General features: G+C 41.4%; 2 protein-coding genes across 7 annotated transcripts in view; one reads left to right on the plus strand and one right to left on the minus strand.

Annotated features, from left to right (window-relative positions):
- The first annotated feature begins 20,265 nt into the window (after positions 1-20,265).
- Positions 20,266-59,701, plus strand: Rcbtb1 (RCC1 and BTB domain containing protein 1). Of its 5 annotated transcripts, none has more exons than XM_027390432.2 (13): positions 20,266-20,335; positions 33,879-33,949; positions 34,072-34,241; positions 34,593-34,743; positions 39,095-39,261; positions 42,673-42,831; positions 45,507-45,614; positions 45,981-46,123; positions 47,610-47,800; positions 49,771-49,897; positions 51,446-51,597; positions 52,057-52,187; positions 57,442-59,701. In XM_027390432.2, the coding sequence occupies exons 3-13, from the start codon at positions 34,116-34,118 to the stop codon at positions 57,580-57,582; spliced, it is 1,596 nt and encodes a 531-aa protein (XP_027246233.1). In that variant the 5' UTR covers positions 20,266-20,335; positions 33,879-33,949; positions 34,072-34,115; the 3' UTR covers positions 57,583-59,701. The 5 variants fall into 5 exon arrangements, with proteins under 5 accessions (XP_027246233.1, XP_027246235.1, XP_027246232.1 ...); XM_027390434.2 differs by having other exon boundaries at positions 20,291-20,335; positions 34,075-34,241; XM_027390431.2 differs by lacking the exon at positions 20,266-20,335 and adding an exon at positions 20,357-20,580.
- Positions 59,702-62,925: 3,224 nt separating this feature from the next.
- Positions 62,926-69,617, minus strand: part of Setdb2 (SET domain bifurcated histone lysine methyltransferase 2) — a 66,451-nt gene continuing 59,759 nt past the window's right edge. The window contains exons 6-10 of one of the 2 annotated variants that reach the window (XM_035452222.1): positions 69,337-69,404; positions 68,017-68,077; positions 67,176-67,307; positions 65,335-65,406; positions 62,926-63,601 (exon numbers count right to left, since the gene is read on the minus strand). In XM_035452222.1, coding sequence (XP_035308113.1) covers positions 63,381-63,601; positions 65,335-65,406; positions 67,176-67,307; positions 68,017-68,077; positions 69,337-69,404 — 554 coding nt within the window. In that variant the 3' untranslated portion in view covers positions 62,926-63,380. The remainder of the gene's footprint in view (positions 63,602-65,334; positions 65,407-67,175; positions 67,308-68,016; positions 68,078-69,336; positions 69,405-69,617) is intronic. The other variant, XM_035452223.1, reaches the window with a different exon arrangement.

The raw sequence follows: 69,617 nt of genomic DNA on the forward strand, positions 1-69,617 counted from the left end.
AGAAAGTGCTTAAAATCATTGGCCATCAGAGAAATGCAACTCAAAACAACTCTGAGATACCACCTCACGCATGTCAGAATAGCTAAAATAAAAAATACCAATGACAATCTATGCTGGAGAGGATGTGGAGAAAAAGGAACACTCCTCCATTGCTGATGGGAGTGCGAACTTGTAAGACCACTCTGGAAATCAGTATGGCAGTTGCTCAGAAAAATGAGAATCAGTCTACCTCAAGATCCAGCTATTCCTCTCTTGGGTATATACCCAAATAGGGCATGTACATACAACAAGGACATATGTTCAACCATGTTCATAGCAGCATTGTTTGTAATAGCCAGAACCTGGAAACAACCTAGATGCCCCTCAACTGAAGAATGGATTGAGAAAATGTGGTACATCTATACAATGGAGTACTACTCAGCAGAAAAAAGCAATGGAATCTTGAAATTCGCAGGCAAATGGATGGAACTAGAGGAAACCATCCTGAGTGAGGTAACCCAGTCACAAAAAGACAAACATGGTATGTACTCACTGATATATGAATTTTAGACATAGAGCAAAGGATTACCAGTCTATAATGCTCTTCACCAAAGAAACTAGGAAACATGAAGGACTCTAAGGGATAAATGGTCCCCAGGAATGGAAGTGGCATGAACTCCCGAACTAATTGGGGGCATGAGGGTACGGGGGGAAGGAGCTGCTACAATAAGAGCAAGAGAAGAGGAGAGGAAATGGAGGGGCAGAAACATTGAGTTGGGGGAAGAATAGAGGAAAGAGAGCAGGATGAGAGATACCATATCAGAGGGAGCCACTATAGGTCCGAGAAGAGATCTGGAACCAGGGAGATCTCCAGAGACCTACAAGGATGACAGGATCTGACAATCCAGGCAATGGTGGAGAGGATAACCCAAAAGCCCTTCCCCTAAAATGAGATTGATGACTTCTCTTTATGCCATCCTAGAGCCCTCACCCAGTGGCTGAAGGAAGCAGAGACAGACATCCACATATATACACTGAGCCGAAATCGGGAATTTAGTTGAAGAGAGGGAGGAATGAAGAACAAAGGGGTCTGTACCAGGTTGGAGAAACCCACAGGAACAGTTGACCTGAACAAGGGAGAGCACATCGACCCCAGATGCTGTCAGGGAGGCCAGTACAAGACTGATCCAGACCCCTGAACATAGACGTCAATAAGGAGGCCTCTGCACTCCAGGGAGCCTCTGGTGGTGGATTAGTATTTTTCCCTGGTGAAGAAGGGACTTTGAGAGCCCATCCCACATGAAGGGTTACACTCTGGCCCTGGACACATGGGGAAGGGCCCAGGACCAGCATAGGAAGACTTGGTGGACTTTGCAGAGCCCCCATTGAGGGCCCTACCCTGCCTGGGGAGTGGTGGGTGGATGGGGTGGGGGGTGGCTGGGGGTGGGGGAGGAGGGATGGGGGTGAGGGGAGGGAGAGGGAGAAGGGACTTGAAATAAGCTTCTTTCCTAACTAGAACTAATAAAATAAAATAAAATAAAATAAAATAAAATAAAATAAAATAAAAAGAGGCTGCGAACATGTGGAGTTCCCCTCTCTCTGGCCACGCTAGCTTTCAGCCTCTGGGCACGCATTGCATTTGGGCTGGTGTTTATCTGAATAAAGAAATCTTAGCATTACGGCCTACGGATCATCTTTGAGCGCATGCAATACACTTATATGATTTTTGATTTAAAGATTTCTTTATGTGTATATGTGTGTGTGAGAGTGCATGTATGTGAACCTTATGATACCCAGGAGGCCAGAAGAGGCATCAGATTCCCTGGAACTGGCTTACCAGATAGCTGTGGATGCTGGGAACCAAACCTGCATCCCCTGTAAGAGCTGAATCAGCTCTTCAGCCCACAACCTTTGCTTTTAAAGTTATTTGCTTACAATTTTGTTAATTAAATTCCTCTTGAGAATTCTTTCTTTCCCCCTTAACCTGCATAGACAAATTCATCTCTAAGTACCCAGTAAACTTTTATCTCTTGGGGCCAGTTTCTAGTTTAACCTCTTATGATTTGAGAGCTGACACTTTGATTTCTATTCTTTTCAGTTTTTAAGATGTGCTTTGAGCCTGACTGTGGCCTATCATGAGCTTGAGAAGAATGTATGACCTGCTGTTGACACAGGAAACAAATGATTGAGTAGAGCTGTGTCCTTGCTGATTTGCACTTCTGATAAGGGGAGGGTGAAATCTCCAGTGAAAATAGACTCACCTACTTCCACTTTCATTTTTATCATCATTTTCTTCAAGCAACTTGTCACCTCTTTTCTATGCAGATAAACCTATTTGATTCTTTCTCCTCATTGAGTACTAATTCCTTTGTCCGTATAAAATGTCTTCCTTCCTCTTAACTTTCCTTGCTTGGGAATCAGTTCTGTGTGAAATCAATAAATCCTTATTTATTTCTGAGAACGGTGTCCACTTTTTTTAATATACAGGATGGCTGCACCCGAGAGCTCTAAACCAAAAGAAGAAATCATACCCAAAAGGAGTCCATGGTAAGAAACTCAGGGCTGAAATAAATAAAAAAGAAACAATAAAAGAACAACAAAAACATGAGGGAGCAGGAAGTTGGAGCTGGAGGAAGAATAGAGGACAGCAAGATAAGAGATACCACAATACAGGGAGCCATTATAGGTTTAAAGAGAAATCAGGAGCTAGGGAAATGTCTGTAGATCTACAACGATGACACCAACTAACAATCTAAGCAACAGAGGAGAGGCTACCTTAAATACCATCCCCTGATAAAGAGATGGATGACTGACTTATATGCCATCCTATAGCCTTCACCCAGCAGCTGGTGGAAGTAGAAGCAGACACCCACAGCTAAACACTGAACTGAACTGGAATCCAGTTGCAGAGAGGAGGAGTGATGAGCAAAGGGGTCAAGACCAGGCTGGTGAAACCCACAGAAACAGCTGACCTGAACAAGGGGGAACTCTTGGTTCCCAGACTGATAGCTGGGAAACCAGCATGGAACTGATCCAGACCCCATGAATGTGGGTGTCAGTGAGGAGACGTCGGAAATATATGGGGCCTTTTGTTGATCAGTACTTATCCCTAGCATAAGAATAGACTTTGGGAGCCCATTCCACATGGAGGGATACTCCCTGAGCCTAGACACAAGGAGGTGGGCCTAGGCCCTGTCCCAAAGGATATGACAGACTCTGAAGACCCCCTATGGAAGGCCTCACCCCCCCTGGGGAGCAGAAAGGGTATGGGATAGGTAGGGTGTTAGTTGCGGAGTGGGCAGGGGAGGAGAGGAGGGAACTGGGGTTGACATGTAAAATAATCTTGTTTCTAATTTAAATAAAAATGGAGAGAAAGAAAAAAAGAATGACAAAAAAAAAGATTTGATGAAACAAAGAGTTAGTTCTTTGAGAAAAATGAATATTGGCAAACCCTTATCCAAAGTAACTAAAAGGTATAGTGATAATATCCAAATTAACAAAATTAGAAATGAAAAGGGAGACATCAGGGAAATGCAAATCAAAACTACACTGGTTTTTCATCTTACATGGGTCAGAAAGAATAATCAATAAAGCAGGTGACAGCTCGTGCTGGTGACAATATTGACTAAAAGGAACGCTCATCCATTACTGGTGGGGTGCAAACTAGTATAGCCACTGTAGAAGCAATATGGTGATTCTTCAAAAGATGAGAATCCATGTAAGTCATCATCCAGCTATACTATTCTTGGGCATAGACCCAAAAGTCACTTCATCCTACCACAGAAACATTTCTGCAACAACGTTCACTGCTGCTTTTTTATAACAGCCAGAAATTGGTAGCATCCATTCTTAAACAGATTAATGGATAAAGAAAATGTGGTACATTTACACAATGTAGTGTTACTCGGCCATTAAAAAATGAAATCTTTTGGTAAATGGCAAATGGATGGAAGTAAAAAAAAATATCTGAATGAGGAACCCAGAACTAGAAAGAAAATTTGTTGGGTTTTTCACTTACATGTGGATATTAGTTGTTAAGTCAATGATAACCAATATGCAACCTGTAGAGCCACAGATATTAGATATAGAGTAAGGGACTAAGGGGAACAGATAGATCTCCCTAGAAAAGGGAAATAAAATAGAAAGTTATGGATGTAAGAGGGGGATCTGGACCAATAAGATCAAGTAGAAAGGGAGAGAGAATGGGAGAATGGAAGGAATATGAGGAGAAATAGCTAAAATCAAGGTTCATTTAAGGGATGGTGTCGTAATTTAAGAAAAGCAGCATGAGAGAGAAAGATGGCATGTGACAGGGTTCAAGAAGAGTTTTTTTTTTTTTAATTAGGGAATGGGATCATATAAAGGGGAAAGGGAATGGGGGAGACCAGCCTCTGGAGACAGAAGCAGCAGGAGAGGAGAGAAAGGAAAGATGGGGAGAGAGAGGGAGGAAGAGAGCAGGAGAGAGAAGAAGGGGAGAGAGAGAAAGAGAGAGAAAGATGGGAGGTAGGCAGGTCCCTTTTAAAAGGGAACATAGTGAATATACACAGGTGTGGCTTCAGATGAGGGCATATCCTGTCAGAACCCCAGGGACAGGCCAGTACAGATGCCTGAATACTAATAGATAGTATGGAAACCGAATGCAGTGGAAGCTTCCTAAAATATATACATTCATGGAGGTGATCTAAATGACATTTCTGAATAATGGGGGAAGATAGAGCCCCAAGTGACCATCTCATCACCAAATGAAGCTTCCAGTACCAGGATTGGGTTACACCTAGTTGCATTGTTGGCCAGAGGGGTCCCATGGGGACCCCCAAACAACCTGCACTGTGGCCGAGACTATAGGTTGCTCTCCACAAACTGACAGTAAGGTTTCATTGCTGATGACAACACCTACACAAAACAATGAAGAAGGAGAAGTCAAGCTGGTGCTATTTAGGGCCTTCACCACTATAGTCTAGTGTTTTGGGTACAGGTAGGTCTCTACATGTTACCAAAGGAGAAACAAACACCTACCTAGCCATAGACCCTTTGGTCTACAGTGGTGTCCTGCCTGCAAGATATGCTAGTGCAGTGGTGGCACAAAGTTTGTAGGAGTAACTAGCCAGTATCTTATTTCACTGAAGACCTACCACTTCAGTGAAATATGGAACCTATATCTGACACTGTTTGGGTGACCCACCTGAGACTAGATAGCCTAGGAACATAGGGAAAACCAAATAATACTCTTCAAAAAAAAGAAAGAAAGAAAGAAAGGAAGGAAGGAAGGAAGGAAGGAAGGAAGGAAGGAAGGAAGGAAGAAAACAACAGACAAAAACAGTAATGAAATGACATTCTGCTGTTGTCATAGATCAGTGCCTTGTAAAGACACCATCAGAGAAGCTTCCTCCTGCAGCAGATGGGAACAAATACAGAGACACACAGCCATAAGTATACAGAGAAAGACCTGGAAATGCTCACCCCTAAACAAGATGTGTCCATCAAATACTCTATCAGGGCTCTGAGAAACGTATGGAAGAAGATGTGAAAAGAGTCTAAGAGCCAGAGAGGATAGAAGACACCAAGACAACCATGTTGCTCCTCAGTCAACATGATCGTGCTCATAGGAACTCAGGCTGAGGCAGCATACACAGGCCTAACCAAGTCTGCTTGGGATGGGGCTCTAGAGAAGACAGAAGTGGACACATGCCCCCATACCTAACCCAGAAGTTGATAAACACTTGCAAATGAAAACTTCTTCCAAGGGTGCCACTGGAGAAACAAGTTATGTTTTAGGGTAAGACAGACACCCAGCTGTGGGTGGTCAACAGAAAATGAATTCAAAGGCTTCTTTGGAGGTTCCTTGTCACATAATGTCATGTCAGGGTTCTGCCTTTTTAAATTTTATCTCATTATTTTTATTTCTATTTGTTTTTTTTTTTTTTTGCCCTACAGGTTCTTTGTATATATCTTTTGGCTCATAGTTTAGTATTTTTATGGCATGTCCGTATGTGTAAACTAATGAATCTTTAATTCTTTTGCCTTCTCTTGGGCTCTTTTCCTTCTGTTTCTCTTGTCCAATTCCAATGTGTTAGTTTTGTTTTATCTTCTTTGACTATTATCACATAAAAGCCTTGTGTTTTCTAGTGAGAGAAAGAAAGAGTGTGGGGATGCATAGGAGGAGAAGTGGGGAGGAGTCAGGAGTAAAGGGAGAGGAAACTGTAATCAGGATATTATATGAGGGCAAAAATCTACTCCCAACAAAAGAAAAATAATTTCCCCACAATATAACGTACTTTTAAGCTCAGCCTAGAACCATGATTCAGGCCAGGCTGGCTCCTGATCCTCTTGGTTGTCACCAGGAGCACCACTGAGCTTCCTAGTGCTCACTAAGCCATGCTTACCAAGGTTGTGGAGTCCCATCTGTCTCCTCCAATTTCAGGCTCTGTGTCTGGAGAATTCCTATTCAACTCCTGGAGGATATGCTGAAAGACATTCAGAAACTATGTGTGGATCCCTTTGAAGAAGGCTTTCTGATGACTGTGGGAAAGCCTTCTTAGGATCTGATTTCTTTAAAAAGTGTCTTTTCTTGGATAGAGCTAGAATCAGTCAGAGAAAAAAATCAGTGCAGAAATCAGGGCAGAAGTGAACCACATGCAAGGATCCCTTGTGTGAGGTTTTAGACTTACCCAGTGTAGCTGAGGGTAGCCAACTTCCTGACGGGAATGAGAGATGAGGCAACTCTCCAGCAGTGATCGTATGGGAGAGGTAGCAATGAGGGTAGACGAAGAGGGAGAGGGTTGGAAGATAGCAGGGCGCTTAGTGGAAAGTTTGGTTACACAGGAGGAGCTGGGCATAGCCATCATTAAGGTGGGGAAGTAGGAAGTGTTCTTTAGAGGAGGGAAAGAAGTAGGGCAGAAAACAGACAGAGGATTGACACGGAGAGCAGGGTGAAGACTGGAAGGCTGAGATGGGAAGAGGTGAACACCGGATGGAAAAATACACAGTGGAGAAGTCTGGAGAGGAAGAGGATTGCGTAGACTTCCCAAAGTTCTTGGATGCTTTCTTCTCATCTTCCCATCACCCTGCATAGCCCTTACTTGGCTAATGGCAGTTAGTGACTGAGCTTGGCTAGACCAGCTGTGGCAGTTATGTCACAGGTCAGCTCTCACCTCATTCCATGACAGAATGTCCATTGTGAAGTGGGCACACCCTCCCTCTGCTCCAGCCTCACCTCCCAGGGTCTAGGTGTAAGAGCAACCATGGCAAACAGTACTGAAGAGTGAGGCTGTCACATTAGTCTTTGCTATCGGATAATGCTTTCCTTTCATTGGTGGAGACTAGGCATTCACATGGGCTAGATCCACGTGTCTGAGTCCAGGAACTGGGAAAATGTGTGGACATCAATTTAAGTGCCTAAAAAAGGGCTTTCATGTTACACAATAGGACAAATAGAAATAGTTAGATATCTCTCTCTTTCTCTCTCTCTCTCTCTCTCTCTCTCTCTCTCTCTCTCTCTCTCTCTCTCTCTCTCTCTCTGTGTGTGTGTGTGTGTGTGTGTGTGTGTGTGTGTGTGTGTCCCTTTTCAAACCATACTTCTCTCTCTACCTCATGCCTCATGCCAGTGGATCAGATGTAAGCTCTTAGGTACTGCCCCAGCATCCTGCTGGCCTGCCTGCTGCCATGCTACCCATCATGATGGTTATGGACTCGATTTCTGCAACTATATAAACACATTAAACCCTTTCTTGGGCTTGGTCACCTTGGTCATGGTGTCTCTTCCCAGTAATTAGGACAGATGTAGTACCAAAGAGCTCTGGTCTTGCTGTGACAGGCCTGATCATGCTGGGTTTGGAGCAATGAGAAGACTTTGGACTAGGGAAGACTAGAGAAGAGGTTAAATATTGTAATTAGGGCTTAATGGTGCATTCTTATAGGATATTGGAAGACAAAATTGCCAAGAGCAGTGTGGACCAGCTCAAGGGGTTTCAGAGGGAAACCTTTGCAACTGGGCTGGAGACCAATCTTAAGGAACGTGGCTATTCTCTGCTCCCCCCCCCCATGCTACTTTTCCTCCCTTTCATGTAGTAATGTATGTTCTGTGCCATTGTGCTGCAAGTGTGTAATTAATCTTTGCTTTTATATGGGGTTACAGTTAAGAGACTGAGTCCTAGAACAAACCTTGAGTCCCCGAACAGACTTTGCACTTTTAAACTGCTGAGACTGGGTTGTTACACAAAGAAACCCTGCCTCAAAAAACAAATAAACAAACAAAAAGGTATTTATTTCAGAAGGACATTTCCATCCCTAACTTTTTTAATTTAAAAAATTGAACTTTATTATAAAAAATTATACACACATACATACACAAATTTATACCTAAATTAACTAGACCCCAGGAATGTACAACTCAGTGAATTTCTACATAGAGTAGCCATGCAAAATGGAAATTGTAATTCTACAAGAAGCAATATAAATTTATGAATTAAAACTCTCTTTACTGCTACATAGTGTCTTACAGTGATTATTTTCAATGTATACCTTTTACGGTTAAAAGTTTCTGAGGAACCAGGCATAGTGACTCATGCCTTTAATTCCAGCACTCAGGCAGAAGCAGGCAGAGTTTTGTGTGTTCCAGGCCAGCATGGTCTACACAGTTAGAAATCCTGTCTCAAAATAAAAAATTCCTGGAAAAAATATGAGCTCCATAGAGACCAAATAAAACAGGTAAGCATAAATAAAATGTAAATTAAGGAAAGGTAGAGTTGGGTTAATGGCTCAGTGGTTAAGAATGACGGCTGCTCTTGCATAGGACCTGAGTTGAGTTACCACACCTACATTGAGTGGCTCACAACCAACTCTAACTCCAGTTCCAGATTTGATGTCCTCTTTTAGTCTCTGCAGGCATTAGACATGCACATGGTACACATACATACATGCAGACAGACATACAGATAAACTGAAGATGAACAAATCTTTAAACACCGAGTAGACTTTATGATAACAAAAAAACAAATTTGAACCCCATTGTCTGTACCTGTAGAAAAGTAAGCTATTTCTCAGCTTCCTGATTATGTAAGAAAAGCAGTTGATAATGGGAGCATATGCACTGACAACATCCATTCAGGCAAACACATTTTAGTTCTAAAACTTTTTTTTTAATTTTGTTTTTTGAAATGAGGTCTCTCTACGTAACAGTCCTGGCTGTTCTGGAACTCACTTTGTACACCAGGTTGGCCTTGAATTCACAGAGATCCGCCTGCCTCTGTCTCCTGAGCACTTCGATTAAAGGTGTGTGCCGCCATCGCCTAGCAAAGATGTATTTTTAATGTATTCATATTTGTGTGTGTACATGTACACATGTATATACGCATTTGGGTGCTTGTGGAGGCCAGAAGTATGTGTAGGATTCCCTGCAGCTGGAGTCACCGGTGTTTGTAAGTTCCCTAATGTGTGTGGGTGCTAGGAGCTGGAATCCTGCTGGTGCAGCAAGTGCTCTTACCCTGTGAGCCATCTCTCTATTCCCTAAACCACTTACTAGGAAAAACTGGATCTGAGATGATTTTTTTTTAATTACAGGTAATATAGATAATGCAAAATGTGTATATGAGATTTCGCATAAAAGTGGGGTTTAATTTTTAAGGGAAATGTTCTTATATTTCTGTTTGGTTAAGACAGTACTCACACACAGGGTAAGATTAGTGTGAATCTGAGTTGCTTTTTCTTCCCTTTTCAGATTTTTGACTACTGAATCTGAAGAAGCTGGCCAGGACAATTGCTTGTAGTTTAATGAAATGGTCCTCCGTCGGCTTGCCTGTTTGAACACTTGTTTCCTGGCTGGTGGTGCTGTCTGGGAAGGTTATGGAACATTAAGGAGGTGGAGGCTCTCCGGAGGAAGTGAGTCACTGGGGCAGGCCTGTGGGTGTTATATCGCAGTCCCACTTCCTGTTCAGGCTCTGCTTCCTGAGCATTCCTGGACACACACAGAGACTCCACCTCCCACCCCTGAGCATGCCTGGACACAGATCACACCTCACACCCTGAGCATGCCTGGACACAGATCACACCTCACACCCTGAGCATGCCTGGACACAGATCACACTTCACACCCTGAGCATGCCTGGACACAGATCACACCTCACACCCTGAGCATGCCTAGACACAGATCACACCTCATACCCCTGAGCATGCCTGGACACAGATCACACCTCATACCCCTGAGCATGCCTGGACACAGATCACACCTCTCACCCTGAGCATGCCTAGACACAGATCACACCTCATACCCCTGAGCATGCCTGGACACAGATCACACCTCACACCCTGAGCATGCCTGGACACAGATCACACCTCACACCCTGAGCATGCCTGGACACAGATCACACCTCACACCCTGAGCATGCCTGGACACAGATCACACCTCATACCCTGAGCATGCCTGGACACAGATCACACCTCATACCCCTGAGCATGCCTGGACACAGATCACACCTCTCACCCTGAGCATGCCTGGACACAGATCACACCTCATACCCCTGAGCATGCCTGGACACAGATCACACCTCATACCCCTGAGCATGCCTGGACACAGATCACACCTCACACCCTGAGCATGCCTGGACACAGACTCCACCTTCTACCCTGAACATGCCTAACACAGATCACACCTCACATACCCCAACCTTCCCCTGCCACTACTCTGTCTTGTCATTAGCTGGTAGTCTTCTCTGACAACTGCCATGTGGTCTCAGCTGCACTGGAATGATCCCCTAGAAAGATAAGCCAGAACAAATGCTAATTTCTGTAGGTAGGTATTTTATCACAGCAAAGAGAAAAGTAAGTGATATACTTTTCAAGTAAGTACTCCCAAATCTATTGAACCTACTGCAATTTAAAAAAAAAAAAAAAGTTACCTCGACAGGAAACAATTGATAATATCTCAAAAGAGGAAAGTCCAGGAAGGTTTTTTCAACTAGTATGTGGTCCCACTGGCTGAACTGATTTTTAAAACCCCTGGTTTACATTCAGTGCACTTATGGTGTTGGCAGTAGCCAAGCAGAGAGAAGCAGGTGATTAATTATGTCCGGTCAGTTAACTACTTTCTGATTTTTGCTGAGGTATGCAATCTGTTATGTGAGGACTTTGAACACATAGTCTCATTTCTTTTATGTCTTTTTCCAATTCTTTCTGGAAAAATGTAGTTGATGCTAGCTGTGACAGAAAGTTCCTAAAACTTATTTCCATGAAGATAACACTTACCTATTGAGGTGTGACACAATAGAAAGCTTTAGACTTTTGTTATAGTTTTGTGATGGACCTGTGATCATCACCCAAGATGGCTTTGGAGGTTGAGTTACACTTGTACATCCCATTTAAGTCACTCCTTTCTCTACAAAAGCACTAAAGGTAAGTAAATTGTGTTCAAATCCATCAGTCCATAGTGCGTTATTTTGACAAATTTGACAACTCTGTAGTGATTGCAATGAGTGTCTGATAGTTTAGTGTATTTGATAAAATGAAGAATTCAGAAATTCATTGTCTTAGTTACAAAACACCATGACCCAGATAACTTACAAAGGAAAGCATTTAATTGGGGACTTGCTTATAGTTTCAGAGTGTTAGTCCAAGACTATCATGACCAGAAACACGGCAGCAGCCAGGTAAGCATAATGCTAGAGTAGTAGCTGAGAGGCCATATCTTGGGGCAACATCCACGAGGCAGAGAATCAACTAGAATGGTGTTGGTTTTTGAAACCTCAAAGTCCACCCTCCTGCCCCCACCCCACGCCCTCTGGTGACACACCTCCAACAGGTCCTACCTCAAATCCTTCCCAAATAGTTCTACCAACTGAAGACCAAACTTCAGATGTTTGATCCTACTGGGGTCCATTTTCTTTCGACCACCACAGCTGTGAATATTTCTGAGCTTTACAACAGAAGGAAACACCACACTGCCAGGTATCAGATGAAGCAAAGGAAAATTACAGGAGAAACAGGAAAATGCTTCACAAATGAGTAGAATGAAGACAAGACATCCCCTAAATGTATCAGATACAAATGTCTTATGGCAAAGGAGAAGTTTATAGTTTGAATGACACAATTTTTATTATTAAATTTATTCATTGATTTTCCATCTGACCAGAGTTTCTCCTCCTTCCTCTACTCCCATACCCTCCCCCAAATCCTCTCAACCACAACTGGCTACATTTTAAAAAGAAACAGGTCTCATACATACCAATAACCTAGTCTTTCACATTAACATTCTGAGAAAAGGAAATTAAACATAAAGTGAGCAGAATGGAAGAGCTAATACAGTTCAGATGGGAAAAAAAAAACTAATGCATTGGAAAAGAGAGCAGAGTAAACAGAATGAAAAGTGATCCCTTAAAAAGATCAATAAAATTGTCAAACTTTTAGTTAGAAAGACTGAGAAGAAAACAAACTCAAATTATTAAAATCATTTGCTGTAGCCATCAACACAGAGTTTGTAGAAAGTTAAGGGACAATTAAGAACTTTATGAATGAAAGTAAGCTGATGAGTTAGGTAACTTATATAAATGAGAATAATTTTTGATTTGTTTAAGACCAAGTCTCACTATGTAGCTCTGAATGCCCCAGGACTCAGTTTTTGTCTAGACCAGGATGGCCTCCGAACTCTTAGAGATCTACCTCCCTCTGTCTCCTGAGTGCTGAGATCCGTGCCCTGTGTGAATAATTTCTTTAAAAACATAGAAAATCTTGACAGATGTCTGACAAAGAGGTTTGTCATTTTAAAACTTCCTTTAGAAAGGCCTCAGCCACAGATGGCTTTGCCATTGAATTCAATTCTACCTAATGTTGAAAGGAAATTGGTGCCAGTTTTTCATAAGAATTCATGAGGAGCAAACATTTCCCAATGCCGTATTAAAGCCAGAAATATCCTGATGCTAAACCAAACAGGGCTCTCATAGGATAACAAAAATAGGAAATATATTTTCTCTTCTGAATATACATGAAAAATGCCTTAAGAAAATACCCCAGATGAAGCATCATATAAAAAGAATTATATTTCACATAGAATGTGTTCTAAAAGCAAATCAAGATTTAATTAACATCAGGATACAATAGAAATAGTGTATCAAATCTATAAGGCACAAATCCACATGTATAGAATTCAGGGAAAATAACAAAGCCCAGCACCTTAATGATAGAAAGAAAATCCAGCAAACCCGGAACAGAAGGGAATGATCTCACTGTGGCAAAATACCGTCACCAAAACCCCATAGCTGATATCATGCTAATTGATGAGACTTTTGTGCTTTCTCTTTGTGATGGTGACATTTGTTTGTTTGTTTTCTTCAATTTATACAAGCTAGGTCATCTGGAAAGAGGAAACCTCAAAAAAGAAAATGCCTCCATCAGGTTGTTGGGTAAGCATGTCTATGTAGCATTTACATGGTTAAAGATTGATATGGGAGGGTCTAGACCACTATGGGCTGTGCCACCCCTTATAACACCCCTGGGAGTAATAAGACAGGGAGCTGAATGTGAGCTTGAGATTAAGTCATTAATCTGTGTTCCTTCATGGCTTCCAGGTTCCTGCCTCTAATTCCTGCCCTGAATTCCTTCTATAGGGCACTGTTATATTGAACTATAATTGGAAATAAACCCTTTCTTCTCCAAGCTGCTTTTGGGGTCATGATGTTTTATCACAGCAGTAGAAACCAAGACACTCCTTAAGATCAGGAATAAGACAAGGATGCTGACTTTCACCTCTATACGTATTTCCTGGGATGTGCTAGGCATGGGTTACAAGTTAAAAAGAATTCAATAAAGGAAGTGAAATTGTTTCTCTAGATCACACAGGATCATGTAGATAATTCTAAGGGAACTTCCTAAGCATTTTATAAATAAAACCTTTCAGTAAGATTACAAGATTCAATAAGCTGAACAATATTCAAACATGTCTATGTTTCAAAGCCTACATGTGATTAAAGTTCTTAAGTTGGAAAGTTATTCTGGCTTATCAATTAGGTCTACCATAATCAAAATGGACTTCAGCCAGGCATGATGACACATGCCTTTAAAAGCAGCAATTGGGAGAAGGCATAGGCAGAAGCAGGTGTGTCTCTGAGTTTCAGGCCAGTGGGGGATACATGGTGAGATTTATTTATCTCAGATTAATCAGTGGTCTTTATAAAAAATAAAGGGAGTTTTTTTTAAAAAAAAAGGTTGCTGTCAGATAGAAGATATAAAGATGCATATGTTCCAGTTTGGATCCTGAACACCCCTCATGAAGCCCTGTATTAAAATCTTGGTCTTCAAGTACTGGAGAGATGGCTCAGTGGTTAAGACCACTTGCTGCTCTTGCAGAGGACTCAGATTTGATTCCCAGCACCCACATGGCAGTTACCAACCATTCCAATCCCTGGGGATGCAATGCCCCTCTCTGACCTCTGAGGATACCAGCATTATAGGAATCTTTCTAGAATAAGCGCTCCAACACCAGTGAGTGTGGAAGAGAGGAGCTGTCAGTGGTGGACCAAAGCTCCTGAAAGCCTTCAATGCCGGGTCTAGTTTGTATTATCGTTTTATACTCTAAAACCATGAGGTTGGGAAAGCAAGCAAGTAAGCAAGATTTTGCAGAAGTACACATGGCATTCAGCAGATTGCTAAAGGCTATGACCCATTGTTTCAGATATTTCTCCAAGTCATTCTGTTCCGGGTAGCAAGTAAAGTCATGCTTGACAAACTGGCAGTACCCGCAGTGCTTTAGTAAATCAATCAATAAATTAATAAATCAACACCCAATAATGGGTCCTTTCTACCTTATTCTGTTTCAGAAGGAGAAAGCCAACTCCTAAAAGCTGTCCTCTGACTTCCACACCTGTGCCATGGCATGTGCGCACACACACACACACACACACACACACACACACACACACACACACACACAGAGAGAGAGAGAGAGAGAGAGAGAGACATACTCAAGAAGTCATCTAATCAAGGCTGAGTGAACAGGAAAGAAGCAACATTTGGAGTCAGTCAATCAGTGGGCACTCACTACCCAGAAGAGGTCTTCCTTTGAGTGAGGCAGCTCTCCTCAGCTGAAGCAATCCAAAGAAGACAGACGCTGTAACTGAGGCAGGGCAATACGTCATCCAGGATGGTCTGTTGCCTGTGGTGGCACAGCCTCTTTCCTCAGCTGAGTTCTGGGAGCAGCTCCTGTAGGATGCTAGAGGATTTCTTTTCATGATAATAACTGACAGAGGTTGGTGGGATGAGCAGCGCCCCTGCTGCCACAGCAGACAGTGACCCTCTCCCTTCTGTGCTGTGTCTTCCAGACCCTTGCTGGGAATGAGCACTTGTGAAAGTTTGAGTGATTTATCTAGTGGAGTGCCTCAGAATCCCAGCAGTGTTCCATTTCCCTTCCTGCTCTACCTGCTCAGGATCTGCCAACACTATGAGTTGTATATGTTGATTATCTCAACGTCAAACATATGTTTCAATGTTGTGACAGAGCTGCTCTCTCTGGATGACAACCAATTACTCTAGGCAACTTGTTCCTGATTAAATGTTGGTCCTTGGCATGAGGGGCTCTAGAGTCGGACTTTTCTTTGGGCTGCCAGCTCACAAATAACAACAAGGAGACTTATTATTATGAAAACTCGACCTTAGCTTAGGCTTGTTCCTAACTAGTTCTTCTAACTTAAATTAACCCATATATTTTTTTAAATCTATGTTCTTCCAAGTGGCTCATTACCTCATCTCTGTTCTGACCATCCTGCTTCCTCTGTATTTGGCTGGTGACTCCCTGTGTGCCTAGATTCCTTCTTCTCTCCCTTTCTCTCCCCAGAAGTACCACCTATCTTCTGCTGCCTAGCTATTGGCCATTCAGCTTTTTGCTATACCAGTCACAGCCACACATCTTCACACAGTGTACAGATATTCTGCAACAGAGCCCGAAGTGTCTGGATACTACTATAATTTGGATTTCAGTGAGGACTCTTGCTGTGGTCCCTTTAGAAATGATTCCCCACTGGGAACAAAGACCTTTGACGTGGTGGCCTATAGATGTGATTAAAGTGACAAGTTCCCCAAGTGGTCACTGGGGTTGATGAAAAGTAGGACTATTACTGTCCCATGCTTCTCTACTCCCACTCCTAGGTATGCTCCTTTTAGCGAGACAGATCCATACTATGGTCAGTGAGTTAGGCCATCACTGTCCCCTGTAGGTAGTACTTTATCTATACAGGTTATCATTTCCAAGCTGACTCTTCAGCCATGCTGTCAGCTGGCTGCTTCATTACTCATCAGGTCAGTGGATTCCAGGTGGTGTGCCACGTGACAGGTCCGGAAAGTTCTGTGGAAATGTGAGCAGGCCTATGTCTCCTTTGCTGTGAAGTGGGTCCTTGTTCTGATAAAATGCTAGGTGGAATGCTGTGTTGGTGGATCAAATGTAACATATACTGGTGAGATTGTTCAAGCCTAATGACTTGAATTCGATCTGTGGAATCCCTAGTTGAAAGAGATCCAGCTAGCTCCTGAGAGTTATCCTCTGACTTCTACACACACAGTACATGTGCAACTGTGCACAGACACAATACACATATATTGTATATGTATATATGTATATACACAGCAATAATAAAATTTAAAAAATAATTATAAACTATAAGCCCTTGGATAGTCATGTTGGCTGAGATCCTGAAGTTAAACTCATGAAGAGTATCCCTGCCTGTTGTTTTAACTCTGGCACAGTGGCTGTGCCTGAAATCTACTGCTATTTCAGCCAGCAATTGCAACTCCATAGTTACTGGCCTCCTTCTCTGGCAGCAGCCCGACCACTTACGTGGCAGCCCCGTGGGAATTCTGCTCCTGCAGACACCAGCTCTGTCGCTGCCACTAGAGGTAGCTTTAACTAAATCTCTATTGTTCTAATTACAAATAAGACTTGAGATTCAAAGGGTGAAAATCTGCTAGCTCAGAGAGGTTGAGTAGCAAGTAGGTAACCTTCTGCCCTTTCTGGTGTCTCCCCAAGAGAGCATCCTTCAGCTCCACAAAAACAGAACAAAACAAAAAAATCTGTGCCCCTTAAAATCCCTACTACCTCTGTTGTGTCTCTCTGTCTCTTCCAGATGCCCTCTGATGCTCTATGATTACTTTCTGTCAACTAGTTGCTAACTCCGCCTCCTGACCCAAGCTAATTTTAATTAGCAGAAATGCAAACTTGGGGTTCACATTGTGATCAAATATCCCCCAACATCTGCCTATCCTATTTAAATAAATGGCTGCTCTTTCCTGTGTGTTAAGAGTCCAATATGATCAATTCACCACCAACTGGATGGTTGGTATTTTCACGTGCTGCCTACCCACTTTATACCATTGTATCTTGGCAATGGTTTCTGCCGAAGGCAGTTTGCAGTCTTTAAACTAACACTGGTAAGTGAGAGATCATGGAGTAGGTCTATGTGTAGCTATTCTCTTCATAACCATGTCATCTCTGTTCATGGATCTGTTGTGTCAGTGAAAGGATGGCTGATGAAAAAGCTGACTGACAGACTATTCCAATGGTTCAGCAGGTAAAGGGGTCTGCTGCCATGTCTGATGACTTGAGTTCAATACCCAGGATTCACACAGTGGAAAGAAAAACTGACTCACAAAAGCTGTCCTTTGATCTCCACACTTGTGCTAAGACGTCTGCCTTCCTGAACGTCTATCTGCATGTGCTCAAGCGCACTTACACACATGTGCGCGCACACACACACACACACACACACACACACACACACACACACACACACACACCACGGTCATCAGTGATTTGAGAGGCATTTGGGAGACGGGAGGAATTGAAGGGTGGAAAGAAGGATGGGTGCAAATAATGTTGATACAGTACTCATGAATGAAATTATCAAAAAATGTCAAGCAGTAGAGTTGGCACTTGTTAAGTGATTTGTAACACAGACTTAAGCATAGGGTTAATTGAGAAGCACTTGAGCAGAGGGAAGTATACCTCCAAGCATGCGTGTCTGCTTCTCAAGAGAGAGCACCATGACTGTCTTTATCAGCTGTGGTATAGACCAGTCTGAGTCTGGGGGCACCTGCTGAGGTTCCAGGTTCTTGTTTCCTGGAATAAAATTGATCCTGGATCCAGAAATATGATGGAAATACAGGTTTCATAGCAGAAGAGAGAGGCTCTCCTCAGAGAAAGGGTAGTCTAGAGGGGTGGGACAGGACCTCTTGGGTCCCCAGTGTCATGACCTATTGTAGGTTATTTGAATAGCTCCATCTTTTTCCCACATTCAGATGGCCAACCCAGAAGCTTTTCTCCAGCATGCTCTGTTTTCTTTCATGTAGCTTCTGGGAGGGCTTTCCAGTCTTTTTGCCAACTAGCTTCTTTTTGTTTGTTTTTGTTTTTGTTTTTTGAGGCAGGGTTTCTCTGTGTAGCTTTGGAGCCTATCCTGGCACTTGCTCTGTAGACCAGGCTGGCCTCTAACTCACAGAGATCCGCCTGCCTCTGCCTCCCGAGAGCTGGGGTTAAAGGCGTGCGCCACCAATGCCCGGCTGCCAACTGGCTTCTTTCATGTTAATCTTAATGTTTTTTAAATCCCTACCATATTTTGAATTTGTTATATTTGTATATGACAAATGTAGATAGCTTCTGAAGTTCCTAAGGGCTCTTAAGGAATATGATTGAGACTACAGTGAAATCCTGATAGATTTATTATCAGGATTCTGATAGGCACTGACTAGGATTACAGCTGATAGGTAAAAACAAAATCTAGATCACAAGGATGTGTGGAGAAGTTAGATATTTTCGATGTTTACAGAAGTTAATGTCTTGTGAGAATCCTGCAAAATATATGGCAAAGAAGGTGGTATTCAAGTCAGATAGACTGAGGTCTTGTAGTTCATTGGTATTTTAACATTCCTACCTGAAAATATTTCTATATAACAGGAATATTGTCTCTCTGTAGGCAATCTTGATTTCTGCCAAAAAGGCTTAAGAAAGACTCTGAAATAAGGGAGAAAATTATGTTCCCATAATTTTCCCTTTCTATGCTCCCTGAAGTCTACCAAATTGCCAACCTTTTGGCGTAGCTACTTGGTTTAGCAGATAGAATCTAGCCAATTGTCAGTTATTGTAAGTCCATACAGTCCTGTCTCAAAGAGTTCATGGTGTATGAGAGCAAGTGACAAGAGATAATCTCTTATAGGAAATGAGCAGGAGCACATTGCCCTGCATTGTGGAATCCCTATTTTGAATATGCAGTGTTTTTGGAAACTAGAGCAGTTGCAGCTGAGGCTGTCAGAATGAACTTCAATAATTGAAGATGTTGAGTCTGCAAGAAGGAAGAGTAGGTGATGTTTGACCTCAAAAATGAAAGATGAGAGGAAACTGATGAGAATTTTGAGAGCTAAATATTAAATTGGTAAAATAATAGATTTTATTCAGGAACTAGTACAATAGAGGAAGAGACACTAGAATACAGAACAGGGCTCAATTCCTATATTGCAATAATTTCTAAGCGAAGTCTTTTTAACCTCTTCACTGCCCGACTGTTTTTCCTTCCTCCTGTTTTTCTTCAAGGAAGGAGGTGGTGATTTAGGACATTTCAGATCAAGGCAAAAAGAATGAACGAAGCCAGAGAGACCTACAGCAATTTAAGGGAAAATGTAATCCACCGAAAGTTTAAATACTCAGGAGAAACAAGGATTCTCCATAGGCAGAAAGCAGCGTTGTACTCGGGGAAGTATCAGCGGATGGTAACGTTTTTGTAGAAACACATCCACTTACTAGCAGCGGTTCTCAGTCCACGGGTCTCATATCAGATTCACATTAGGAGTCATAACTAGCAAAATTACAGCTAGGAAATGGCAACTAAATAATTTTATGGTTGGGAGTCACCACATAGGAACTGTATTAAAGTGTCATAGCGCTAGGAAGGTTGAGAACTACTGGCTTCGGGGTACACAAGAAACAATGGAGATTTGTATTTACTTCAGGAAGCTCCAAAGGGAAAGGTGAGTCTGAGCACGATTGCTTCAATGCTGTGCCAGGGAGTTTGGACTTTACTCTCTAGTGCCAAATGGGAGCTCCCAAGTCTAGGGAACTTTACAGCTGATAGTGTTCTGACAGGAATTGTGCTGCACAAAGCAGCCACTCCCTTCCAGGCCTCAGTTGAAGCAGATAGCTTTCAGGATCCCGGGCTCTTTGTCCCCTGGGCTCAGGTGTTCAGCTTTCCTCAGGTGCTTTCCATACAGGACAGGGAGGGGCGGAGAGACACGTGTTCTGATAAACAGCGGCCTGGGAGAGGCGGGGCGCGGGGCGGGAGGAAGGCCAAGGTCCGCGGCCATGCTGGGTAGCCTCAGTGTTCCGGTTCTCCCAAGAGACGTAAGTCCTGGCCGCGGCTACTCGTGCCCTCCGTAACCGTGCGCCTCGCCTCCGGCCGGGCCTGGAACAGCACCCAACTCCGGGGTCTCTGGCGCCGGAGGGCGCGCGCCGCCGGGTGTCACGTGACACGAGCCGCCCACGTGACCGGTGGTGCTCGCTCTCGTACCCGGGCTGCGGGCGGAGCCGGCTACGGTGGCGGCGCTGAGGAGCTAGCGGAACCTGGGCCCGGCGGAGCGGCCTGGCAGGTAGACCGGTGCGGGGCGGAGGTGCCGGCGGGCGGGCGGGCGAGCTGGCGGGGCCGTGTTAGGCGGCTGCGGAGTCCGCACGTCGGCCCCTTCCGAGGGCCGTGGGCAGCAGGCGTGCTCGCCACTCTCGGGCGGGCGACGCGGACTCCGCAAGCCGCGATTCTGTATTGCGGGGACCTGACCCAGGTGTGCGGTGAGCTGAGCAAATGGCGTTGCCCGCGGCCTGCCCTGCTCGAGAGGACCATTGAGGCACGCGGGTTAGCGGTAGAGAGCTGTCTGGTGCAGAGCGTAGAAGCTGAGGGCTGCAGTTTTATGAGACAATAAATAAATGTCTCTTAATCTCTCTCTCTCTCTCTCTCTCTCTCTCTCTCTCTCTCTCTCTCCGTCTCTCTCTCTCTCCATCTCTCTCTGTGTGCCCCTCCCTCTCTCTCTCTCTCTGTCTCTCTGAGACAGACTTGCCTTTGCTAGTTGGCTAAATCTGAGTTTCTGAGACTGGTGTATGCTGTAACAGGGACAGCATCAAAAGCAAGAAATGCTGGCAGGCTTGAGAAGACGCTTGGACCCTAACAAGACTTTAGAGTGTGCTTTAAATTCTAACTTCAACTTAAATCACAACTGTATTTAGCTTCTCTTCATATGTGGGCTGGCTTTCAAGCAATTGTGTGAATACCAGTGCATTTATTAGTACTTCTAGGCGACTCTTTTTCTTTCCCCCGTTAATTTTGTGCCTATTGAGGACGAAGTGATGCATTAATCTTTAAAGTGTTTCTTCTACAAGTTATTTTTATGTCTTATGATCCAAAAGGGTTAAGTAACACGAATCTCAGAAAACCAAGAGGCCAAGACACCGAGACACATTTTCTTTCCTACTAGGAGTTCTGTGGTTAAGTTTTTTAAATGTTGCATTACCTTGTGTGTACCGAGGAAGGTGATGAGAATTGCTTGATTTTAACTCGAATGGATTTCCTAGGATGCCAGTTAATAATTTTCTGCTATGTAGTTGACTCACAATATGGATTTAATTTTAAAGTTTCCAAGTATGTCTAGACCACAGTGTATGGCTTGTAAAAAGTTTACAAGCAGAGAATGGAGGCAACTTTAGAAAATGTTAATAAATATAAAGAACAATGTACATAGTCTGTAATTTTACTACCTAGAGAAAACATTTTGTATTTTAGGATGTGAATTCTATTTACTTTGGAAATTTGTGGAGTTTCAGAGTTCACATAGTAAGATTTCAGATTGTAAGAGAAAGCCACTACCAAGTGTTTGGGGATTGAAGCTGCCAGAGCCTACTTGACTCTAGAATTTAGGTAGTTTGAATAACAGTTCAAATAACCAGGCTACTTTTGTGTTTTGGAGTAGTAAATATACTCTTAAAACTATGATCATACTCAGGCTCCCATAGTCACAGATGGTTAAGTGTGAAATAACTTCAGGAAATGCTGGAGCTCATTCAGGGAGGCCTTTTCTGGAACCTTCTCTGAAGTGTTAGGGGAGTCCATAGTTTGCAGAGGCGAGTGTTCCAAGTGTCCAGCTGCTTACTGGAATAACTGTGATGTGCTAGAGAGAGTTGTAGTTGTAGAGATGACGGTGTCCTTTCTCAGATGGGTCCGTCCTGGATTCAGCATGGCAGAGGTGTGTCAGTGCCACCGCTTATAGCTGTGGGAGTTTCTTTCCTGAGATACCTAGAGAAGCCTCACTGCCTGCCCTCTCCTCCAGAGGTGGAGGTGGTTTTCTCTGCTTCATTTGAATCTAGTCCTTTGCAGGGTGTTCCACCATTTCTGGGTATGGCCCTTAGGAGACATGGCAGCTTTAGCTTTCACCATGGCGAAGGAAGTCTGTGGGCCAGTTCTAGGCTGGTAAATTACTAAGAGATGGCTGAAGCTCAGTACTTCTGAGGTTGAGAGAGAAGATCTTGAGTTCAAGGCTACCTTGAGCTGTGAAGTGAGACCCTGTTTAAAAAATATAGATAATTGGAACAACATAATGTCTTGTACCTTAAAACCCTTGGTGTCAATCGGGGCCACTATAACTGAGTTCCAAGATTAAACCCTGCGCACAGAATTGTTGTCAGCATGTCTATAAATCTTCTGTTATGACACATAGAAATATACTGAATTAAAGTGATGACAGTAACTGGCTAAATATAAAAACAAATTTCCTTCTGTATCACTGATTATTACTGATGTGATTATTGTCACTGGTTTTACATTAACTCTTGTGATATTATTCAAATGATGAATGTGTGATATTCCCCCTGTAGTTTGTCATTTGATGAAGTTTGGTATCATGCATATAGTTTAAATCCTTGTTTTCAAAAGATGTTAGCTCTTCCGTGAACATATATGGAAGAAGGGATCTTAAGCCAACTATCATTTCTAATGAGTCTGCCACATGACTTTGAGCAAACCAAGTATTAGTTTTCTTAGGAGTGTTTTTGTCTCTGCCTTTGAGAAGAATCCTCCGAGAGCAGTTTCCTGTTCCACTTTAGGCTAGAGCCTAAACAAACAAACAGAAAAACAACAAAAATCAAAACAAACAAGCAAACAAAAACAAAAAGAAACCTCTTTCCTGGAGAAGGAAATTCTGAGATCAGAAGGTACCTCTAGACTGTAGAATCTATCGACTATAGTGTCCAGTTTTGGGCTCTGCTTCATCTGTTTGTTTTTAGGACAGGGTCTTTCTGTGTAGCCTTGGCTTGCCTGGAACTGTCTATGTGGACAAGACTGGCCTTGATCCTCCTGCCTCTGCCTCCTGAGTGGTGGAATTAAAGAAAAGTATCCTTTGTCATAGTCCATCTCACAGGATGTGTTTCCTCCTACTAACCCTATAGCCACTTGGGTGGTTTGTTTTCCAATCAGAGCACATGATTTCAGTATTATTTCTTCACTTAACAATGAGCTGTCAGAGCCTCTGTCCTAGAATTGCCAGAAACTTCTGGGCAGTGAAATGAAAGCAGCCCCTTGGGTGACAGGTTCCAGGGGCCATTACTGCAGGTTATGCTGCAAGTCAAATAATTTCTGGCTCTTAGGGAAAGACAGCTATAGGACCTGCCATTCTCATCTTAAACAAATAATGAATTTAGACAAACCAATTATGCAAAATGTGGACACCATCAGTGTTGGGGAATTCTAGGACAGTAGTCATGCTGTGTTTAAATGAAGGTGGGAGGGTGATCTTCAGTGACTTCTGTACGGTTGGCCTTAGCTGTATCCACAGATGTTGAGTCTTGTCCAGATTGAGGGCATGCTTTCCCTTTTATTCTTCCAGTTCTGTAAGCTGTTCTTGCAGCTGGGGAGGTTATAGAATTAGTGTCTTGGCAGAATTTGGGGATTGCATTTTATTTGTAGCCCTTATAACATTGAAGGAGAGAGGAAGTTTTAAGGCATATTTCCGTTCTAAAAGGTTAGGGGCTTCTCTGGACCTGGACACTGTACTGTGAGTCTAATCAGGAGGGATAGAGTCTCGGTATCCCAACGCCCACCAGAATAGGTATGGAAGAGGTTGCTACAGGTAGCATTTGGCTCTATAGGAAGCCAAAGGATTTTTTTTTATCTTACATTGTAACATAGATGGATGATAGTTGCAAAATTGTACTCCAAAAAGTTTGCTGTAAACCCTAGAACCCTTTTATTTGAAAGTTTTCCTAGAATACAGATACAGTGAACTAAGAAATGGAGAAGTCCACATTGTTAAATCTTTATGCATACATAGGCACTTAGAGCTGGACAGGGTGGTACATTTCTTCATCCCAGTATGTAGAAGGCTGATAGGAAAGGAAGAAAGTTAAAGTTGCTTGCTCTGGAGGGAATATATATATACTATATATATATATATATATATATATATTATATATATTGCTAAGGAGATGTTTATACTTTACCATTGCTAGAACACATGGCAGCTTTCCTGTGATAATTTTCATATAATTGTCACTATTTTGCAGATTTAGCCATGGCTGTGCCACATGGATTGTGTACTTGCATGCTGTCTCCCATCATTTGCTTGTTCTAGTATGGTTTTTGCATTTAAGGTCTGAACTTGGGATCATAATCCCTATCAGGCATTTTGACCTTCAGAGGGCCTAGGCCATGATTGTATGGCTCTTTACAGTGTCCTTAGCATTATTTATAATTGCAGAGAAATTAGTTAGCTATACTGTTGATTTGGTTCATATTATTATTTTGTGTTGGGTTTTTGTGTGTGTGAGGATCTTAGATTTTATTTGTAGCTCATGAACTACAAAAAAGGCTGAGTTTTAAGGCAGCTTGGCTTCTTAAACTGATGACAAAAGTCTTACCCATCCTGTTTATAAAATAGAGAAATTGCTGTAGGAATCTTCAGTATATATCTAAATGCTTAGTTAAATACAATTTGAAATTCAGAGGTCTTGTGTATCTGACATTGCAGCTTCTAATAGTTTAAGTATGGCTTTAGAGCAAATGCTGGGACTGTCCAGCCTCTGGAGTCCTGTGTTTTCACTGCCCAGCTGCTTCCATACTGGAGGATGTGGCAGACTCCATCCTGCTCTCCAGACTGCTTAGAATTTTGGTGCTGACCAGCTTTGAAGAGTTGCTTTCTTTATTCTCTTTTCCTTTAGTAGCTTTTGGGTCAGCAGAAAAGCTGTTCAGAGGGAGAAAGCCCTGTTGTTGACATCATTCCCTTTGTTCCAGATACATTCTGGTTAGTCTGGGAGAGGAGCCTGAGGTCTATGAAAGACATGCACTTATAGATTAGCTGTAACGTCTTAGTATTTTTTAATATTGACATTATTATTTCATCAGAAACAAACTTTCTATACCATTGATCTTGATTTCCTGTCTTTCAAACTCTGTAAACATATTCAAATACGCTTTTTGCCAGGTCAACAAAATAAAAATTTTCCCCATCTTGCCCTAATGCTTGATTCCTAGGGCAAAGTAAAATAAATGGGCTCTTAAGAGGATTGATTCCCTTCTCCTTCAGCCATCTAGTTCTAAATGTAGATTTCTAAATTTGGAAGGTTTGTGTTTATAGTCCCTAAATTTACTTTTGAGAATATAAAATACAATAATCTTTCCTGTGTATAGCACAGGCTCTCTGAGCTAGGAAAAGCCATGGTGGGGAGTGGGTTATTGATCTGCAATGCTAATGGACAGAGAGGAAGGAAGCAGGGTCTGTTTTCAGTGCCAAAGAACCAAGTGTGTGAAAGCTGTTCAAAGTCTTCTACCTCTGCTTGTCATTTCTCTAAACATTCCCACTGTTTATTATGTTCAAAAAAATGAAAGATAATTCAGGCTGGACATGTTAATGCAGATGGTGACAAAGCATCTCCTAGACAAAATACAGGTTAAGAAAAATAGTAAAAATTACTCTTAGTTAAGTACTACAGGAATAGCTATTGAATATGATGGACATGCTGATTACCCCTCATGGTTGTGATTATCAGTCCAGCTCTGGGAGGACCTTTGTGATTTTATTGCATCTGTTATGTTGCTGTATGGGCTGGAAAAGCCCTTTTTCTTATAGAAATGTTCTGTTGAATATACCTCTAATCTGTATTTTAACATTCAAAAGATAGAATTAATGAAGCATAATTGCACTTTTGCAGATGCATTTTTTAGGACTGAAGCTTTTTATGTTAAATTTTAATAATGTATCCTTGCATATACTGAAGGGTTGATGCAAGCATAATATTGCTCAGATTTTTTTGAGGTGGGGGATTCAAGTCTCCCAGGCTTGTCAGACTCACTGTGTAGCCCAAGGAGAGCCCTGACCTTGTGATCTTACTGCCTCCACCTCTGGAGTAGAGGAGAGAGAGAGAGAGAGAGAGAGAGAGAGAGAGAGAGAGAGAGAGAGATTGTTTCCATGGCTGGTTTTATGTGGTGTTGCTACTCAACCCAGGCTTTTGTGCCTGCCAGAAAAGCACTCTCCAGCAAGTGAGCTATATCTCAGCCCATCAAATTACTGGATTTTTAAAAATTATGATAAAATATATGTAGCATTAAGTTTACATTTTAAACATTTTTATTTTTTAAGAATTTATGTATATGAGTTTTTTGCCTACATGTATGTACATGTGTGTGGTGCCTGTACTCCAGACCCTTTGAGCTTAGAGTTACAAATTGTTCTGAGCCTCCATGTGGGTGCTGGGAAACAAAACCTGGTCCTCTGCAAAAGCAGGTAGTGCTCCTAATGTTTGAGCCATCGCTCCAGCCATATGTCATTTTTAACATTTATAAATGTCTAGTGACATTAAGTACATTGATAATTTTGTTCAGTTACCCCAACCATTCATCTCTAGAACTTTATTGTTTCAAATTAAAACTGTATCCATGGCCACTTTAGAAATCTGTATGGCAACTCCTCAAGAAAATGGGAATGAGTCAACCACAAGATCCAGCAATTCCATTCCTAGGCATATACCCAAAAGAAGCACATTCATATAACAAGGACATCTGTTCAACCATGTTCATAGCAGCATTATTTGTAATAGCCAGAAACTGGAAGCAGCCTAGATGCCCCTCAACCGAAGAATGGATAGAGAAAATGTGGTACATTTACACAATGGAGTACTACTCAGCAGAAAAAAACAATGGAATCTTGAAATTTGCAGGAAAATGGATGGAACTCGAAGAAACCATTCTGAGTGAGGTAACCCAATCACAAAAAGACAAACATGATATGTACTCACTCATATGTGGACCTGCTTTATGATACATAGTAGTGACCATGCTTTATCAGAGCTGTTTTTAATGATGTTGCTCAGAATGGTTTCCTTCCAGATGATGATTGAGAAGCTAATTTAAAAAAAAAAAAAATGGTGCCAGGTACCACAAGAGTAACAGAACTGTGCTGTTTTCTGGGATTTTGTTTTTTACTTTTTGTTGTTGTTGTTGTTGTTGTTTTTAAATGGAGTGTGCTGGATGTCTCTACAATTTTGTTCAAATGACTGCAGAACCTGGAAAAGCTGTTGCTGCTATTGATGCATAACATATTGCTATTATTGATATATATATATATATATAAATATATATATACATATATAATTTGAATTTTTGGAAACTTTAGCTGTGCTGTCAACTTTGGAAAAAAGTATCCCAGTTTACCGTGTTGAGTTGGCATTGTACAGAAATTAATAGCCATATTGGTCTAGAAATGTTGAACTTAATTTTTTTCCATTTGTACAGGGGTAACGCACTGTATTAAATATGTAAGGTCTTAAAAAAAAAAAAAGTCCCAAGTCAAGATTGAGATTAAAAAAAAACAGTTAAGTTATAAGAGCTAGCAATAAAGGAGACTAATATAAGGATTAACATTCATACTGAATCATCTCCTCATCATGATCTGATGGCTGGTTGGTGGCCCAAAAGAAAACCTGCTACAGTAGCTAACTACCCAGGGATGGTGAAGTCACCATCTTGTCATTGAAGGAAGGAAGGATTATGAGGCCTCAGGCCTCCCGGACAATTTTTACAATTAAAAAATAAAACAAAGTTTGTAAAGGTAAAAAAAAAAATGTATCTATGGAACAATAACCCCCCCTCAATTTCCTCCAGTGCTCAGTTCTTGGCGACCACTATTCATTCATTCATTCATTCTTTCTTTCTTTCTTTCTTTCATTCTTTTCTTTGTTTGCTTTTGAAACAGGGTCTCACTACATAGCCCTGGCTGGCCTGGAACTTATGATGTAGACCATGCTGGCCTTAGACTCACAGAGTTCCTCCTGCCTCTTCCTCCTGTGTGCTTCTGATTTTGACTATTCTAGATACCTCACAGTGGAATTGAGTATTTGTCCTGTGTGATTAGCCGATCTCACAGTAACACAGTAACTTCAGGGTGTATCCTTGCTGTAGCATGTTCAGAATTTCTTCCCTAAGGTGGTGTGTGTAGGTAGGTCACATTTTACCTACAATTCACTGTCAATTAACATTGCTTGGCCACTGCTACACAACTGAGTTTGTGTTTTTAATTCTTTTGGCTATACTAGAAGTGCAATTGTTGTCTTTTTAAGTCTTTTGGCTATATGAGAAGTGAAATTGTTAGATATTTCATTTGTTTGAAGAACTACCATGTGGTACTTCTTAGTGGCTTTGGCATCTTACAGTCCTACTTTTTTTTTTTTTTTTTTTTTTTGAGACAAGTTCTTGTCATGTAGCCCAAGTTAGCCTTGAACTTTCAATCCTCCATTTCCAGGCTCCTGAGTGCTGAGATTATAGGCATATGCTACAATGCCCAGCTTTATATTTCTACCTTTTACATTTTTGTTAATAATTTTAGAGATTTTTAGGGCCAGGGCAATGGCTCTCCAGGGAAAATCACTTCCTGTGCAAGCCTGAAGACCCAGATTTGATCCTTGGAACTTAGGAATGAGAGAAGCAATCCCACAAACTTTTCTGACTTCCGTATGTGCACCCATACACAGTGCAAACTACATAGGATGATATTAGTAATACAGTTTCTTACTTATAGATTTGCTCGTGTGTGTGTGTGTGTGTGTGTGTGTGTGTGTGTGTGTGTGTGTGTGTGTGTGTTGGGAGGCCAGAGATCAGTTTTAGGTCTCTTCCTCTATTACTAACATCTTGTTTTTGAGCCGAAGTCAGTTGCCAAACAAGCATAACAATCACTGTACTACTGAACTGTGGAACTGTGCCCCAATTCCCAACTAAGACAGGAATAAATCTTAAAAGTCTTAGGAGTTAGAGACTAAAACATAATTCAAATAACTATGGATGTGAGGGCATTCTGGCTGGGACATCAGTCGCCCCATTGATCATCATAGTTGATTTGGCTGCTGTGGTCGGCTCTCATGGCTTCATGTGCTTCCCCCCCTGAAGCTAAATACATGCTTGGCCCCACATGGCGGGCAATAGCCTCCCCATGAGTAAAGGAAGATGGGTCTTTGTTCAAGGACACATGAGTAGTGAACTCCTGTGCTAGAACCTTCAAACAAGTTCCCAACTAGTTGAACTTATATTCTTACTTAAAATGCATATTTAAAAGCTGCAAAATTGTATTTATTGTTGCTATATATGATGTATGGGGGCAGGGGAACATGCCATAGCACCATGGAGATCAGAGGACAACTTTATGGAGATGGTTCTCATTACCTTTATATGGATTCCGGGAATTGAACTCAGATCACCAGGTTTGTTGCTGACCCTAAAGTACTTATTTTTATTGTTCAGAAAGTATGAGAGATATGAGAAATCTGAGGATATGTTTTTAAAATATAAAGAAAATGTCACCTGTAACCTCTAGAGATACATGTTAGCCTTTTCTGTGTGTTTCAAAATTGTAATTATACAGTATATAATACTTGGTAGCATAGTTATTAAATCTCACAGGTACTTTTTGTGCTTTTGTGTGGATTTTATTTAAACTTGACTAAGCACATGGTTTGGCTGTGTAAGATTTTCTTTAGTGTCTTTCCTTGTGTGTTTCCTTAGGAGTAGCTTTGGTTTGTAGGTTGTAGAATAGCATGAGAAAGAGGTCAGCTTTGGATTATGTGTCTGAGGAAACGTGGTTGTACATTTTTGAACCCGTAACATACCTCATGTCTCTTAGAGGCTCGGTTGAGTGGGCCAGTTAAAGCTTCTTCCTGTTAGCAGTGTCTCTCAGCACTTCAGTAGAATCGCTTACTGTGTGAAGCATCAAAATTATTCTACAACCTCTGTGATGATAATTTAAGTGAAGTTTAATTGCACTGTATTTATATTCTTTTAAAATGAGGCTAGGAGGGACTGGAGCGTTGGCTCAGCAGTAAAGACCATGTACTCATCTTAGAGGGGACACAGGTTCATTTCTCAGCACTCACGCCAGGTGCCTACAATTATGTGGAACTGGAACTGGGGGGGGGGGTCCTACACCTCTTGTTTCCATGAGTACTTGCATTCACATGCACAAGCACACACATTTAATTTAAAAATTAATAAAAATAAATCTTTAAAACAGGCCTTGAGAGATGAGTGCTTTGCTGTGCAAGGCATGAGTTCCTGTCACATAATGAGCAGGTCATGGCAGTGCTGGCCTGTAATCCTAGCACCTAAACTTGGAAATGTGTGGCTGTTGGAGGCTTGCTCCAGACAGTCTAGCTAGCAGTGAATTCTAGGTTCAGTGAGAGACAGTCTCAGAAAATTAGATAGGAGGAGACACCTAACCTCAACCTCCGACCCCCACATGCACACGCATAGATGTGTGCACCCACATACATACACTTACATACCACACACCCCAACAAGTAAATTAATATGTTTATAATTATATGGTTACATAGTTAATAACCCGTGTTAATAGCAAATCTGTCAATAATTGTATTTCTTGTTTGGGCACCCAACGAGTTCCCCACAGCTTTATATATTGAACAGGAATTACATAGTTTTTGAGCTGGAACATATTTTTGAGAAATCAAGGCTCAGAAAGATTAAAGCATACCACACTGATTAGCTGAATATAAACGTGGGCCTAATGCACAGGTGTCACTCAGGATACTGTCCCTGCTGCTACACCAAGGCCACTGGTGGTATTTTTCCTTGTGTGGTGGGGTGTGCCTGTCGAGATGTCTGAGTGGTTTCTTATATTCACTCTTAAAAAATATAAAAATTACCAGCCTTTGGAGAAATGCCTTGTAAAATAAAGCTTTGCCTAATTTAGCCACATAAAACTCAGTTCATAAAATTAACCCTCATTTAGAAGGCTTGATCTTGAGGGAAATTGCCAGGCCCTGAAGGCAGAGTTGCCTGTCTCAGAGTAATTGTACCATTGGAATTTGTGTGGTTTTGAGTGGTAATATCCCTTTGTGTTGTGATTTTTGAAAAGTAGAGTGAATCAATCTCTCCCTGCTCCCCCCACCTTGGCATACCTGACTGTTGTGTGTGTATATGTGTGTGTGTGTGTGTGTGTGTGTGTAAGACACACATCCCAGGCTGGTCTCAGAATCGTTGGTAGGTAAAATGGCTTTGGATTTGTGATTCTGCCTCCATTTCTATAGTGTTGGGATTACAGACACTGAACCTAGGGCTTTGTGCTTGCTAGGAACACACTATATCAGCTGAGCTATAGCCCACAGTCTATGAAAATTGCACTTAAAATTTCTTGAATTATATTTTTAAAAAATTCTGCATGAAGATGTGAATGTGCCATGGTGTGGGTATGGAAGGCATAGGTTAGCTTTGGAAGTTGGTTCTGTCCTTCTACCATATTGGTGTTGTGGATTGAACTCAGATCCTCTGGCTTGACAAGAGGTGACCAGTTTTGACCAGTCATTGACCAATTTTGCCCACCCTGAATCTTATGTTTTCAATGAATTGTATATCATAAAACTTCGAATGGCTAAGACAAATTCTGTAAGGTTTGTATTATAGAAGGAAAAGGTGCTTTTGAATTTTCTTGGCAGCTGCCTGCTTAGAGGTATTTACATCATATATGGCTTCTGCCCCATTTGTTCTGTAAGAGATGCAAACCTGACATTTTGGGGGCATCTTTTATTGCTCACTCTTCCTCTCTTCTCTTTCTTCCTTCTTCCTTTTCTCCATCTACCCTCTGTCTCTGCCTTGAGATAACCTAACCCTCCTTATAAATCAAGGGTAAACAGATGCCCTTCTACATTTATGGTGATTTATAAAGGACCATTTGAAATAGTTGTCAAGGGTAAAATGGTCATTAGACCTGGACCAAGCAATTTCATTTTTAGAAAATTATTTTAGAAATTTATGTATAAAATAAGACATTTACTTAGTATTGTATGCAAGCAGTACTTCCAGTGTTCCAGAATAAAGCTGTAAATTCTTTAAATGTGAATTAGTAAGAGACAAGTAAATCTGTTACATTAGTGTAATGGAATACCTTAGAACTGTTGAAGAGATGTAGCTGTCCTAGTGCTAAGCGGGAACAATTCCCACTAGTAAGAAGAGAATAAAGGGGATGTTTGTGTTTCGTTCTAAAACATGTATATGCCATGTATGCTCATGCAGATCCTGTACACACACTCACTATATTCCTGGTTTATTCACTACCCCTGGAAGGAATTATAAACCATTGATACGAGTGATTGCTTTCAATGTAGGAGAGACTTAACTTTCCAATATGCTTTTGTATCATTTGAAACAGGTTTTTTGTGCTTGTGTGTCTAAGCTCCCCACTCCCCACTCCCCGCCATCCTTAAGGATGCTTAAGTATCATTAGAGGGTTTGGCTATAGTGACACCTCTAGTGGTTCTGTGGTGTTCTGTGGTGTTCACCCCTCATTGAATGTGTGAAACTATGTTCAGGACTAAGCCTCTGATCCTTGTGCTGTTGTGGTAGAAGCTGAGGCATTGGCTGGTGAAGCCCCAAGGCACTCTCAGAATATGTTAAGTAGGGAGGTGTTAGAACAGAGAAAACTGCCTTTCCTAGCTGTTCTCAGAGAGCAAAGGTGAGAAGTGGGAACTTGAGCAGTTTTGGTCCTCATCTGGAGAGTCTGGTTTTGTTGTTTGCAGAGGTGAGGGCCAGAGTGGAAATTCACTAGCACGATAGGGTTTGTGTTTGTACAGACCCCCCCCCCCACTCCCTGCCAATATCCCCAACCCTTATTTTCAACCTTGCAGAAATAAGAGCCCCACCTAATATTCTTTCCATAAAACTCCATAAACAGAATCATATCTACTTCATGTAGGGCCTGGCCTGGCCTGGCCTGAAATTCAGTCGTCAGCTCAGCACCCAGATTGGAGTAAACTGTCTAGTCTGTAAATGTGAGATGAAAGCTATGTGTCAGTATGTAGACAGCTTCATTCAGTTCCTCTTGCAGCTTTACCTACTCTCGACTTTCTGAGGGAGGGACTCCACATTATTGTCATGAAGCGATGGCTTCAAGCCAGGGTTTTCTGCAAAGAATGAGTTTTTCAGGTATCCTGGATTTGTGTGAGTGTGAAGGTGGAGATAATGCTGCTGATTTTCCTAATCTCCTCCCTCTCCTGGTTAAGAACTGGCACACAAGTTTAGGATTGTAATTTTGTTTGTTTGTTTGTTTTGAGACAGTCTTTTTCTGTTACATAGTTCTGGCTGTATTGGAGCTGCTATATAGCCCAGGCTGACCTCAGACTCACAGAGATCCACCTGCCTCTACCTCTAGAGTGCTAGGATTAAAGGCATGAACCACCACACCTGGTTTACTACTGTAATTTTTATCTGAATCCCCGAGTAAAATATCCCTAAGAGGGTCAAGATCCACGTAGGTAGCCGGCTTTCTCTTTGTTAGGTACTAGCATGTGCAGAACAGTAAGTCTGCTGGTATTTGGCAAGAGAAACTCCTGGTTCTAGTATGCTGTGCTCTCATTTCAGGGAGAGGCCTGGTTTTGAAGGCAGGAGGATTGGACACGCTGGGGAAGTGAATGTGACCCATTTCTATAAAGGTAGGTCAGTTTTTCTGGCATTATCTTTTGGTGGCTTTTATTAATAATAATTAATGAAACTCTTGCTAAGGTTGGCTTAGTGGTTATTACTTTTTTCCTGAAATACTTTTTAACTCTTGCAGCAGAGATGGCAGCTTATTTCTAGGAATCACTCAAAGCCAGAGTCATGGTGGATGTAGGAAAGTGGCCAATCTTCACTCTGCTCTCACCCCAGGAAACTGCATCAATCAGGAAAGCGTGTGTCTTTGGTGCCTCTGCCAACGAGGCCATCTATGTTACTGACAATGATGAGGTAAGACTGGAGACTGGAGTTTTGTTTGGGGACCTGTTTGGGGGTTGCACTTGAAACCCTATAGTTTGAAAGCTGAGAATAGATTTGGGATAAAGAGAACCTGAAATTCAGGAAGAGTACCTCTGATGTGTTCTCCAGTTTCATATTCTAATGCCTTCTATTCTGTAGACTAATCCTGCAAAGCCTGAGTATTGTCAGGAGAGGTGAAGATTTCCTAGTATCTATAGTAGTCTCTTCTTGCTGCCCAGGCTATCAAACTAGACTTGAGTGTATCTTATTTTCTGAGTAGGGAAAGGAGCTTTCAATGTGATTTCATGTCAGGTGACTTAGGCAAGGGTATTTGTTTTCTAGGTCTTCGTGTTTGGACTGAACTATAGTAACTGTCTAGGAACTGGAGATAACCAGAGCACTCTGGTGCCCAAGAAACTAGAAGCCTTATGTGGAAAAAAGATCAAAAGCCTTAGTTATGGGAGTGGCCCCCATGTCCTCCTCAGCACTGAAGGTAAAGAGGGAAAACTGGCTTTGGGGTTTGTGGTTAATTGAGCAATTAATTTCTGAGCCAAGAAAAGGGAGTGCTGTATCAAGTAACTAACTTTGGACTGTTCTTTATTTCTGGAGAGTACAAAGAAGGCAAAATTTAAGACATGTGAGGCCACCTGGAATAGCTGCTGTGTGTCTTGTACAGAGATAGTCTCTGTTCTTAGACTTCCAGTGTAAATTGCACAATGTTGGAAAGGTCAAAGGATGTGGTTCCTCCAGTCTGACTGATACTTAGTGGATGTGTGGACACAAGGTAACTAACTGTGAGAGGGTTTATATACATCTGTTGAACTATATGTAGAGTGGGGGATATTCACATTAGCAGAGGCCAGGGCTGTTAGATCCTCATGGAACTGGAGTTACGGTGGAATCGGAGTTACAGATGTGAGCTGTCATGTGGGTGCCAGGAATTGAACCCAGGTCCTCTGGAAGAGCAATACATGCTGTTAACCACTGAGCCATCATTAAAGTTCTCTGTAGGGAGACACCCTAGCCCCGCCCTGGGACAGGTACCAGGTGGACTCGGGACTCGCCCATAAGGGCGTGGTGTAGGAAAGCCAAGGTGACATAAGGAAGGCCTCTTAAAGACGGCTCATGGAGACCCAAGCCCCTTTTGTTCTGGCCGCGCTTGCTGGGTTCTATAACCTAGCTCTGGCCTGTGTTTTGCCCTGGTGTTTTCTTGAATAAAGAGACTTTAATCATTACAGTTCTCTTTGGTATATTTTTATAAACTCACATAATCTGTGTTTCTCCTTGGTGTAGTTGCTGAATCTTGAGTCAGAATATCTTAGTTTATTCTGAACAACATCCATATGGATGCCATATTGAAAGGATAGGAGAAGTGGATAGATTCTTGTCCTTTGACTGTCCCTCACCAAGGTCACCAAAGAAGCATGGACAGTCTCCTTTGGTAATTGTGTGTACTGTGGAAAAGCAGTACTCTGAGAGTTTGTCACATGTAACTTCTTCCCTTGGAGTGTTAGGTCTTTTATCCCCATAGAGGCACTCCGTTTTGTTAGATGGTCCTGTAGGGCAGCTTGTGGGAGACAGAGTGCATCTCTACTTCATGTGTCTTTGCTAAGAAACCTCGACTTCCATGGATGCTGCCTCAGCCTCTGTGTCTACCTTGTGTGTGGCTTCCAGTGACTCTCATCTGAGTTCACTCTGTGTTCTCTGCATATATCTCAGGGCTATGAGAGCCAATCCTCGTACAGGAGTCAGTCTGATTGGGTTTGAGCATAGTGAGACAGCTCTGTCACAACTGCTCTGAGTCATCATTTGGTTGTCACCTCTCAGCCCTTTCAGCTGATGTTTTACCAGCTGGTTCATTCTTCCCCATCATAGCTTAAGGGTTTGAAGTTTTCCAAACACAGCATTCATAGCCAGTTCTTGATATCTGACCCTAAATACTAAAGAACATTTTTATTCAATATTGCAAATACACTAAAAGACTTACTTTCAAATTACTAGCCACAATAAAGGTCAACTTATGACCTTTGGAAGCTGTCATGATCCTTGGGAATTATGCTATAGTCTAAACAATGTTTTAAGTATGTTGAGTATTAAATTTAGTATACAAATAATTAGGGCTTGGTGAGAAATATTTTCTTTTAATGTTTAATTTTTATCTCTATAGTTCATTTTATGCAATATATATTAAACAATGTATACATCATATGCCATATGTATGATTGATTATTATGTATATTATAATCAATCAAATCATTTAAAAACTACGAGTGTGTAAATGTGTGTTCATGTTTGCGTACAGGTAGGTGTAGGGTGTGTGTGTGTGTGTGTGTGTGTGTGTGTGTGTGTGTGTAGTGCTGGGGATTGAACTACTGTTTAGAAGGAATTGATTCTCTCATTTATTATTATTGTTGTATTTGTGTATGAGTGTGAGCACGTGTGCCACAGCATGCATAGGATTTGAGAAGACAACTCTTGGAGTTCTTTTCTCTTGGGCTTGCGTCTTTGGGTAGCAAGTATCTTTGCCCACTGAGCCATCTTGCTGACCCATTATTCCACCTTATTGAGGCAATCTTTCTTGTTTCTGCTGTGCTGTTTACTCCAAGCTTGCTGGCTGGCTTCTAGGAGATCCTTTTGTCTCTGCCATCTATCCCTCCATAGTGCTGAGATTACAGATGTGGCTACCACATCCAGCTTTTTTATGTTAGTTTTCAGGACTATGTAGCTTGGGCTTTTACCCACTGAGCCATTTTTGCCAGCCTGTTTTCTTTCCTGTTTTTAAAATAAGGTATTTATGTTTCTACATCTGAGTTTCCAATCTTGGGTATTATATTTTAACTTTGTATTGTGGCAGATTGAATTTAGCTCTTTGTTCTCTGTCTTTCTTGCCTTTATTCTTTAAACACATGGATATTACCATTTTGGTTAAGTTAGTATTGGTGTTTTCATTATTGGAGACTGTGTCAGTATTATTTATAGTACAGCCTTTCACTTTTTGTATGACTGCCCCCCCCAGGTTGATAATTGCTTTGAGTGTTTCCCTTACTGACACCTATATACATCTATCATTAACTTGTGTCCAACTATTAGACAGAATAGCACTTATCAGATGATCTCTGGAGCCACCTGTCTCCCCTCCAGAACTTCCAATCTGGACTGGTTACACTCTCAGGCTGCCTGCCCAGCTGCCAGCCCAAAACTTCTCTTTACTGTCATCCTCAAAAGTCTCTCCACTTTTCCTTTCTAGTACCTATTTGTGTGTATTTCTTATGTCATCCTCCTTGGATTCTACCCTCATCTGGGAACCACATTTTCTAGAAACTTTCCAAGAAAGGGATCTGAGAGAAATCTTTAAGTCTCTTGGGTGTCATTATTTCACTCTCACTGATGTGACTCAGTGGTTTGGCTGTCATAAGGTGGGAGTCTGTTTTCTCATACTATTCAAGGCATGGTACTTTTTAAAATTTAGTGTTGACACTAATTCCTTTGTAACCTCCACTCTGTGTGTGTGCTTGAGTGCATACATGTGTGTGCACATGTGGAGGCTGGAGGTCAGTGTTACTCTGTCCCTTTCTACCTGTATCTTTGAGACAGGGTCTCTCACTGACCCTGAAGTTCATCCATTGACAGATTGGTTGTCCCATGAGCCCCTGTGGTCCTCCTGTTTCTGCCTCCCAGCTCTGAGATAACTGCGTGTTGTCAGGCCTGCTTTTTACCCATGTGCTGTGGCTTGAACTCAGGTCCTCATGCTTGTGCTGCAAGCACTTTACCCATAGAGCCATCTCCTCAGCCCCACTTTCACTTCTTGTGTGTGACTAGTTCCTCCTTTTTTGAACATGAGAGAGAGAGAGAGAGAGAGAGAGAGAGAGAGAGAGAGAGAGAGAGAGAGAGAGAGAACGCGAGAGAGAGGAGAGAACGCGAGAGAGATCTTTTTCTCTATTCCAAATATCTTGAAAGAGTCATGGTTGTTCTGGAATGAGTACTTTTTAAGCTTATTAGTAACCTGTAGGTCCTGCCTTCATTTCTAGAAAACAGTTTTATAACTTTTCATAGATAATTTCTCTTTTTTTCTGCTCTGTCCTTTTTAGAATTTTTCTTATATAGAAGAGATTCTGACATTAAGAGGTTCTTAATTTTCTTTCCTGTGTATGTTCTAGAAAATTAACTTACTAAAACCATGTGTAAATAAATTTTATTTATGCCCATGTTTGTGCATGGTGTGTGTGTGTGTGTGTGTGTGTGTGTGTGTGTGTGTGTGTGTGTGTGTGTGTATGTGTGCCCCAAGTCCTTACCCAGTTCTTGCAATATCACACAACCCAGTTCCAACTGGTGATGACAGGAGAGTCACAGCATATCCTTGCTGTGAGTCTCTTGTAACTGATGGCACATCTTGGAAATTTAGCGCTGGAGTTGGCTCCATGCTCACTTCCCTTTTTGCAGATGTAGACTGATGCCTTTTCTGGTTTGCTTTGTTAGTTACAATGTCTGTTGGTTTTCCATCTCTAAAGATTTTGTTTCATGTAGCCCAGGCTGTCCTCAGATACATTGTGTAGCCAAGAATGACCGTGAACTCAAGATCCTCTTATCCTACTGTAAGAGTCCAATCTAGAGAAACCTATTTTTATACATGAACTTTGACTTGACCATGAAACTGAGCTTGTATATAATTGCCAAGTCCTTTCTGAAAGGTTTGCCTCTGTCCTCTCTATTCTCCAATCCTTTGCTCCCTGAGTCCCTACTAGTGGTTATCTCATAAAGAGGAGGACACAGATACTAGAGCAATGGAAGTTGCAAGGGGTTACCAGTTCTGTTGGAGCTAGTGCTTCATGTGCTTGTGTGTTTAGATGGAGTTGTCTACGCCTGGGGCCATAATGGATACAGCCAGCTGGGGAATGGGACCACCAATCAAGGCATTGCTCCTGTCCAAGTCTGTACTAATCTCTTGATCAAGCAGGTGGTTGAGGTAGCTTGTGGTTCACATCATTCGATGGCTTTAGCAGCTGATGGAGAGGTAAGTTGCTCTTTGATTCCTTTTAAAGAATTGTCATAAACTGCATAATGGAAGCTTATTATCACAAGCATGTTGAACACACAGCTTGGTGGCATTAAGTACATTCACACTGTTTGGTCTGTCAACTCACAGACCTCTTTCATCTTAAAAAATTGAGGCTGCACATCTGTTAAATGTCAATTCTCCCTGACACTGTAACTGTGGTCACTCTAGGTACTGCCTGTACATAGAACCAGATGGTATCTGTCCTTTTATGACTGTTTAACTTAGCATAGTGTCGTCAAGTTCATTTATTTATCTGGTATGTGACAATTTGGTACGTTTATGTACACTGTATCTTGATCCTCTAGACTCTTCAGGATCCCTCCTGCTTGCTCCTCCTACCTTTACATCCTCTTTTGGGGAGGGGAGGTAACCCAGTGAGTTAGTGCTCCTGGACTAGACTGATCTTGTTGACTTAGTCCTGTGAAGGTAGCCGTAACTGCAGTGAGTTCATTAGTGCAACAGCTGTGTCCTATCCATAAGCCATTCCATAGTACTCTTCCATGTATATCCTTTTTAAGGCTGAATGATATTCTTTTGTATACATGTTCATTTTGTTCTCGTGTGTGTGTGTGTGTGTGTGTGTGTGTGTGTGTGTGTGTGTGTGTGTGTGTAAGGGATATTGGGAATTGAACCCATGGCCTCACATATGCTAGGCCTATTTCATTCAACTTGATGGGTATATGGGTCATTTCCACTATTGATCAGCTATTGTTAGACTTTGTTGCTAAAAGCAGTCAAACAATAAAACCCATTTGAATGCATTCTTTCTCCAGTAATACTTGTGTCATGTAGTCAGAATTACCCTTATCTGGGTTCTGTGTATACATGTCCATAGTCCCAGCACCAAGGACTTGAAAGCAGGATGGAGATTTCTAGGCTATCCTGTGCCATAGAGGAAGAACTTGTCACAACAAATTAAAAAATAAACTTAATAAAAAATTTTAAATAATTTATTCTTATTTGCATTAGTGTTTTCACTTGCATGTATGTCTGTGTGAGGGTATCCGATCTTGGTGTTACAGACAGTTGTGAGCTGCCATGTGGGTGCTGGAAATTGAACCTGGGTCCTCTGGAAAAGCAGTCAGTGTGCTCTTAACCACTGAGCCATCTCTCCAGCCCCTAAATAAAAGCTTTTAATTGCATTTATTTGGGGGCTGTGCCGTGGTGTGCATGTAGAGGTCAAAGGGCAACTTGTGGGAGTCCATTCTCTCCTTTTACAATGTTTGTCTGGGGATAGAACTCAGGTGTCTCTCTCTACCTGCTGAGCTACCTTGTTGGCTTCAAAAAACCCTTTTTGCTGCCTTCAGCAGCTCTGGAATTGAGGGGGAGCCATGGAGTTAGCAAACTAATCACTCAATTTGACTCTTCTCTCTGAGGAAGTAGAGCTTAATTCTCTGGGGCTAATGAGCAGGGCAAAACTTAACTGTCTGGGGCCTACAAAAAAGGGAAAAGCACACACACATACTACAAGAGATGGGGTGATATCTCCAGGCTCCACTCCTTACTGAGAGCTATTGGCAGTTGATAGCTGCTTCGAGAGGGCGGGAAATCATTGTTTGTTTGTTTGTTTGTTTGTTTGTTTAAGGGTGTGGCCATTGGCAGAACATTGGGGTTTTTGTTTTGTTTTTCATATATTTGTTTCTGGTTTTTTGACTAGCTTAGAAACCCATTTGTATGTCTCTAACAAAAATCTAATGTTCTGGTTATGGTAGATAATAGCAAAAGCAAGCTGTGCAAAGTTGACAGGTAGCAAGTGAGAACTCAAGTACCTAGAAGAACAATCTAATAATCAGTGGTATTTATGTAGGAACAGACATATCCTTAGCACATATGACTGTTACTGTGTGATGGTGAGAATTTACAGTGTAAAGTTATAAGCTAGATAGTTTTTGTAAATATACTGTGTCAGAAACATAGACCAGCATGTTTGTGTCTACATAAAGTCAGAGTTTATTGAGTAACAGTAAATTGATAAGGTGCAGCACTTTGGTTAATTTGTCAAGTAGCCCTGCTTTCCTTGGTAGCCCTGGCTGAAGGCCATCGAAAATTATATATTCCAGTCTTTTAAAATTCCAATTTTAATTACTTAATTACATTAACTCTCAGAGCACATATTATATTTCATGCTCTCTCTGTCTCTGTCTCTCTCTGTCTCTCTCTCTGTCTCTCTCTCTCTCTCTCTCTCTCTTTCTGTGTGTGTGTGTGTGTGTGTGTGTGTGTGTGTGTGTGTGTGTGTGTGTGTGTAAAACATAAATATTATAGAAGGGTTAAAGAGGCCACAGCAGAGATAAAGGCATTTCAAAGAGAGTCTCTGTGGGAGTAAGATGAACTAAGGCTGGATCTCCCTGGGAGAGGTGGTTGCTGCTGCTAGATCAAGGTGTGGGGTTGGAACTGAGCTTCAGAATCGAGGTGAAGTAGAGGCTCTAGAGGCAAGGGGTAGTACTGGGTTCAGATGGATGAAAGGGCGGGTGGATGGTCAGTAGGTCTAGACAAGTGCATAGCAATTTGAATTGGCTTTGTCAACAGGGTGTCCATGTTGAGCTGAAGCTCCTAGGACAGCTGGGAGTTCTCTGCTTCCTGTACACAGTAGTCAGATGACAAACCTGTGAGGTCATTCCTAATGCATAGTCAGAGGTGTTCTTTATGGGATTCAAGTAAGAGTGTTACACCTTTTTCTTAGTCTGATGTGTCTGATAAGTTCTTGTGCTTAGTTTTTCTGATATAATTTTAATGTGCTGGTGGCTTCCTCAGTCCCAATTTACATTGATAAGATTATACCATCACACTCTTATTTATCATTCTGTGTCTTGTGGGTGGCGCCAGACAGATGGTGCTATTTAGGTGTCCACTAAGTGCAGAGTCATCATCTTTAGTAGAGTAAAAAACTGCTTATAAAATGGACTGTCTCAGGGCAAGGCACAGTTTGAAAATCATTGTACACAGTGTGAAGTTACTTAGAGCAGGGCACAGCCTGACTGCAACAATAGTCCTGAGACAGCAATTGTGAATTAGTGAGACAGGGAAAAGAACAATATAATTTGGAAAGTTTTCCATGAGAAACAATAAAAATTTGTGTCCAAAGAGTTGAGTGTGCTTTTTGCATCATTGATGCTTTGCCTCATTAATTCCAAAATTAACAAAATGTATCAATCTATGTAGTTGTCAAACTTAGAGGGCCACTGTAGTACAGTTGTCAAAAGCATAGTACAGTACTTGGGCTCTAAGGTCCATTGCCCAGTGGATGGGAATACTTACCCCAGGGCCACTGTATGGGATTACTATGAAGATAGTGGGTAAGTGCACATAAAGCATTCAAAACTATGTCAACTGTCTAATGACTGGTTTCCCTTGTTCCTTCTTTTGTAGGTATTTGCCTGGGGCTATAACAATTGTGGTCAGGTGGGATCAGGATCTACAGCAAATCAGCCAACTCCTCGGAAAGTTACAAGTTGTTTACATACTAAGAGAGTGGTCAGCATTGCCTGTGGTCAGACCTCATCCATGGCTGTTCTGGACAGTGGTGAGGTTTGTACTCTTCATTTCCCTGTCCCCTCCACCTACATTCAAAGGTGCCAGCATGGAGAGGAGGAGTTTTTCTTGGTTAACTGACCCCTAAGGATGACCTGCTAGTGCTCACTCAATCCTGAGAATGATTTCAAATCAAAGATGTCAAGTAAAAATTCTAGTGTGTCTTTAGTTTTTGCAAGATCCCTGTAGCCTCTTGGTAAAAGCAGAGGGTGGGAAATGTTAGATCCGTGTAGTCTATTCCATACAGGTACTTGGATTTAATGCTGTGGACTGAGAAAGAACTACCTTTCTTCCAGTGGAAGAGTCACCTCTACATTTCTAAAAGTCAGCTAATGAATTCTTCATCAAACTACACACAACATCTCACATGTTTTATTGGAGGATCATCATTAGCTACTTTTATAAACCTACCCTGTGCCCTGTACCATGGTTCCTTTTGAGCTGATGGTTACTTCTATGAAATGACTGATGCCATTTAAATGGGCCATATACCACCTACGCTTTCCTTGGTGCATGGGGATTATACAGTCTTTGGGTGTGGCATCATGCAGTGGGCTTGGGTTGCTGTACCTGTTTCTTAGTACTCGCCTAAGTTGCCTTTTTCTTTTTTCACTCAATCCTGCTATCATCCCTGAATAATACTTCAGAATTCTGTGGGTAATCATCCAATAATCTCAGTATTTCCATGCTTTTATTTTTTTAAGATTTATTTTTATCATTTTTGAATTATGTGTTTATGTGTGTCTGTGTGTGCATACGAGTGCAGTGTGCCCATGGAGTTCAAGAGGTCTTCCACAGATTGAATTGCAGGCTGTTGGGAGCCCTCTGCTGGGAACTGAGCTAGATTGTCTTCGAAAGCAGTCCCTCTCTTAACTGCTGAACCACTAAGTTTAACTTTAAAATGATTATTATGTGGTTACTTTTACAAAGGGGAAGACAATGAAGCATACAGAGTAAACATTAAATACCTTTTTCCAAATCCTTAGTAGTTCATGTGTGTAACTGTAAATAAGCAGTTATTTACAGATGAGTTTAATTACCTTATTTAACAAATGTGACTGACAGTTGCACACTGCTGCCTCTTTCTGATATTCTCTGGCTGTTCCCTGACACAGCATGTGCTTTGTTGGTGTGCTGTCTCAGACCATGTCTTCTCAGACCAGCACTTCACAGAATGCTGCTTAGTTTGCTTCTGTGGGTGATGGACACCTGGACTCTACTGAACGGCTTTCCAGTTGTTTGTAATTTTTTTGTGGTTGTGAATAATGATGCACTGATTTGCTGTCACTGTATATATATCTTGGTACATCTTGTAGGTATTTCTATAGAAAAAAATTCCCAGCATAGAATTTTTAGGTCAAGAAGTATGCCAAATTTCTTTCCACAGGCCAATACCTGTGACATTTCTGGCTTTGATGAGATTGCCTGTAGCCACATCTCACTCTCTGCCCCTGTCTACTTTACTTTGTCCTGAAAGCCCCACTGTGCATTTGCCTGTATCCATGTGGAACTTGGTGCCACCAGAAGTTGTAGGCATCTAGTTTGAACTTGACCTTTTAAAGTCTGTTCTTGGTTAGAATTTATTACTATGGCCCACACTGGATATTCCAAACCATTAATCCCCCTGCCTAGCCTATGCCAGCTGCTAATACTTTCAGCAAATGATTCATGCCACAGAAAACACCTGAGAGACCACCCAGTTCTGTGATTCCCGTTTTCAGCCCCTTTCTTACCCATTCTGTCTCTTGGTCTTCTGTCATGTCTTAGCTCAGAGCCTTATGAGAACTTACTTGATCATTGATGGGACATGAAATTACCTACTAGTTTTTTTCTGTCACTCATTCACCCTTGTCTCTGTGATCTTTTAAAACTGAAAATTTAATCTCTATTTTTGAATATTGTAGTAAAAGTTCTTTGATGTATTCCACTTTCTTTTCTTTTTTTTTTTTTTTTGTCTTGTTTTGTTCATTTGCCCCTTTGTTTTGTTTTGTTTTTTGTCTTACTGTGTAGCCCTGGCTGGTCTGGTACTTGATATGTAGCCTAGGCTTGCCTTGATTTTGTGGCAATGTCCTGTCTCACCATTCTTAGAGCTGGGATTACAGGCATGTACATAATGCCTAGCTTTGTTTTTGTTACTTGTTTTGTTTTTCATTTTTTAATTAGTTTATTATCAGGCTCTTCTTTTCTTCTACCACTATTCTTCCTACTCTTCTTCTGTCTCTTCCCTGACAGTCTGTGTGCCTTCTGCCTGGAGTGCCATCATCTACTGCTCAGGTCTCCACTTTCTAAAAGCCTTCCCTAACATTGCTTCTTAGGAAGAGATCTTCTCACTGTTCCTGCAGGACCTGGATGATCTCTGTTGTGGCTCATATTACCTGCTCACCAAGTATGCACATGTTCATTGCCTTTGTTAAACTTGGGCTCCTTCCTCGTGCCTTTTACTGTGTAGGACATGTGGTAGGTGCTTGCTAATCATTAATGACCCCCAACGTTCTCATTTGTGAAGTCATGGAATGAGAATAAAGTCAGTCATCTTCACCCTCAGAACCTCCGAATTATATCTGTAGGATCACATAGTGTACAGTACAGGTTTGGGAGTATCTGATTTATATAGGACAGGACTTATTTCCCATTGGCAGGTTCAACAGCTTGTCCTCTCTTCTCTCTCTCAGGTGTATGGCTGGGGCTATAATGGCAATGGACAGCTGGGCTTGGGAAACAATGGTAACCAGTTGACCCCAGTGAGAGTGGCAGCTCTGCAAAGCGTGTGTGTCAACCAGGTATACATTGCATTTCTTGCCATGCATTTCATGGCAGATGTATTGGACATTAATTCTTTTGTCATTCATTTCTGGCAATTCTTTCTGCCTTCACTTTTCATGTTTAATGTTCTAGCCTTCCTATTTTTCTGTTAGAAAAGGGAAGCCCATGGTATTGGATATGGTCTTCTCCACAGGGTAAAGAAATTCATGAAGAAGTCCAGTGGCTAAAGAATTAGACTTCCCTGATGCTTCTGAGTATTCCAGCAGATGCCAGTCCACACATGCGGATGACCTGGCATTCTGCAGAGGCCAGCCATGGCCTAAGCAATGGTTGCTCTGTCCTGTCTGTATTCTAGGATGGTGACCATCTGTGTTTACTTTCAGATTGTCTGTGGGTATGCACATACTCTAGCACTAACAGACGAGGGCTTGCTCTATGCCTGGGGAGCTAACACATATGGGCAGCTGGGAACTGGCAGTAAAAACAATCTACTAAGCCCAACACCCATCATGGTGGAAAAAGAAAGGTAAGTTTGCCATGCCATGTCTTGAAGACTACATGTGTGACCATGGGACTGTGGTAGGGCTGTGGAATTTAGCTCGTGACTCTATTAACATTCTCATTTTGACCAAAATGTTTTATAAGTCAGAATGAACATGTGTAAACTTGCCCTGTCTTCTGAGGCACCCACCTCTGATTGGAAGGAACTAAGGCATCTTAGTTCTGAAAGACTTGGAGCTGTCTGTCTTGTAGGGAGGTTCTTTAGGGTCTGCAATCACACTGAAATTCAGTGTAGCACCAGCTTTGTACCAGCTAAATTCACTTTTAAATAATAAACATTGCTCTTTAAAGGACATTATCTATTTAAATATTGATTTGGTTTATTGTCTTCTACTGGAATAGGTACTTAATGTTTGTTCATCAAATTGTGAGATTTTATGCAGTTTGTTTGGGACCCTGCCTTAGGAGCACTATGAAAAATAAAGCAGTCTGGCTTGATGCCCTTTTAATTTGGAATGTTTAGAGCCCATGAGCCTCAGCCCAGTGGCATTTATCCTAATGAAGATGCTGGAGATGAGGGGGAAAAATGTATCTATAAAGAAACATTTATTGAAGATAAAATTTACAAGGGGGGATGGTGGAGAGGAGAGGGATTGTTAAATCAGGAAAGAGCTTGTAAGTTCCTGAGTTTGATCACCAGAGCCCATATTTAAAAAGCCAGATGTGCTGGTGTGTACTTTTAATTGCTGGCCAGCCTAGCCTGTTTGGTGAGTGCCAGGCCAATTAAAAGCCCTATCTAATAAAAAGCTTTGTGGTATCTGGGGAATTACACCTGAGGTTGTCTTCTGGCTTTGACACAGATGTGCACACTATTGTCACTACCAACCCCCATGAACACACACACACACAGACACACAGAAAAAAAAATAGGGTTAAAAAAATTTTAATGTATATGTATGAATTTTTTTGCCTGCATGTATGTATGTGTGCCATGTGTGTGCCTGGTGTCTGTGGAGTCAGAAGCGTATGTTGGATCCTCTGGAACTGGAGTTGGAGATAGTTGTGAACCACTATGTGGGTGCTGGGACACAAATCAGGTGCATTACAAGAACAAGAATTATTCATGACCTCTGAGCCATCTCTCCAGCCCCAATATTTTTTGTTTATGTACTGTTTATATTTCCATAACAGTGAAGACATTTTGTCATTGTCCATTGTCCTCATTGACTTTAACTTCAGTCTCTTTCCAAGTTTGCCTCAACAGTATGTATTATTTATATATTCCTACCACAAAATGAACTTAGGTGAGAAGTGGGCCCTCAGAGAGAGGAGGTGGGGAGGTTAGGGGAGCTCTTTCCTGACCTTTAGTTTTGTAGGCAGGGTTTGTTGCTTACATCACTGACCTTGGGCTCACTTGTGAGGTGTTCAAGGGTGAATTTCTAAATTACTCTATAGAGTGCTAGAGGCACACGTGATAAAGAAATAAAATGAGTTTTCCTTCAATGTTTCAGAGTTGTAGAGATTGCAGCCTGTCACTCCACCCACACATCTGCCGCTAAGACCCAGGGCGGGCACGTTTACATGTGGGGCCAGTGCCGGGGCCAGTCGGTGGTCCTTCCCCACCTCACCCACTTCTCCTGCACAGATGATGTGTTTGCCTGCTTTGCCACCCCTGCAGTCTCGTGGCGCCTCCTGTCTGTGGGTAAGCCACTCCAGCCTCCTCACAGGGTAACCAAATCATCTTCCCTGCGTATTTGGTTGCTGTGGTCCTAGGATGTTTTCTGTATGCTAGTGTTAGTGCTTTTCCTGAATAATAATCAGATCTATTCATAGGTCATGAAACATTCTCGTGGACTCCTTTTTTCTTCCCTAAATACTTTATTTTAGTTGAATTCACATTTAATAACAAAACCAATACAATCAAGTGCAATTTAGTCCATTCTTAATGTTTTGCACCTACTGTTTATATTAAGCTCCAGATGTTTTTATTGCTTTAAAAGGCAAACACAATTCACTAAGCAGCCACACCTCATCCACGTTCCCTTTTCTTGAGGGAAAGAGAATGTTCAGGAAGAATTAAACTGCTAATGAACTTCAGGAGAAACAAAGAACATTTTTTAAAAATGTATTTTACCAGCTCAGTTAGTGTAATACAATGCATATAAATACATGCAATAAATACAACAATGATTAAAAAACATTTGGTTCAGTGAGTGGGACCTTTGGGTTGAAATCACATTTGTGTTTAGCATATTCAGCCAAATAGACCAATACAGCACAGCCTGAGATTTCCATGTACTGCTCCAGCTGGCCTAATTGTGAAGGGTTTCTCTAGGTTCTAGTTTCTTAAAATGCAGATATCTTAATCAGAACAGTTTTTAGTACTGTTTGGAGAGGGTAAGAACTAGCCACTGACCTAATCTTATAAATTGTTTCTTTCCTTTCAGCCACTAAAGTCAGAGGATTTTCTCCCCTAGCTGTGAGTTCAGTTGTTAGAGAGAAAAGTAGTTCTCTAAAAAAAGAGGGAAGGTTATTTTCCATCCTGTGATGAGATGCTGAGACACCCATAAAAGCCTTTGTTTTGGGGTTGATGGTTAGCCATCACCCATATCCTGGACACTGCCCACCTTAGTTATCTCCTTTCTTTTCTCTGGAACACTCTAGGCTATGGGTCAAGAGAGGCTGGTCTTTAAGTAAGTCCCTACTTTTTCCAAAGCTGCCATACTCCTGGATCAGTCGTTGTTCTCAGCCCAGGGCAGTGGAGACCTGTCTGCTTTGGCCCATCCTCGGGGTGGGTCTTTCTCAGGGTGATTTGTTGTTCTGTTCCCCTGTACTTATGAAGTATAGGATGATTGGATCCTTGACTGTGTTCACAGTAACACCATGCTCCTTAGGTAGACTCATCACAGCAGCTCATGTCACAGACATCCTTGATCTTCCTGCAGAATGCTTGAGTCTTTACAAGGAAGGTTGACTGCTTCTCGTTAGTGTGTCATAAGGAAGGACTACTGTTAGAACATTAACATTCAGGGTGAAGAGCAACGTTTAGATATCAGATGGCTGTTAGAACTGTTTGCATGCTAAGGTGTTTTGGGTTCTTCACCTTGATTTGAATATGCATCCTCTGAACTTCCAAAATGAGAACAAGATGTTACCAGTGCTTCAGTCAAGGGAAATGGGTAAGCAGTTAGTCCTGAAGAAAAACCACTCAAGCTATGAGAAGTCGGCTGGGTCCCCATAGACTACCTTGAGGTTTGTTTGTCTTTATTTATATTTTTGTTTTTTTAAGACTGAGTTTCTCTGTGTAGCCCTGGCCATCATGGAACTTGCTTTATAGACTATGCTGGTCTCTACTCACAGAGATCCACCTGCCTAGTGCCTCCCCAGCACTGGGATTAAAGGTGTGCACCACCACTGCCCAGCGTGAGATTTATTTTTATTGTGTATTTTCATGTTTAATTATACATGAAGACTGTTATTTGAACTTTCACAGATACTCATTTTGTTTTGTTTGTAGTTTATAGATCAGTTACTTTAATACTTCTAGTTTGATTTGTTAAATGAGTGATGAGCTTTATTGGAATTATGTACTGTAATTATCTTTTGAAAGCCTCTCATGCCTGATTCTGTGTCCTGAGCTTTGTATTTAACAGTGTGTTCTGTTGCCTTCAGAGCATGAAGACTTTTTAACAGTTGCAGATTCACTGAAGAAAGAATTTGATAGTCCAGAAACTGCTGATCTGAGGTTTCGAATTGATGGGAAATATATTCATGTCCATAAAGCTGTTTTGAAAATCAGGTATTTTTGCATGAGTTTAGAGCCATCAGTAACTTTACTTTCTTTTTGCTACTTCCATTTGTTTATTACACCACAGACTAGACACTAAGAAGACATTGCTATGACAGTACAAAGAAGTATGAAAACTTAGTATTTTTGGCAGATAGTTATTAGTTCTACTTGTTATCAAAGAGTACCTTTTGCTTGTGTTCATGCAACATATGGGGAGTATAAGTATTTATTTTTTTTCTGTTGTTTAGTTTTCTGTAGTACTGGAAATTATAGCCAGTACTTGTGCATACTAGACAAGTACCCCTAGTTCTTACATTATTTTTCAAATTACAAACTGGGCTGGAATGTAGCTCAGTAGTAGAGCACTTGTCTAGCATGAGAGTGCCCTGGATTTGATTCCCTAACAGTAAGAACAAATGAACTAATAAATTAATTTCAGCTCTAGTAGATACTTATTTGTGAGTAAATATCAGTATATATCCTCTTCTTCTGCTAAAGATTAAGTTTTCCCAAACAGAAAACTTTTATAATAAGGAATGTAAATTGCCAACTAAAGAAAAGTTGTTTAGCTAGAATAAATGACAGAAATTCCTGAATAAATGTGAGGGGACTGAGCATTAATTAGTAATGACCAAATGATTGTTTGCTTAGATGCCTCTACAAAGTACACACATGAATGCAAACCATTGAACTGGCCATTTATGTCTTCAGGAAATTCAGTTAAAAACCCATTTGTGGGTAGGGGTGCAGCTCAGTTAGCAGAATGCTTGCTTGCTGCCATGTGAGAAGCCCTGGGCTAGATCCCTTGCACTGCAGAAAACTGTTGTTCCCCAGTATTTGCACGTGGAAGCAGCAGAACAGTGAATTTTAAGAGAACTGCATAGCCATATGTTATCTTGGTTAAAGTAACTGATCTATAAACTACATATTCATTATCTTGAGCAATAGCTATATGGACACAGTAGTGCATGAAAAGGTGATTACACATGTTTTTGCTGATGACTCTGTGGGGTGTTCGAGTGTGAGTATGCGTGTGCATGTGTGCGTGTCTGTCTGTGCTTGCCTTTCCCATACAGATTTTCTAACCTATGATATCCATTCTGTCTGTATTGCTTAGAAATATTTTTACCCCCTCACAGTGACTATCACTGAACCCATTTTAAAAAGTACTCTAAGTAAACGTTGTGTATTTCTGTATTGTATGTCACTCTACCACTATGCTACATCCCCAGCCCTCATTGTGTTGTTCAAATTGCATTTCTGTATACCAAAAACAAATGATCCAAAAAACACTTGATTAGAATGGGGACTGATGGAGACAGTTCTGTTGAAGGACTGGTTACTTCTGGGCCCTCTAGCCAATTGATACTGTTAAATGGTGGTATCAAGATGAGAGTGATTTTGGCAACATTGCACATAAGAGTCCTTGCCTAGCGAATACTTTGGGTGCTAATAGTGAATGATCCCAGCTTGTGCCAGCACAGAAGGTAAAGGGAACCTGTGATATCTGTTATTTGCTTTCAGCCCTTTTGTTGGTACGATTTGCTTTTGTTGTAGGTGTGAGCACTTCCGATCCATGTTCCAGTCCTACTGGAATGAGGACATGAAGGAGGTGATAGAGATAGACCAGTTTTCTTACCCCGTGTACCGTGCCTTTCTCCAGTACCTCTACACAGACACAGTGGATCTGCCACCCGAGGATGCCATAGGTACTGCACGGGGACTGGTCAGGCCATATGCCCATGATTTTGTCCTATTCTTAGAGCAGTGGTATATAGTAATTTAGAGGTGTGTTGACTTTTGTACACTTAAAAATAAAAGTAAACATCTCTAAACTGCTACTATTGTTTAAAACTATGGACATACTTTGTAACTGTAAACTTACTTAAAATTTATAAATGGAAGTATAGGTTTCTAATGCATTTAAACTTTTAAAAACAATAAGGAAGAGAATCACCTTTTTTTTTTTTTACTTTTGTACTATGGAAGAAATTGTATAAAGTAATTATAGGACAGGTACATTTTGGAGGTATGAGAAATGGAGTAAAAAATAATTACTCAGATTCAGAATAGTGCTTGCTCAGAAACTACTCACATGAAATGCAAGTGCCATGTTATCTATCGTGGGTGCTGTGAGCTGGTGTGACCTTAGTGCTTCTGTGTTTTAGGTCTCTTGGACTTGGCGACATCGTACTGTGAAAACAGACTGAAGAGGCTTTGTCAGCACATCATCAAGCGAGGAATTACTGTGGAAAACGCTTTCTCATTATTCTCTGCTGCAGTCAGATATGATGCAGAGGTAACATAGAAGTGCCCCAGCTACCTCCCTGCTACCCACTTCCCTCTCTGCTGTGACACAAGGAGCATGGCTAGCTTCACCTCTCGTTAGTGACTTGTGACAAGGCCTCAGATGGTATCGGCCTTGCTTCTTTCTTCTGTTCAGTGTTTCAGGATCAGTTGTATTTCTGCTTCTGCTCTTAACTAATTGGTTGAAGGCTGCAGCTGGACTCACTGGACTGGCAGGCAGCACACTTTAGTTCCATCTTCTGATATCAGTGCATCTGTGTTTCTCAAAACCCACTTTGCTGGTCCACGCTGTCAGAAGCCCAGGATGCTGTTTGCTTTACATCTGTGTGGGTCTGCAGTTCTGTCGCTTGTCCTGTAGCTCAGTTAGTCTTGTGTAAAGAACTTACTGTGTACTCCCTCTTTTTTTTTCTTTTAAGTTTTTAGTGTAAGTCTGTGTGTGTATGTGTCTTTGTCTATGTGTGTACACATGTGCATGTCTGAAGACTAGAGGACGACTTTCAGGAGTCAGTTCCCTTCTTCCATCTTTGCATGGGCTCTAAGGATCAGAGTCAGTAGTTAGCCTTATGCAGAGAGTGTCTTTACCCAATGAGCCATCTCAGCAGTCCCCATTCTGTTTATACTTAGTTGAATGTCAAATATGGGTGTCTCAGATTTCTAGAATCTGATGATTGGTGTTCTGTAGGATGTAAGTCATTAACTTTCCTGAGTTGAGCAGAGCCACAAACTATAGATGTCTCATGAGCAGAAGCTGCACCTGATTCACCATGTGTGCAGGACCTGGCACAAGCAGTGGTGCATGGCAGATGCTCTTGAATTGTAAGACAGTGCCACAGAAGGGTGCAGTAGACATTGTTAATGAATTCATAGCTGACCCACTGAGTTGTACAAATTTATAAAAAATAACAGCTTCGAAATGGCTGGCTTTGCTAAGTACAAAGCCTGTCTTTTAGAGGTGTTGTCATTTGACAAGGCAGAGTCTCTGGTAGCTGGAAATTTATTAAAGATACACATTGTGACTTTTGAGGTGTAACAGGATAAATTTCCTATCTGTCACACTTAGGGACTGAGTTGACCATTATGCCTTTTTATTTTCAAGACATACCCTATTTTTGCTTGAGGTTCTTTTATGATAATAAATATTTCACAAGGTCAATTGTAACTGACTTTGGAGCCTGACAACAAATGGAAAGATGGCCAGAGTCGATTGTATCCATTGGAAAATGGAGATGTGGTTTGTTTTCTTCCCCTTCCTGTCACACCTGAGCCTGTCTGTAGCATGAGTTCTCATAGGTCTTAATAATAATAGCCCAAAGTCAGATATAGGGGAAAATGCTGAAAGACCAGAGGGAGCAAGCCACAGCCACACCTGACCTCACTAACTTCCCAACCAAAAAGAGCCTAAGCTCCTGTCTCCTCCCACTTTATCACTTCCTGTCTGTAAGACTTCCAGAACTCTATGGTTAACTATTGACTAATTCTGCCCTCTGATCTTCAGGCAAGCTTTATTTATTAAGAGTATAAACAAGATATCACTACACCTGTCTGTTACAAATGCTGTCTCTTTAGACTTCATTTCCACATAAGAATATAATTTTAAATTGGGCTGATGCTGTTTCTCTCCATTGGGGTTTGACTCTAGACTCTTCTTGTGCTTCTCCACACTTCTGTGTTCTGTAGTCAGGCCTGTTGATTTTAACAGCCAAGACAACCTGACAAGAGGCTAGCAGCTTAGATCCTCTTACTGGAAATTCATTCCCCATTTTCACCTAAAATCTACCTTTAAAAGTTTATAGGAAAAAAAAAAGTTTATAGGAAAGGGTCAGGCACACACCTTTAATCCCAGAATTTAAGAAGCAGAGGCAGGAGGATCTCTGGGAGTTTGAGACAGCCTGCTCTGCATAGTGAGTTGCAGTCCAGCCAGGGTTACACAGTAAGTGGCTAAGAAAAAAAACAAAAAAACAGCCTTACAGGAAGAACTCAATGCCACTTTGAGTCGCAGCAGCCCATGTCCTTTGTCTTTTTCACTTACATATAAATACACCTTTAATCTCAGCACTTGGAGGCAGAAGCAAGTGGATATCTGAGTTTTAATGCCAACCTGGTTGACAGAGTGAGTTCCACAACAGATTACAAAGCTACACAGAGAAACCTTGTCTCAACACTCCCCCCCCCAAAAAAAAGAGAGAGAGGCCAAGAAAAAAAAAGAATTGTTTCTTAGCCAGACATGGTGGCACACGCCATTAATCCCAGCACCCGAGAGGCAGAGGTAGGCAGATCTTTGTGAGTTCGAGGCCAGCCTGGTCTACAGAGCAAGTTCCAGGACAGCCAGGGCTACACAGAGAAACCCTGTTTTAAAAAAAAAGAGAGAACTGTTCCTTTAGGGGGACTACAAATGAATGTGATTACATGGAGCTTATCACCATGTGGGCAGAGCCAGCTCTCAAAAACGAATGCTGAATTGAATAATTAAACATGTTTGAAACACCAAAAATATATATCAAATTGAATGAATAAATATGTTCAAAACACTTCACTACAAAAGGGCACTTTTGTATTCAAGATAACAAGCAAACATTAAGTTCCACAAACATGACACATTCAATGTGGAAATTGAGTGAAATGATTATGATACACTTCTTAGATTTTGATACTGAGCTATATGATCAATGAGTATACTTATACATTTTATTTCCTTAGTACCTTTGAATGTACTAAGTGACCATAGTTTTCAAATCAAACCCATTACATACCTCAGTTGATAGGAAGTGACTGATATTGGTAACCAACTGTAAAAACCAATTTTAGAAGCCTAGCTTTGGGGTAGCAGATGCCATTGGGTTGGGTTATGGCTAGTGTTCATTTATCTGCTTTGTAACAGTGACCAACTCCTCCATGCACCCTTTGAAGGAAACTTTTCAAATTAATGTGCAAAAGAAGTGCAGGCACAGTAGTACCTACAAAAGCAAGGTCGTGGTGAAGGTGTTAGGAATGCATACTGTCAGACTTGACCTGTTTTACAGTGGACTGGGAGGAGCCACAGAGGGGTGAGAAGCCGAAGTGCTGCCTCAGATAGCAGCTGTTAAGTGCTGCTGGAGTACATGGGTTTTAACCCCGGGGAAACATGTGCTGAGTGACTGTGAAGAAGGGGCAGTGTTTGACTTACCCTGTGGAAGTCTTGGGCTGCAAGAATGCCACTAATTGCTGTTTTAGTGCTTTAAACTAACATGTTAGGGCCCCAGCCTAGTGCTTAAGAAAAATGGTAGAAAGGAAAAGCAACTTGGTTTTCAGATTCTGTAATTATTGGAATAATTTCAACATAAAAGATTTGGACCATGAGCCTGGGAAATGGCTCAATGGAAAGGTGCCTGCCACCAGCCCCAGCAGGGATCCAACTTGGTTGGAAGCCACACACATAGAAGGAGAGAACCAACTCCTGAAGTTGTCCTCTTGAGTTCTGTGCCTGTGCCTCCTCCAAGTTGTTTTTTTTTTAATTTTGGAATATTTTTTCAGAATAGTCATTCAAAAATTTGTTGCTTCCTACTAACTACAGTGAATCTGACATTGAATCTGCCCTAGAGTCACTTTGTAATTTCTCCACAGATTTATAAACTTAGTTTCTAGTACCTCTCAATTTTACATCCTCTCCTCCCTGTCCATGAAGATTAACATTCCTTGGTTTTATTATGTGTGAATTTTTTCTTCTGCCAATGAAATGCCCCTTCATCTACTTTGATTTTATTCTGGAAGTCTTTTTTAATCTACTGGTAAGATAGTCCCTTTTTGGAATTTTTTATATTTGAAGTTTAGCAGTTTTCAATGACTGGTTTCTAGCAGTGCAAAGGTTTTGGTTTTGTATCTTATTTGCATTTATGCTCGGTTCATTCAAGAGCCAGCCATTTGCAAATGAACATGTCCTGTGCATTCTTAGAAGGTGAGGGTGGCCTCATCGAATCAGAGGCAAACTAACTTAATGCATCCAGGGTTGATGAGGTGGCTCAGTGGGTTAGGGTGCCAAGCCTGACAACCTTAGTTTGGTCCCCAGGACTCACATGGTAGAAAAGGGGAACCAACTCCTGCAAATTGTTCTCTACCTTCCACTTGCTTACCATGACTTGCCCGTGCTACCTTCCACCCCAAATAAAGAAATTCCAATATAAAAAAGAAACATGGATCCAGCCAGGTACAGTAGTACCTACCCTGTACGCCCCTAACTTGAGGATGAGGCAGGAAAATTCTGAGGTTTTATTAAGGTCAGCCGGGGCCACATAGTGAGAACTTGTCTTTAAAATTATTTATAGACCACACAAAAACAGACATACAAACAAAAACATAGATCCAGAGATGTGCTAACATTGTAAATGTCCTTTGAGTTGTATGGGAAAGAAAACTTGGGCAGCAGCTGGCTGAGACAAATTAGCTGTGGTTTCTTTCTTGGTGGTCATTCATCTGGGTAAGTTTTCTTGGAGTGGGATGTTTTTCAGTCTGGGACGGAGAATCCTATAGTAAAGAAATAGAGATGTTCATAGGAGTCTGCCTGAATGCAGAAAGGAGCACTCTGTTTCCCTGCTCTGCTTGGTGGGGTCTTCCCTGAACTGTCTAGAAATCTCACCTCAGGGCAGCTAAACATAGGAAGTCAAGACCGTTTGATTTAAATGGAGGATTCCTCACAACTTCTCAGCTGTCCAATACCAAAAAAATAAAATAAAATAAAATAAAAAATAAAAAATAAAATCTAGCCACTTTGATTTAAAAAAAACAAAAAGTTGTTTGCTTTAATACATTAGAGTACTCTTTATACACTTGTCTGGGGTTGACTGGAGGCTTTTAATAACATGCTGGAAGACCTAATATATTATTGGGGACTTTAAAATGAATTTGTTATTATTAGACCATGAAAGTAAAGTTTTGGAGATATTCTTTTTAAATAGAATTTTGCTTTCTTAAATGTAACAAAACATGTATGGACTAAAGTGGCATTGGGCTTTGTACAGTGTCTTGAGATATTTGAACTGTGTGACAGCCATGGAAGGCCTCTGATGATTCTGCGTGTGTGTGTCACACTTGGGTCAAAGAAACCATGCTTTTACTCTTGTGAGTAGATGGCAGGTGGTTTTCTGATGACTTGTAGTCCTCTTGCTTGCCTGGTTTGAGCTGTCTGGTTTGGGATGAGGGGATTGGCAGAGAAACAGTTCATGGTTAATAAACAAAGGCCTCTTCCTGTTCTTATTTTTGTTGTGTATGTCCAGGATTTAGAAGAATTCTGCTTTAAGTTTTGCATCAATCATTTGACAGAAGTTACACAGACTACGGCATTTTGGCAAATGGATGGCCCCCTGCTAAAGGAGTTCATTGCTAAAGCCAGTAAATGTGGAGCCTTTAAGAACTGAATGAAGCCTGAGGCTGCTGGGCTGGGTGTGAGTGCTCTGGGGCACGGTGGGTGATGTGATTCTGCAGGTAAAACCCCACCAGGTTACTTTTGTCACATCAGAGACAGTGCTCCGTAGGAATATATGAAGGATGTTTGCTTTTCATGAGCCTGTTTTACACAACTCTTGTTTCTAGATATGTATATTTTAAATGTGATTTTCTTATATTTGGCTGATCTCTGTGAAAGGATGAAAGTTTAGTTGCTTTTGATTTTTTAGTTTTGATGAGAGGATCTTTTGAACTTGGATTAAGGAAGTTGGTGAGATGTCTCTGGTTCTTTGACAACAAGCCTGTTCACACTGTCGGTGAAGGACAAGCCCAGTCCAGTGCTCCTGAGTGCTGCTCACTGTCACCACCTTCCCGTGGGAGCACCAGCACCATGGGAGGCTCTTAAGAAATACTATTGAATATGCATTAAACCCACTTTAACAGCCAAGAAATGTTTAGGTTTGCCGAGAGTCTCTTAAGATGTGGGCATCTAGGTGCTGGAAAGATGGCTCAGCAGGTAAAGGCTCTTATCATTAAGACTGATGGCTTAAGTTCAGTCCCCAGGACCCACATGGTGGAGAAAGAGAGCAGACTTTACAAATTGTCCTTTGACCGCTATACATGCACTGTGACCATACACATGCACACAATAAAGAAGTGTAATTTAAAAAAAAAAAAAAAGATTTAGCTTCCAAAAGAGTAATGACTAGAACTACCTGTGAGACACTTGGGATAAAAGAAGCAGCTTGGTTTGATAAAGGCGAGTGAATGGCTTAGAGGTTACAGTCTCCACTAATTCTGGACTTAGCCTGAACACTCCCAGCAGTGTTTCATTAGGGTTGCATTTGAGACTGCAGTGCACACTACCCCTCAGCCCCACCCTGTAAATACTCATAGTGGCAAACACTCTACATATCTGCTCCTTTGTGACTTGATGTGATTATTAAAACCTTCTTACAGGACTCAATAGAATGGTCACTTTTTGGATGGGGGAAGTCTAGGCCACATTCCATCACAAATTCATTTGAAGCTTCACCTTCCAGTTTTGGTTTTTTCTTTCTTTAATTGTGTTAGGAATACTTTTTTGCTTACTTTAGCCTTGAAATGGTGTTCTCCAAGTCATAGTTTTCCTTAAAAGGGCCATTTTTAAAAGATTGTTTGTCTTTAGATCTGTGAATGTTACTGGGATGTGGGAATGTTGGTGTCCCAGCTTTACCCATTGAGCTTGCTTTCACAGTGAACCATTGTCTGCTCTCTACTCCCTGAACTCCTTTACATTTGTGTGTTCCCTTAGTGTATTCTGTTTCCTGCTTAAATAGGACCTTCTGGACTTAGCCCTAGTGCAGAGCCATGTTAACAGTGACGGGATGCTGCAGGCACTGTTGGAGCAATGCTTTAAAATATATGTTATCAGGGTAGAGTGGTGAGTGGGGCACCAAATATAGTTGTTGTTGATAGGCGAGATGAACACAAACCTAGAACTCAAAGCCCCCTTTTCTTGCTGGTGCCACAAGTGATTGTTGCCTGGTGTATTAGTAAGTTAGAATTGGCTCTTCTGTGACAGTTTTTTCTTTCTAGGACAATGAGTGCACATTAATTTGATGTGCTTGTAATAGGCCATGTGCATAACCACAGTCCTGTAGACTTAGGGTGTCAAGGTGGTAACTTCAGTACGTTTACTATTGCTCTTACTTGAAAAACCTCTCCACAAAAAAGCACAAATTACAGCTGTAAATCCATAACCATAGATAGTTCACCTGACAAACATACTGAGTTCTGATACAGCTGAAGACACACTTCCCAGCTTAATGGGTAGCTTGAGTAAGTGTGTATGATAGTGAAAGAATAAGCCCTTTCAAAAGTGTTTGAGTATTTTTTTAATGCAATCTTTTTATTTTTCTATTAGGTTTTGTTTTTAATCATAGAAAACAAAAATTATTCTTGAAATTAGTGTTTTCTTCTGATGTAATAATGGAAGCCAGAGAAGTCACATTTCTTAAAATAGCCTAAACTGTATCCTTGAACTTACTGGAACAATGCATTTATGTAATTTCTTGAATGACATTAATAAACAATCTCTTAAGGCAGGAATGTATAGTTGTGGTTGTTTTCTCCTATAGACTATAGTAATATACAGCCTGAAAAAGAGAGGAACTTGTTATTTTGGTACAACATGGATTAATTTTCGGACTTAAGTGAAGAAAAAAGTCAGCCACAAAAAGACAAGCAGTGTGTGGTCCACTTCCTAGAGATAGTAAGAAAGTGGCTGTCAAGGGCTGGGAGAGGACAGAGCTGTTAGGTGGGCACGTTCTGGTTTTCATGAAGAAGTTTTTCAGTGAATGATAATTTTTGACTATATTTGATGTTACTGAACTATACTTTTTTATCACATACATTGAGTCTCACAGGTGTATGAATTAAGCACCAATTATTTTTACAGTTAGCAAACCTTCACAGACAAGGTGATATTTACATATATCACAATTTTAAAAATTAGCAACATTAGAATAAAAATAAGATACCACTGTGTGCTATAAACTACAAGATCACCCAGTAATTATACAGCCATCATTTCATGAGATGACCTACCAGAGCCAGGGGGCTCTGCATGGAGGAATTCAAACCAATGCAAAGGTCATATTTGGTGTTATAGTCTTGAATAAAAGTGACTGTTTCTTGCTGTAGATCCTTCTAATAGCTTATTCCTTTCTGTAATTCCCACAGTTCAGCACTATATGATTATTTACTGGGAACAATTTCTCCCATGCATTTGGAGTTTACTGATTACACTCCCTAGCTATGTGTAAAACCTGTTCTCCATTCCCCGGTCCTAGTTTTCTGATTATATCCCTTAGCTATGTGTGAGACCTGTTTCCCACTACCATGTCCTTGTTCCCCTCTCCTATGTAATTGCAGAGATCTGCCTTCCTGCAGTTATCCTTACTGGCAAGCATTTGGTCAGTGTTTAGGGCCCAGGCAACAGCATCCCATCTAAGACATTCCCAGGTATCAAAGGACATAGAATTACTTACATGCCTAACACTGGTGATTCATAGCCACTTAGGTAAGAAAATAAGCATTCCCTGGTTTTACTTCACTCACTGGCAGATAGAAAAGCAATAACCTAAATTAACCCAGCTCTAAAAGATTCTCAAACTTCTTGCATTTACCTTCATCCCAATTTACTAACCCAAGGTGTTAGCTCAGAGATTTACTGTTTGTGTTTCCACTGAGAAGATAAAGACAAAGGTAATCAGGCAATTTGCTCATCCTCAGGAAAAAGTAAACTTCCCTGTAGACCTGTGCCACTACAGAGCACTGGAAGGCACCAGGCTCTCTTTCTTGTGCAAATTAAACTTAGATCCTCTCCTTGATTTATAGTCCTAAACAAGTAATGCTTCTTGCAGGAAACCCTAGTGAAAGTGCCACAGCTGACCAAAAGCTGCTTGCTTTGCGGTCTCTGTTGTTTACATAGGTTGCCTGGTTAACCGATACTCTATGCATGCTGGGAGAAAAGCGGCCGATGAGTGAAAAGACAATCTTTGCTTACTCATGATTTTACTAAATATAAACTTTTTAGCTCTTTATCTAACCATTTAAAAGTGTATCGTAGCACACCAGTCTCCCTTTGTAGAATTCCTTGATGATTTAATCTCTCTTAACCTTCTCCCTTAAGGGATTCACAGAACATTCACAAAGCCACCCCCACCTTTGAGCTGACTGCTATGACTTGCCTATGTGTGTGCAAATTCTTATCTGTTTTTATGGTGCAAAAGAATTCCAATCCTGGAACCCCACTAGGGGGCTGGGAAATCGCTGGTTGTAAAGGTATATAAACTGGAAACATTGGTTCCTGAGATATAGAAGAATAAAGAAACCTGCAGAGAAGCAATCGCGTGTGAGTTATTTTTTTTCCCCTCAGACCCCCTAAATTACTTTTCCCTCACCTACTGTAGAGTCTTAACTGGACCCTGTAAGGAATCCCAAAAGATCCTAAAAACTGTGACTGTTTCAACTGCTTCTCAACTACCCCCAACCGGAAGATTTTATTTCTGCTAAAAGAGTATAGTTGAATTATCAGAGTGGGAAATGCATTTGAATTGGGAGTACTTAAAAATGAAAAGTAGCAGCCACTGTCCTTGTGATACATATCAGTTATTAGGGGAAAGTGGAGGTTGGGCTAACAATCATTGATACAATGGGATATTTGTAAAGTTTTTATCATTAATTTTGTATGGGGGGGAGCAGATGGTACATGCTATGGCACTCTTGTGGAGGTCAGAGGGCAATTTGTAGAAGTCAGTTCTGCTGTGTGGGTTCCTGGCATTAAACTCAGGTCATCAAGCTTGGTGGCAAGTGCTGAGCCATCTCACCAACTTTCTATTTTTATTTTTTTTAAATAATGGAACCAAATGGAGTTGAGCCAACAAACAATTGTTCTGAAGATGGTTTGTGTAGAATGGGGGAAAAGTCATAAACTGTTGCTTTTTAGCTCGTCTATAAAAGAGTAGGATAACCATTGGTGTTGATGAGCCTTCCCCCTAGGTCTACAAAATGCAGCATTGAATAATGGAATGTGTGTGTGGGATCCCTAATGTTTACTTCTCAAGGTGCCATCTACTGTAATCAGGCTTCCATATTATCTCTTAGAAATGATGGGTGTGATCAGTTTGCCCAGTATATACCAACATTACAAACTCAAGCAAGTAGTGCTCCCTTTCGTCGTGTAATTTACTGTGATTGACAAAGTTGAATGTAAGGCAGGAGAGGAATCTTTAACATAAAATTGTCTCGATGATTCTGATGGGTGGTCAGATTGCAGCCATTTCAGTTTCCCCTTCATGAGGTGACATTGGTAACCACAGTAGTGCTCCAGGAATGATTCCTTAACAAGTATGTTTGAGTACTCATTCCAAACTGGACACCATGCTGGGGACACAGCTCAGCCCCGTTCTGATAGACAGCATTGTTGTGGACCTGAGAGTCATGGTAGGAATTCGAAATGTGACTGTGAAGGAGTCAAGAGTGATGTGGGCATGCAGATCTGAACTGCATATTGTTAGGTGGAAAAAGAAGTCTTCATTTTCCCCAATTCCATATCCCTAATGATGTTCTTATTCAAAGAGCCAAGTTTCAAATGTTGCTGTTTGTCTTGAAGATGACACATGCCCTTTTAATACTAGCTAGCCAAAAAGACACTTCTAAAGAGACTGATGAAGACCCATATAAAATGGACAAAACAGAGCAGAGCATTCTACATTGTTACAGCTGAGGACTGCTGTAAACTGTATTAAATAAACTGTCCACTCTTTACAGTGTGTTTTACAAACTTTTATTGATATTCTAAGTCTTGGAAATGTGGTAGTGAACAGAAACCCAGGTTAACAGTAAGCAAGCCATGGGAATGAGTTTCTGCCCTAGTCTAATGGAGTTATTAATACTGAGAGGAGGCTATCGTGGGACCTACTGGAGGGGCAGCAGAGGCAAGAGAAAGTTCTAAGATTTCACAACAGGATGTGCAGAGGCTCTGGTATTGCTGCAGTTGACTGGGGTGGGAAGGGAAGGCACCAACCTATAGAAAGACTTCCTTGGTCCTTGGAGAACAGATGGGAAGATCTGTTCCCAGCTGATCCAGTTGACCTGAGAGCAGTTTTTACCGGCAAGGAAAAAGTAGGGCAAGTGAGATGATGAGAGGAGACAAACACCCAGTCAGGTATAAAATAGCAATCAGCAGTAGCAGGTCAGAGATGGATGGGGACCTATGTGTCTGTCATAGGCTGTCTTCTGAGCCCGCTTGCCTTTCAGCAGACTCCTGGCATTTGAACTGGTGGTCCTTAGGAAGATGGGGGGATCCTGAAGTAGAACTTGAGTGGTTCAGATCTCCATTTTCTTGAAATGAGCACAAGGTTTGTTCTAAGTTCCCAAGTGCCTCAAGCTGCTGTTTCAGCTGCCTCTGCCTTTCTTCCTGTTCAGAAGCTTTACTCTGTATTACTTTTAAAAGAAATAAAATGACTTTAATATATGCAGTAATTTGATGAGAAATTATGTATTCTATTTAGTCTGGATCAGTTCAAATACATACTCCATAGTAGTTGTGCCTCAAATAAAAACAGTGATGTGAACAGAAATGGTCCTCCCAGGCCTTTGCTTCCTATTCGGGTTCAGGATGGAAACCCTGCATTTATCCCGTGAGTCTGCATCTCTTTATAGTAGAACTGGGTACATGCATCCATTCAGAGACTGCCCAGGAAACCCATTCATGAGCATATCTCTACTCTAAAGGCATTTGCTACATCACGGCATTGGGTGTGATTTGGGAAGGGAGAAGCTGTTATAGAAACCTAACCAGGCTGTTTTAGTTAAGTTTAAAAGCTTCACAATTGAAGTTTTAAATTCATAGTTGTCAGTATGACTGCATACCTGCACTTGGCTTGAAATACTGGGCTGAATTCAGCCAGACCAGAATGGCACTGTGTCAGGGGTTAGCCTTCCCCACAGGTTCTCGGACAGTCCTGGTTAGGTCTTGAGGTACCCCACATCATATGCTGTGTGACATGTTCCAGACAGATAACTTCCATACGATTTGACAGTGTAAGTATCATAGGAAACACAGTGTTTTGAAGGCTTTTTTTTTAAGCTATTCTTATGAACAGACATGCTCAAGCAGCTTTTAAAGTATTTTTTCTGCTGACTAAAAAGGAAGATTTCAGAGTTCAAATAGGGATGGGTAACAGAAAAGCAAACTGAGAGAGGCTGTGCATATTGAGGTGACCCAGACAAACTTCTCCGCAGGGAAAACCTGCTATCCTATCATTAGCTACTAATAGGCGCATCTGTAAAAATGAACATTGTAGGGCAGAGTGTTATGCAGTAATGGGGGGAGCTTTTCATAGCAGTCCTGTGTGAATCTGGCCCTTACCCATGTCCATGGGTGCAGTGCATAGAGGTATTTAGTACTGAAATGGGGCATAATAAATGCATGTTTCTTACATTTTTCAGACAAGGTTTCACTGTGTAGCCAGACTGGCAATCCTGTCTCACCCTTTCGACTGCTGGGATTACAGATGTGCACCACAATACCCAGCTAATTGTGTCACAAAGAGAGAGAGAGAGAGAGAGAGAGAGAGAGAGAGAGAGAGAGAGAGAGAGAGACAAAACTTTTCTTGGCTATTCTTGCTTCCTTTTTTTTTTTCCTGATAAATTTTAGAATTACAGTACTCACTGCTTCAGGACATGAGCTTTGAAGTAAACCTTAGGAAAAGAAACATTTCTTCAAGTGAGAGGGAGGCGAGCTGTAGGATGGGTCAGTGTTGCCTCCGTCTTGCTGCCTGGAGGCAGAGGGGCTGCAGGGAGCCTCCTGAACCTGTCTATACAAGGATCAAAGTACTCTGCAGTTTTACAATCAAAACCTTTTGTTGTCTCACCCTTGTAGTCAGTTTTGCTGATGTCTACCTGGAAAACACAGAACTATAATCCATCCACCTCCAGATCACTGCTGTTTCTAGGGTGTGATCTGTCTGTCTGCTATCTATGTCTGTGTGTATGTGTGCAACTGTGGTTTTGTCCATGCATTTCTCCTCTGTGTGTCATGCTGTTTTTGTAATGGGATTTTTCCATTTAATAAAAACTGTCATTTAGAAGTATGTCTATTGTTTTATCACCTGTCATGTTGATCTGAATCATAAATGTCTCTAAACCAAACTGTTGTTTTATAAATCACTTACCTTCTTGGAATTTTATTAATGTGTCTTCAAACAATTCACAGTCAAACAGTAAAGCATCAATGTCTTCATAATCTAGAAGGAGAAACAACTTCCTGTGTTAATTTTAATGTGAACACATCACATGGGGAGAAATCAGAAAATAACACCCCCCTCCCGCCATATGGAAGAATAAGCAGCTGAGAAGTACAGCACAGTGCAAAGGCCATCAGGGAAACAGCAGCTCAGTATCTCTGCAACTGGAACTTCTGGGGAGGAACACCCAAGTTTCAGGGATCCCCCAAGTGATTATGAGGCACCCACAAATTTGAGAGTTCTTGGCCTTTAGAAAAGAAATAAGATTATGTAACAAATGAACTCTTGGAAATGTTTAGCTGTAGTTTATCTTTTGGTTTTATCATATAGAAAATCATTTTTAAGTTAGTCCAGATTTTACATTGTTGCTTACAGTATGAAACATCCAAATTCCCCTAACGAGTAACTATAAAGCTTTTTTAGCTCATTCCCTAGGTTTTAAGAGGTCACAGTAACTATATACTTGCACACTACAATTGGGCCTTTTTATTCCCTAGGAACTCATTAAGAAAGAAACTTCTGTTATAGAGTTGATCTAAATGACTACTCAGTGGTCTGGCAGGTGGGGTGTTTGCTGTTCAATCCCCAGAACCCACATGGTGGAAGCAGAGCCGACTCCTACAGCTTGTTCTTTGACCTCCATGTGTGTGCTGTGGCAGGTGCACAATGCAATTTTTTGTTTTGGTTTGGGTTTGGGTTTTTTGAGACAGGGTTTCTCTGTATTGTTTTGGAGGCTGTCCTGGAACTCACTCTGTAGACCAGGCTGGCCTCGAACTCACAGAAATCTGCCTGCCTCTGCCTCCCAAGGGCTGGGATTAAAGGCGTGCACACAATGCAATTTTTAAAGAAGATTTTAAGTGTGTGTGTGTGTGAGAGAGAGAGAGTGTGTGTGTGTGTGTCTACACATGGGTGTAGGTGTCCTCTGGGTCCATAAGAGTGTCAGCTCCCCAGGACATTAAAGTACAGGAAGTTCAAGTTCCAGCACATGGTGCTGGAAGTTGAACCCAGGTCTTCTGCAAGAATAGTATGTGCTCTTTACCACTGAGCTGTCTCTCCAACCCCTGTAATGATTTTTTTTAAAAACCCTTGATTTATTAAGGAATAGAATTTGAGGCACATGAAAATTATAACCTAGAGGCTGCTTCCCAGTACCATGTTGAGTGGCTTATGACTGCCTACAGTTCTGACTCCAGGGTATCATACAGTTCTGTCCTCTATGGACAACTGTACTCCCATGTCCACACTCCCCCACATACATGTATACATATTTAAAAATAGTAAAAGTATTTCTTAAAACATCAGCTGTGGCAACAACAACAAAACCAGTCAAACCAACATGACACAGTTGCAATGAATGTACCTTTACCCATTCAGTTGTGTGTACCTCTGGGAAACAGTCTTCCAGGCAGCAGTGTTGATTTATTGTGGACAGTAGATCTGGCACTAACTTGAGTTTTTAGGTTTATTATTTTGTGTTTGAGTGTTTTGTCTGTGTATACATGCGGGTAACATGTGCTTGCCCAGTGACTGTACAGGATAAAAGAGGATGTTAGATTCCCCTCAAACTGGAGTTAAGATTGTGAGCCACCATGTAGATGCTAGGAACTGACCTTTTGTCCCCTGCAAGAATAGCAAGTGCTCTGACCACTGAATAAGCTCTCTGTCCAAAACCAGTGTTTTTAAAGAATAATTTAAAGAAGGGAGGGAAAAGGCATGTAAAGAAGATGTTTGGTTTTCTAGTATTCATTTACATTTAGCCAATTCAGTACCTGATTCTGAGGCAGTGTCATTCAGGAGTTTTCCTTGAATTGAATCAAGTTTTTCTAGTATCCCTTCAAATAATTCATTAAGAAGTCCTGCTTCTTTGCATTTCTTCAGAAAAGGGACATGGCCAGTTGCCCCTAAGAACAAAGAACACATCCTTAGGAGGAAATAGTCTTAGGGTAGCTATTCGCATCATATGGTGATTACTTTATACTTTACCAGTTGATAGGTAAGCATAATTGTCTGATTTTTCTGTAGCTCAGATAATAAATGGTACAAAAATGAAAACTTATCTCTGCTTACAGTAACTATTTGAGTTAATGTGATTTTGTAAAATTAACTTCAAGTGCTTGAGGTGACAGCCCTCATTTTTATCACAAATGCCATGCTGGAAGGACATCCCCTTCTTATAGAACAAAAGATTCCTGTCAGTGAGTTCTGGCCTCAGGCCAACCTAGCTTCCTTATTAATTGTGACTTCCATTAAGAAGTAGGCCCTTCCAACTCAAATAATTTTATATGGCAGAGGTTCTAATAGAGTGCATAGTTGTCTTTTTTTGGTTTTTCGAGACAGGGTTTCTCTGTGGCTTTGGAGCCTATCCTGGCACTCGATCTAGAGACCAGGCTGGCCTTGAACCCACAGAGATCTGCTTGCCTCTGCCTCTCGAGTGCTGGGATTAAAGGTGTGTGCCACCAACACCCAGCTAAGACTAATATTCTTATTGGGTACCAAAAGTCCAGAAGAATAGAATCAGAGCATATGACACCAGCATTAGAAGAGATGGGTCAACATTTTTCTAAGTATTTGGAGGCCACCATGTCTGTACTACCCTCACTGAAAACAAACCTTTGTGGCTGCAGGGCTCTTCTGTCATGTGTATTTTGGGTCTACCCAACTTCTTTGGTGGCTAGAAGAGAAAACCAGATTATGTATTATGTATTAATCAAATGTAATGCCAAAAGAAAAGCTGTGATAGCTTCCTTCCCCCTCCACCACCCTGACCTCTGCTGAGAGCCCTCATCCTGTGGCTGATGGAAGCAGAAGCAGACACCCACAGCTGTACACTAAACTGAACTCTGGAACCCAGTTTCGGAGAGAGAGAGGAATGAAGAACAAAGGGTCAGCACCAGGCTGGTGAAATCCACACAATCAGCTGACCTGAAGAAGGGGGAGCACATGAACCCCAGACTAATGTCTGAGAGGCCAGCATGGGACTGATCCAGACCCCTGAACGTGGATGTCAATGAGGAGGCCTTGGCACTCTGGGACCCCTGGTAGTGTATCAGTATTTATCCCTGGTATAAGAAGGGACTTTGAGAGCCCATCCCACATGAAGGGATGCTTTCTCAGCCTGGACACTTGGGGGAGGGCCTAGGCCCTGCCCAGGATGATATGACAGACTTTGAGGAGCCCCCATGGAGGGCCTTACCCTCCCTGGAGAGCAGGGGGGGATGAGGTGGGAGGCTGGTGGGGGTTGGGGGGAGGGGAGGGAGAGGGAGAAGGGATTGACATGTGAAGCAAGCTTGTTTCTAATTTGAACTAATTAAAAAAAAAGCTGTGTTAGACTTTTTTGTTGTTGTTTAGTCTTGGTAAACTGGATCCAAATGACACTCTCAAATAGCTGATACCTATGGGGTATACTGTTTGTGTCCTGCAAAGTAACTCTTGAATAAACACTAAGAAGGAGAGATTTCTATTTTGTACTAATTTAGTTTATATGAACTGATAGAAACATTGTTTCAAATCTCTCCAAATCTTTTACAATTTAGGTCTACTAATCCCGAAATTGTAAGTTAGAAATTAGGTCATGTGTGGACATGTAGCTGGGAAACACTTGGTTCTGAACCGATGCTTGTCTGTACTCTCAGCCTGTTTAGGACTAAGTACCCTGTAAGGTCAGTTGTTTTCACTGAAATGCTGCCAGGGGATGCTTGATAGAAGCTGAGAGGATACTGTCATTTTTCTGAGCTTCTGGCTTCTTACTAATCTTAGTGTGTTTCTAACACATCAGGACCCTTCCCAAGATGCCACCCTAAGACTAGCTCCAGATCCACCAGGGAGAGAATATGCACTTTCAAATCCAATGATTTGAAAAGTGAGCCTCTGACATTCAGAATTTTAAGTAAGGACTTTATGTGAAGAAATGAGAACTGTAAGTCAAATTACCTGTTCAGGGATGCCTGGTGGGAGGCGTTTCTTCCTTCCTCTCTTTTTCTGCAAACTTGGGCCCTCATCTAAAATAGAAACCATTTAAAACTTAGAATATATAAAGCAAAAGTTTGCTGAGTGGTGGTGGTGCACACCTTTAATCCCAGCACTTGGGAGGAGTCAGAGGCAGGAGAATCTCTGAGTTCAGGACCCTACAGAGCAAATTCCAGAACAGCCAATGCTACACACACACACACACACACACACACCCTACAGAACAAATTCCAGAACAGCCAATC

This window comes from Cricetulus griseus (assembly GCF_003668045.3).
Source record: "Cricetulus griseus strain 17A/GY chromosome 1 unlocalized genomic scaffold, alternate assembly CriGri-PICRH-1.0 chr1_1, whole genome shotgun sequence".
In the NCBI taxonomy this organism is placed as follows: domain Eukaryota; kingdom Metazoa; phylum Chordata; class Mammalia; order Rodentia; family Cricetidae; genus Cricetulus; species Cricetulus griseus.

Coding starts and splice junctions, on each gene's coding strand:
- Rcbtb1 (XM_027390432.2), top strand. CDS start 34,116: ATGGTGGATGTAGGAAAGTGGCCAATCTTCACTCTGCTCTCACCCCAG. Junction 34,242..34,592: donor ATGTTACTGACAATGATGAG/GTAAGACTGGAG, acceptor TTTGTTTTCTAG/GTCTTCGTGTTTGGACTGAA. Junction 52,188..57,441: donor CAGTCAGATATGATGCAGAG/GTAACATAGAAG, acceptor GTGTATGTCCAG/GATTTAGAAGAATTCTGCTT.